Below are 72,089 nucleotides of genomic sequence, written 5' to 3'. Positions count from 1 at the left end.
TTATAAGTCAAGATTGAGTAGACTAAAACCTAAGACCTCTTGGGAGGCTCTCAAGTTACCATTGTGCTATAGGCTCTTGCTTAATAATATTGCTTTTAGTTAATGTAATTTTATTTTATTTTTATTTTTAACTACTTTGATTTTATCCTATTCATTTGATCCCTTTCAAGTTAACTTCTTTTCCTCAATACAAATATTGAAGTTATATTGTAAATTTAGGAGGATTTAGTATTCTTATTCATTTTTAGAAGCCTCTTTACTACATACTTTGTGTTCCTAAATTCAAGTTCCTTTCACATTCCTATAAACATAGTCTAGGACTATCAAGGTATAGGAGGTAGTAACCATGAGTACCCTAAACTTTTTATAACACTTGAGAAATCAGCCATTTAGGGCAAGCTTATCTTTTTTACCTTGTATATTAGTAATGGAGGTATAGATTATTATCTCAAATCTAAAAATACCCAAGGATACTTGGAATATTCTAGCAAAAAATATTGCATTCGAAGCGAGTTGTATATGCAACTCTAGATTAGTTGTGGGAGAAACCTCATCTCCAAGCATTGAGACAAGGAGAATTTAGACAACTTCCACTGTGCCCACTAGTATATCCTTTCTAACATTGCATATACTAGAGGAGGAACAAAACTAGAATTTGCGCAAACATTAAATTCCCTGACTGAATTAAATTGGGATTCTCAAAATATTGTTTTTTATAATATTCCTTACAATGATATGTTATTGGAGTAGAGAAATCAATTCAAAAAATAAAGTATTTGGATCATCGCCAAGCCTAAATATAAATCTAATTATCCTAGCATAAACTTAAACCATGAATAACACTATGGAAGTCGAACATCATAGTTAGCTAAACCATGACAAATTGGACAATAATTTATTTATTTTTAAAGCTGATACAACTAAAAATATATAAATGTCTATAATAAAACTAATTGTTAGAGCCATTTTTCACATATTACAGTTTATCTATTTAAATTTATATTCAAAGATGATATAGAAAGAAACTTTACAATTTGAACTAGGGTAACATAGAGTCTTAGATCATGAGACAACACTATTAATGTTTACACTTGAGATATTAAATTGCACTTTCTTTGAACAAGGAAAAGCAGACTTACAAAAGACAAAAGAAAGTTACTCAACTATCGGATCATGGCAGTTTATTAACTAAAGTCTAAAATGGTCTCCTTTAATAGTAGCTTAGGATCCTCATTAATTGGAACCTTTTGTATGTAACCATGTCTATTTATTTATACTTACAGAATGCATCTTAGATACAAGTGAATGCCTCTAACAACTAGGATAGTCATTGGGACTGATGAAATAATGTGGGTATGCATATTGTAGTTAGGAAAGAATAAGCATCTCTAGTAGTTAGTGCTTAGTGCTTAGTGCTTAGCTTAGTTTAAGGACTATTTCTTAGTTTAGTTTAAGGACCAGCATAAGAATGATGATTGATCTAAAGCATTTTAGTTGAATTCATTTAGAACATATACTTACTCTCTAAGAGAAATCTAGAGTAATATAATGTCTATTAATTTGGTTGAGGACTTAGCCATAGTCTTCCTATAGCCTACCTTAATTGCAAAGATTTCCAGTCCTGAAACTAAAAGCCAAATATTCCATAGAATTTAAATGGAGTTCACAAAGATCCAAAGTTAGACAAGAGTAGACCTACTTGCATAACTTGATTTGGTGAGAGGAGAATGTGGATATTAATGTGGGGTTAGTAATTAAATTACAAAGAAAAAGAACTAAATAGAATAGTACTCACATAGTCTCATCAAGGGAGGAAAATTCACAAGCTTTGCATAGCTTATGCCCTGCATCAATCATGGAAGATAAGTACATTTAGCATATTGAAATTGAGAGACACAAGCACACTAAGATACTCACACAAAGAACTTCCAACACAAAAATCTCTGATGATTCTATGAATGATCTTCACATTGAAAATCTCCACACATGGTTCATACAATAATAGAATCAAATAAGACCTTCCTTAGGAAGACAAGAAGGAATTAAATAGTTGTTGGAATTACAAATGGAAAACATGTGCTTCTGGGGGGGGGTGTGAATCAAAAGTTCAAACTTTAGCTATTAAAAATTTCTCCATTCATTAGATGCATGTAATATATGAACTGAAGATAACATGTAAAGCACATATGTCTAAATCATGTAAGCATATAATCAAACACACACACACACTTAACACTAGATATGACTACCCAAAAACCCTCCAAATGAGAAGGTAAAATTGGGGTGGGGATGACAACCACAAGTTTCACTACTACAGCAATAAAGTGTAGCCGATTAAGGTTACAATGGTTTCACCATGAAACATGATCTTCCATGTTAAAGGCTTACAAGGACTGTTAAGTCCCACCCTGTTAGAGGATTTCAAAACCCTATTAGAAGTGTGCCTAGTTAAAGGACTTTAGAACATCCACTTGGAATGTCACCCTATCAAAGGATTTACTACAGCCTATTAGGACTACTTCGCCTAGGAGATTTAACTAAAATCACCTATTAGGATGTTTCAGCATAGATCTTGTGATTGGCTCTGGTTGCTTGATTAAAGATCAAATCTGTACAATGTCCTTATTGATCCTCTTTGATCTGATATAAAAATTCTTGTATCCTTCTGTTCTTTGTTCTCCTCCAACTAATTTTGCAATTCACTCTCATTGCTAAGTCACCTTGAATGCTCTCTAAACAAATTTGATCATTCACCCCTTGTTACCTCTTGTAACTTGATCTCTTTCTCACTCAATTCAAAATATAATTGTTGGGGCTTTATCTTTCTTATAAAGACTTTGGTGCCTCAGGGTTAGGTATGAATCTATGACTGAGATTCATTCTTTTTGCTACTTAATCCTTCCTATTTTCTGATTGGCTACATGCAAATACATAGGGATTTTGCAAATAGATTCATCCTTATCTTTAAAGAATCAGAATCTAACCTTAAGTTGGCTTGAAAACAATTTACATAACTATTTTTGTAATCATAAACAAATATGTCCAATCTGAGTTACTTGGCACTTGAAGTTATTGATGTTCGGCACATACTGTAATTATGTTTCTAACTTGGCACTTGAACTGCTCGACATCTACTGTTCACTTGGCACTTAAATCACTCGGCATGGTCTATCCACTCGGCACTTGAGTGACTCGGCACATGAGTGACTTGGAACTCATTGCAACTCTACATAGTCTTGTATTTACATATTATACTTGGCATGCATTACTAGTTTCACATGAACTAAGTAAATGTCTTAAGTGTGTTGACACTTAATTGTCAAAACCAATCTAAGATCAACAATAGTTTATTTTCTCAAATGATACAATTTGTGAAGGGATATGAATGGTAGAAAGATAATTCGAACAAGTAGTCAATATGAAATGGGAGTTGTGTTGATGTGGTAGATGGAGATATAAATGGAGCATATTTATAGGGGTGAGATGGGATCATTGGGTGAGAAATGTGAAGAATAAATAGTGATAAAATAGATAATTCTTTGTCTTTGATCACACTCTATGATCAAGAAGAAAGATTGCTTAAGAAGAATAAAAATGAATAATGATAGTTTTTGTAGTTATCATTTGTTTATTGCAGATAATGTATATAGTGTTTATGCAAAATATATTTCATCTTTATATCAAGATTGCAAACTTACTTATTGGGATTCACAAAAACAATGTATATTTACAACAAAAGTACTCAAATGATACCCTATGTATTCATATATCAGGTGCCCTGAATCTTGTAAGCACATTTTAATGTAGTTCACTAAAGAAATACATTGTGATTTTGATGCAGTTTAGTGAAGAATTACCTTGTTCAATAATTCTACCATCTTCAAAACCATATGTGAAAATATAAATATTAATTACATGTCCAATATTTTTGTAGGTATACATATTAATTACACCAATTTTGTCTTTCAAAACCATATGTGTAGATATAAATATTAAGTACAACATCTCCAATATTTTTGTAGATATAAACATTAATTACACCAATTTTTCTTTCAAAACCATATGTGTAGATATAAACATTAAGTACAACATGTGAAATATTTTTTTAGATATACACATTAATTACACCAATTACTTCTTTCAATACCATTTTTGCAGATATAAACATTAAGTACAATATGTCCAATATTTTTGCAGATATACACATTAAGTACACTAAATTTTTTCTTTCAAAACCAACTCAATAAGGGTACAAGAATAAGTTATTCCTGTGAAGAAGGATCATGTTAGATATACAATGGAATTTGATCAAAATAGGGAGACAATCACTAGATTCTTGTCTAACTTTTGAAGAGAAGGTGATAATAAATGTTATTATCCTTGCAAGAGTTGTAACGGCTTATAGACAAGAAGAATCAAAATAAAAAAAACTAAGAGACATTGCAATTAGGATGGTCATTGAAGGGGGGTTTGATTATCATCCATTTGTTTTTTGTAATTAATATACATATTAACCATGGAATGGGGGTTTGATTATCACATTGAAGGGGGGTTTGATTATCATCATTTTTATATAGTTTGATCTTCATAAGGCAGTACATGATATGGACCACCACATCTCAAAGAAACATGGAGATGTGAGTATTAAAGGAGAAGATCATGATCCCATGGAGGATGATGATCATGCACCAAAAAACACATTTGAAAATTATGGTACGAATGCATTGATCCATGACACACTTGGTATTGGTGTTGATGTTGTTGTTGATGATGATGATGATTATGATGAGGATGAAATTAAGGTTGTCCATGATATACCTCTACTTAAGAAGGAAAACACAACCCTTTAGGAAGGATCCCAATCAAATCTTCTCTCTATTGCATTGTTGTTGGTGAATTTGAAGGTTATGAATGGTTTATCCTACATAGCAATGTCACATATGCTAAGGTTTTTCATATACATCATTATAGTCTATAAAAGGTGAACATATACTATTAAGATTGTTTATACTAATGACTTATTTTTTTTCTGTAGATTGATAGGTGACTATTTGTTACCACCATCAAATACTCTCCCTCACTCGTATCAAGAATTATGTGCCACTATGAAACATATTGGAATAGAGTATAAGGAAAAATACTTGTCATAAAGATCATGTTATTTAACATAAAGAACATAGAAATGCAACAAAATGTCATGAATTTCATATAAGAAGATATCGAGATGATCAAGTCACAAAAAAGGTGCCACACAAGTTTCTTCGTTACATCCCCATCATTCCACATCTTAAACAATTATTTAGGTGCATTATTTGGCACAATTTATGGATTACCATGCACACAATAGAAGTCAAGATGATATTATTTGAATGCCTACAGATGGTTCAACATTTATGGACATAGAGGAAAAGTGGCCACACTTTAAAGAAGAACCTCAAAATCTCAAGCTTTCTCTGGCAATTGACAGTGTTAATCCATTTGGAGAGATGAGATATGTTTACTTAGTGTGGCCTATTTTTGTTATCAACAATAACCTTCCTCCATGGATGTCAATAAAGAGGGAGTACATTATGTTGGCAATGAGATTTTCAGGTATTGTATTATTTTATTGTTATCTACATGTAATTATATGTCATGGAGTGAAATGAACACAATGATTATCTGATGTTGTTCATTCAACTAGGTAATTACCAAGTGAAAGATATGGGTCTATATATTGCACTTCTTATCGAAAAGTTGCTAGTGTTATGGAATGGTTTCACTATGTGTGATATCTCTAGACCAATTGGACAAAAATAATTTTAATTCCATGCAATGCTTGTGTGGAAAATTCATGATGCCCTAGGGTTGGCACATTATTATAGATGTAGACAATCTGGTTGCTATAGATTCAAACATATTTTCAAATAAAAGTAATAAAATTGTCTAATTAAGATATTTTTAATTAAGTAAACTAAAGAAAAATTCCAAACCCAAATGCATAACAACAAAAATTATGCTGAGTCTTTTACACATTTTCCCACATAAATCTAGTATACCACTGTAAAAATCTCATGTTTTTCAAAGAAATCATGGAACATAATTTGATGTTAAATTGAGAAAATTTTACAGTAATCTTTTTTAAAATAATAAAATAGAGAAAAAAATAGAACATACCAATTTTAGTTTAATCCTCATTGTAATCCTTTCAAATTAGATTATTTAAAAGAGTTAAACTACTAACCAGGATTCTATGATAAAATGATGCTAGGAGTGAGGTGGGCATTCGTAGAGATATGGAAGGCATGTTGAAGATGCAAACAAAGACACTGACTTTAGAATTTGAGCTACTAGTTGTGAAGAAGAGGAAGAGGAAGGAAGAGAGTGAAAATGTGTGTCATTTGGAGGTGGGTAATTATAATACCATCTAGTGGCTAGATGAGGATGAGGAATCCATACACACGTTACTACTAGAGTTATTTCCAAGCCCTTTCCCTTCATATCCCCTTTCTCTTCTCTTCTTTTCTTCACTTAACTAGCCTTCAATTTTGCTTACTTGACTTCACTTGCTCTCTCTTGAAGACAGATGAGTACCTACCAGTCAAGAGACCCAACAACTACCTAATGGGGAAAGAGACTCCCAGCTTTATTACAACCAAGATTTAGGTTTTTGGTACATCCTTCAGGAAACCACATTCATAGTTTTACTTCAGCTTTTTGACATTTCTTTAGATACTTGTGACAAGCTTTGGGAGATGATAGAATTGTTTTCCTAATAATAATAACTTATAATAATAAAATTTGGAAGAAAAGTTATACATTTTGAATTTTCTTTAAAAGTAAGTTTTAAAATCCTTATGTAAATATTTTAATTGGATATTTTATATGAAAGTATAATTCAAATGGAGATGTCATTTTTTATATGAACATATAATTCATAAAGTTGCATAGTTATAATAAATGAGGTTATCATCTTTTGTATGAACATATTATATTAATTTGTAAAATTTAGTGTACATGGTGATGGCATCTTTTGTATGGACATATCATATTAATTTGCTAACTTTGAACATATGGGGATCTTACTTTTTGTATGAACATGTTGTATTAATTTGGCTAATTGGAACAAATGGGGATCTCGTCTTTAGTATGTATGTATGTTGTATTAACTAAAATAATTCAAACAAACAGAGATCTCATCTTTTGTATGATCATATCATATTGACTTGAAAAATTCAAACAAATGGGGGTGTCATCTTTTGTATGAACATATCATATTAACTTGCAAAAAATGAACAAATAGAGATCATATTTTTTGCATGAACATATGTTTTAACTTGCTTAATTAGAGAAAATAGGGATCTCATCTTTTGTATGAACATATCATATTAACTTACATAATTTGAACAAATGTGGATATCATCTTTATATAAACATGTCATATTAACTTGCAAAATTTGGACAAATGGGGCTCTCATATTTTGTATTAACATATTGTATTTGTTGGAATTACAATAGGAAAGGTAAACTTCTAGGGGGTGTGAATCAGTAGTTTAAACTTGGACCCATAAAAATTTAACCACACATCCACCACATGCATTTAATGAATAAACTGAAATAGCATATAAAACATATACATCTAAATCATATAACCATGTAAGCATTCACACACACAACATCAGATATAATTACCTAGAAACCCTCCAAGTAAGAAGGTAAAACTGGGGTGGGTATGACACCCACAAATCTTCACTACTATAGTAATAAAGTGTATCTAATGAAGGTTACAATGTTTTGACCATGAAACATGATCTACCTTGTAAAAGGTCTACCTTGTTAAAGCCTTACAAAGACTAATAGGTCTCATCTTGTTAGAGGATTTCAACACCCTATTAGAAGTGTGCCTTATTAGAGGACTTCAACTTACAACTAAATAAGAACCATGTTAAAGGATTTCATACAGCCTGTTAGGACTACTTTTCTTAAGAGATTTAACTGAAATCACCTGTTAAAATGTCTCAGCATAGATCCTGCGGTTGGCACTTCCTTGCTTGATAATAGATCACCTTTAAACAATGTCTTCTTGATCCTTCACGATTAGATGTCTCAATGTTGTATCATTTTCTTTATCCTTTATTCTTCTCTAACTGATTCTGCAATTCACTCTTTCTTCATAACTTCAAATTCACCTTGAATGCTCTTCTTGCAAACTATCATGTTCACTCCTTCCATTCATTAAACATTCCATGCCATTCACTCCTCTATTCATAAAGAGTTTAGAGTTTCATCCTTCCTAAGAAGAGTTTGGTGGATTAGGGTTAGGTATGAATCTATGGCTAAGATTTATCCATTTTTCTGCTTAATCCTTCCCATTTTCTGATTGGCTGCATGTAATTGCATAGGGAATCCAAAAAGAGATTCATCATTATCTTCAAAATTTAAAAATATAATCTTAAGTCAGCTCAAAAATGGTTTACATAGTTGTTTGTGCCATTACAAAGAAATATGTCAAAACTGTCTTACTCAACATATGAAGACTCTCATGCTCGGCATGCGTTGTTCTATATACTATGACTTGACACTTGTATTTCTTGGTATCCATTGTTTACTTGGCTCCTAAATCACTCGACATGGTCTATCTACTCGGTACTTGAGTGACTTGAAATATGAGTGACTCGGCACTCATTGCAAATCAACATGGTCTAATATTTACATGTTGTGTTCGACATATATTACTAGTTCAGCATGAACAAAGTAAATGGCTTAAGTCTATTGACACTCACTTGTCAAAACCAATCTGAGATCAGAAATCTCCCACTTTGACATGAGTTTCAAAGACAATTGAATATGCATTATCATCCTTAATCTCTCAAGCATAACATTTCCATGATTTGTCTTATATACAAAACTTCAAAATTTTAAAATTTTGCAATAACTTAGATACCTCAAATTTTGATAACTCCCCCTGAGTTAATATGTCTATATTGTATCCTAAATTATGTGCTCCTTTCTGAGTAAATGTGTTTCTACTTGATACACTTTGACCTCAATGTGATGTGTTACTGATACTCTTTCATTTGATATGCTCTCCCTTAGCTGATATATGTACCATTTTTTTCTCTTTCTCCCCCAAAAATGTATGTCTCCCCAATGATATATATCCCCCTTTTTTGTTATTCTCCTCTTTTTTATTCTCCCTATTGTTATGTGCTCCCCCTTTCTTATTTCTCTCCCATATTATTTTTCTCTCCTAGTAGTTTTCTCTCCCCCTTTTTGACACTTATGCCAAATGGGCTATACACCTATGGTGTGTTTGTCCAGAAAAGATTTATGGATATCCATTATTTTCTTGAGGGTTGCATCCCAATTATCACATGCAACATCCAATGACTTAATTTGGATTGCAAGCTTGGTAGCAAGGTGAACTAGACCATCTAAAGTAGAAATATTGGGGTCTTTCTTTAGTAGAGTTTCAGCATAGCCTAGCTCCTTGTGCAATATCTCCATGTGTGGGGTGAGGATAGCTTGTATGCTTGTCATTTTGGCTCTAATGTTACCCTCATCTAATATTAAGACAAGTAATTGACTCTAGGTCTAAAGTAATGTCCTAAAATGCTTCTCACTCTGAGCTAGATTTGTTGGTAGTCTTGCACCTAATGCAGATATTTGACTTTCCAAACTCAGAATGTAACTTCTGGTCTCTTGGGTGAAAAGTGTAGGATTGCATAATTTTGTGTACAATGAGAATATATTCTCAAGTACCTTCTTCACATCCTCAACCTTAGTTTCCAACACAACTTGAGTAAGTGCTATATCACCTGATATTTTTTCATTTACTCTATTTTGGAACTTCTTTTCTGACCATTCTAATAGTTTTGCATTTGTATCAAGGTCTTCATTACTGACCTTCTTCACTATGTCTATCAATTGTTCTATTAGTGGCTTGGTCTCTTTAGGAGTTGGCAGACTAAATGCATCTAGAAAGATGTCCTTAATATCTTGAAGTGCTTGCTTCTACCTATGTTCTCTCCTAAGCATTTCTTAATGTTGTTTCCTTTCTAAGGCTTGCTATAAAATCCTATTTGTTCCAATGTCATAGTATCATAATCATACTTTGGAATAACACTTTTTTCATCAAGGCTTATGTCTCCATAATGTATTATCTTATCAACCTTTGATGAGCTTGGGCTAAATACTGAGATCTATAATGGAGTAGCATCTGTGCTTAGCTTCTGAAGAGTTTGTGTGGAAGGAGTGCTAGATGCTGGTAAGGCTATCAGTGCTTGGATGGCCACTTTTTCCTTCACATTTAGTTTTGGTTCTTTAGGCTTGGCTTCATCTATCACTATTACTTGGCTTGCACCTTGTTCTTATGTTATAGGTACAGATGAATCTATCTATCTTGTTTCTCTCTATTGTCTTGCAGTGGTGTCTTTGTCTTCTTCTTTCTTCGCAATAATAACAACCTTAACAATTGTATCAACCTTGGTAGATGTAACTTCTGGCATTAGGGCCAAAGGTTGTACATCAATAACTGAAGGGATGATGGAAGGTGGTTCTTGTGGATTCACCTTTTCCCTTGTGACATTAGTTACTACCTTTTGTGGTTCTTCTATACTAACCAAAATTGGATTGCCACATAGTTTGGCTTGCAATTTAGATTGATCTAATATCTTCTTCAAGTCTTCTATAGTAAGAGGATTGATGTTCTAAGCTAATGGATTTGAGAGATCCTTTACATTTATAGTTTTAGTAGTCTTGGTTATGTCATGGAGAGGACTGACACTTAGCAATTGTGTGTCATGCACACTCTATTCTTCTTCTTGCTCAAGCTCAACTGTTATCATGTCATCTTCTTTTATTTCTGTCTCTCCTCCAAATTTTTCATCATCATTAACCTCTGAGGGTTCAACTTCTCCTTTCTTAACAGTGGTCAACCTATAAATGAGTTTCTATAATTGTGTTGATTTTTTAACATCTTCAATATTATTTTGGAGAATGCTAAATGCTCTGTATTTAGGTGTGAACCTAACTGCATATTTCTTTACTGCCCTAGCAATTTTTCCCTTTGTCAACTCTGGCATTACTTGGGCTAATTTTGTTTCCCTTATTTTTCTTTCAAAATTTAGACAATAATGCCACTTTTGCTCAACAATGTCATATAGACTTTTAGGTATTAAGTTGGCAAATTCTAGTGGTGTGGTCTTGAACTTTAACATCATGGCATATAATGCCTCTTCCACTTGTTTTTTCTCCATTTTACCCAATTTATCAAATTCAACATGACTAAAACCTAAAAGATCTGCATTGTTCTTAACATTTTCACATAGATTCTCAAGATCTGAGAGAGGATTGTGACTCATCACCTTGAATTAGTTGTTTTCATTTGCTTCTATCTTCTCTTCATCAGAATCTGGTTGAGCCACATACTTCCTTCTCTATCTTTTTTGCTCTTGTCCTCCTTACTTTTTTTTCTTTTTCTTTTCATTAGCCTTTTGTGTTGTGGCACTTGTGCTGGCTCTAACTATAGGTGTAGTGGGCTTTGGCTAACTTGGTTTAACAAGTTTTTTGGTCCTTTCCACTAGTTGTGCCTTTGCCTTCCTTTTCTTTTTCTAGGTAGGAGTAGGTGCTTCCTTAGCTTCTTCTCCCTTGGCACCTTCAATCTCCTCCTCTTCTTTGTCTTCTACCATGCCTTGTGTTAATCCTAGAGGTTCTTGAGCTTGAGTTTTTTCTTCCTCTTCATCCTCTTCTTCTTCTTCTTCCTCTTCCTACTCGACACTATCTCCAAATTTTTCTTTCAGTTTCTTTACTATCGTTTCCTTTTTCTTTATGGAAAATGTAGTCTTTGAATCCATGTAATCTTAGATTTTACCATTCTTATCTACTTCTTCTGCTAGTAGAGTTGTTAATGTTGTTGATGCCTCATCAATATTTACTTCATACCCTAAGGGTCTCAACCATCTTACCCTTGGCGTGGCAACTTTCACAAATGTGTAATCAACATCAAGAAGAAAACATACATAATTATAATGTTTCTCAACAAAGGAAACTGGTAGTTTCAGTCTCTACTTCATTGAATTCTTGAAGTATTCAAAGTAGCTAGTCATAAAGGATTCAAAATGTTTTCCTAGCTACTCAATGTATTCACCAAAATGTACTACTATATATGTGAAAACTTAACCTTTTGAGAGCATGCATAAACAAGCAAACATTAGTAGCATGTGCATTCAAGATACAAATAAGATTGAAAAACTACTAATTCTACTTGAGTTTTAAAACAAACTATGCAGCCAACAAATTAGAGTCCTCACACAACCTCAAAGCAGCTCAACAAAGGCACCAATAAGAGGCCTTTTTGGTGTGCTTAAGTGTGAGGGATGTAGATGTGCTCTCCAAAAACACAACTATTGAATCCCAAGGTAATGAAATATAATAATAAAAATGCAACTAAACCAAATGATGAAGAATGCTTCAAGAGATGGCCATGGAAGCAACCATTCTTGAGAGCACTCAATGGATAATGGAGACAAATGTAATAAGAAAACCTAAGAGTGCAATACTACCATGAGTATGAAAAACAATGCAAGAAGTAAACAACTACCAAAGGGGTTAGTAACAATGTGTGAAAAATAAATCTCTAAAAGCTCTAGAACTATACTAGCATGATAACAATGCAAATGAGGGAGATGGAAAATGCTTGAGAAAAAGGCCCTATTTATAGGTTTGAGAGAGGCATTAGGGAGGTGGAATTTATGTGGCATCCACATAGGTGCCACAAGGGAGACAAATGGGCTAGAGGACAAGCCATACAAAAGTCAAAAAGAGCCTTTATGGTTGAGAGGCTCACCTTGGGGGTAGGAGTTGGGGACAAAAGTATAAGAGGTGTAAATGAAGTGAAAGCTTTATTGAATCATGAGCTTCTCACATGTGTGTGAGCAAACACTTAGGATCTAAAAGGTGATTAGAAAGGTGTTTAAGATAAATAAGTGGGATTAAGTAGTGGGTAGGCTTAGAAGGATGAGAGTGATGGGTGTAGACTAGGTTTTAGGATGAGTTTAAGACTAAATTAAATGGGATTTAATTTAATCATGGGATTAGATAATTTAATAAAGTGGAGGGAATTAAATAAATTGAAATTTATTTAAAAGGGGATTTATGGAGCACTATGTATTAAATAAATTTAATACATTAGAGGGGATGCATTTAAATTAAATTTAAATACATTAGGAAAATGAACCTATTTAATTAAATAAATTTAATTAAATAAGTAGAAGAATATGACAAATATAATAAATAAATTAATTAATAATTATAGTTTCAAGGGAGATATTAAATCAATTAATATAGTGTTTAGGATAATTTTAAGTGTCTACACTTAAGCATTTGAGGTCATTTTGCGACCAAAAATTGTGACCAAATTTTTTAAATGGGCAAATTTTTGTTTTTTTTTAATAACTAGCCCGTGTTGGTCGCAATTGTGACCAATTAGTTTTGTCAAAATTGTGACACACAGGGAAGCATAAAACAAACCAAAAAAGGGCAAAACATTTCATTTGGCTTTTGCGCGAGGTTCATTTGGCTTTGGCGCGAGCGAGGGTCTCCATCAACATTGGCTCTACTACAGATCATTTTCATCCAGCTTTGGCGCGAGGGTCTCCATCAACATTGGCGCAAGGGTCATCAACATTGGCGCGAGAGCACGTCTTGGCGCAAGGGCACGTCTGATCTGGTGCGTTTGATTGTAGAAATTTTGAGGGCACGTCTAAAATTTTGAGGAGTTCCATGTGATTCCATTAGTATCCTTCCTATGGCAGGAACTAATATGTTTTAGGAGAAAGTTGGATCTTTAACTAATTTATGAAAACCATTGCAATGTGCCTTTAAAATAATGTATTGGGTACCGTCGCATGATCATAAAATGGTTAAATTCAATCGCACATATACTTATATATTATATAAGGTGCATTTTTTTATACTATTCATTTTACCATGCTACTTACTCAAGGACAAAAGTCATTATATTTATTATTATTGAATTTAGCTGAATGAAATGAGTTTTGGTGGGTCTACAATCTTACTATTCCCTGTATTTCAATAACTAAAAGGCTAATGAGTGTTGTCATTTAGTTTGGTTTTCTATTTATATTACCATGTTTGTGGTTTGGAACAGTGGTTAATGGATTCCTAATTTTTGATTAGGAATATCTGTTTGGGTGCATTTCATTTCTATTTCCATTTGAAATTGCTTTCAAACAGTCTACTGCATTATGCTTTGACATCAGTTGATGGGTTTATGATAGTTTGAATTCATATTAATTGGTTATTGTATAAAATTAAAGTTGGCTCAATGTTTTGATTTGTATAGGCATAACATTCCACTTATTCTCATTTGTGAAGGAACTCCAACCGATCATAGTACCATTTTTATCACTAACCATTTATATCAGATAGTGATAAAAATGGTCAGTGGGTCATTCAGAACAGCGACTTTTCAAAGAAACAGCTTTTATCTCTGAATTTTTGATATTTTACTTGAATTAGATGGTTGCATAAGAATTTATAGGAAGCCAAACAACATTACATAAATCTTTGAAGAGATTGCTTCTCATAGTATTGGGGAACAAATGAGTTGGGTGGCAGGCCACAACACTCATAGTTGAATGACATTTACACCGCACATCTTTTTCCAAATCTTTTATTCAACAAGACCACATCACACACCATAATAAAAATGGACCTTCCTGAAACTTATTCAATATCTCAATTATATAGCCCATGCAAGACATCGTTTAACATCACAGTTAAAATGGTCATCATGTGGTCAATCTTTCAACTTATTACCGTATACTACAGGTATGTCTATTGAGGGAATGATTGGAAAATTGCATAGAAAAATGTAAAAAATTGTATAAAACATGGGTGAATACATAAATCTTAAAATGGTGAAACTAAGGGTAGAGATTTTAGGGAGTCAAAGAGATGTTTAGTGACATGATTAGCTTTCGGCATAGATTAGGTTACATAATTAGGGATAAGGATTGTAGTCTGTAACTCTTTTTTGGAGCATCCTTTTTATGATATGCAATGTATCATCTCATTAGATTCTTCACTCATACTATGCGACTTTCCATGAACTGCCTATTTGGATTATGTTCATGATCTCAACTATTAGGGGAAACTCTGCACACTCTGTCTTCTCTCGACTGTGTAGGGTTCTAGAATTTTGAACACTTTTGATCTCCTTACGGCTTGAAGAGCCTTATCTTTATCAGGTCTTCTTCCTTTGAAATGGATGTCGTCTGAATTGACACTGAGTTTCTTATCAAATGAAATTGGCTACTTTGCATAATTCACACTAATAGAAATAGCAACACCAACTACTTGTTACTCTGCAAGGAAAAAGTGAGCATCTCCTGCACCCCTTTCACAACTTTCATGCAATCTTTTGTGACTGTTACAAAGTGCACTCCACATTTAATGATTCATCTTGATAGAAGTCCTCTCCTTGGAAAATAACAAATTTTTTCATTCTTGAATAGGGCTTGACTACTATTCTATTTATCCCAGGAATGCCATGTAAAACTCTCTGCCATATACTGACATATTCAGGCTGTATTGTGTTTTTTAATGGACACTTTTAATGGATTTCTACCAAGTCACTACTTTAAGAATATGATGTCTTTTGTCAAGATTACTTTCTAGGAAAGTTACTAAACTTTTTATGTCAATACTTCAGTTAGAAATATGCTTTCTTGTTCAGCAACACAAAAGCTGCCTTGTCTTCATAATTTTGTAAAGTTCTATGATGCTCATCTTGCAAAATCAACCTTGAAATTTTTAAAAATTCATTGAAACATAGTGCATATTCCTTGTTTCTTGTATCATATTTCATTATTCCACAAAGTTTTTCTCATGATCAAATCATACAATTACATAGCCTGACAGTTCCTTAAATCAAATTAGCATACATATAGAAAAAATGCACGGAAATGGCAGGTTGTGAAAGCAATCATATAGGGTTGCAACGTGGGCGGCCTGTATTAATCCTTGAAACCTGCCATCTAATTCTTGTCATTTTATCTGGAGAAATCTTTAATTCCACCACCTATTCAGAATTTGCAACTGCATGCCAATCAGGACAAAACAAAATTCTTAATAGAAAGTAAGGTCACTATGGTAACATTTTTCAATGCCAATTTTATAAATTCAATTGTGTTTATTTTTAATTTTAAGACTTTAGACTACGCATTTGTTTTTTCAATTTAAGACTGCCAAACACTTTAGTCATTCAAGTTCCTCAGTATAGCCACCCAACATAGACACAAATCTATAAGTACAATGGACCACTGAAAATTTGAACCTTGATGACAACATCACCTATCTATTTTGACCCAGCTCTAAATAGATCACCACAATGTCAATTAATATTTATTTTAATATATTTTTATTATAGTAATATATTATAAGAAAAAATTAAATCTTTACAAAAAAAAGTTAATACCAAAATATTTCTTATGAAAAAGATATAGGCTAGTGTAAATGTAAAAAAAATTAACTAAATTTTTCAGATGTTAAAACTAGCACATATGTGAATTTAAAAGATTTATTTATATAATCTATTAATATTTTCTTTAAAATTTATCTCGACTCCAAGGAAAAAGCTAAGGAGTGAGAAAACATAAATTTGAGTGGTAAATGGATCCACCTAGGATTCTATTGGAAGCCAAAGTGGATGCCCGTATTATTGTTCTTTTTACTAAAATAGATTCAAAATTCATAAGCTTGTATTAGATAAAAAAGAAAACTTTATACAAATTTTCAAAAACCTGTGACTGTCAAATACAGGGCCTTTGATCATTTCTGCCATAAACATTCAATAGAAAAATCTCTTGTCCATAAGTTTTGGCTTCCTTACACTTACAGACACCTCAATTCTGATTTATATATCTAAATTAAGAATCATGAAAATTAATTATAGTTCATAATTTTTTTCTACTTTATGAGATCTATATAATTCTGATGATGGGTGTGATTTCAAAAATTGATAAAAGCAATTTGAGACAATCAAATTAAATTTTAATTTTTTCATCTTGGAAATCTTAGATTTGAATCTATTGAAACTTAATACATAATAACAAAAACATTTATAACAAAATCTACCTGAGTTTTGAAGACAAGTGGTTCATAGTAAACTGACAAATTCTCAAAATTGAGTATAGAAAGACTTTCAGGCCACTCTCCAGACAGAATCTCTTCCACAATCTCAATCCTCTCGTCTCTTTCCACTTCCACACTTTTACTTGAAATCACATTGAATGCATACCTCACCTGACCTCTTGATTGCCTTCTCTTCCTTTCACATTGAGATACTTGTGTTGGTAATAATGGCAGTGCAACAAATGCTACACACTTCAATTTCATTGCATTTACCAAAGACATTGGTTGTTCCTCTCTACTTTATTATACTCAATTCAATATCTCTTGCATTTTGACATTTATATAGGAAATTAAATGGGCCATACTGAAATAAATGAAAGCTAAATGGTTTCAGAATTTAGCTTCATTTCGTGCAGATATACATTGAATCTTATCTTATATGTGGGTCCATTTTAATACACATGTCTATACATTGGCAAAGATTTGGAATGCCTTGGCACATTCCTCTGAATTATTGTGTAGTGGATAAGATGGACTAAGCTATTGAAAGAGATTGATGGTAAATTTCGTGGACTCTGATTTGCATGAAACAACTACGTATTACAAGTGGCTTCTACAATGGAGGACAAACTGTTTTTGACTCTTGTAAAACAACTGGCTTCTATCATGGAAAGTGGGGAAGCTAAATTTTAGGGGCTTCAAATGAAGCCAAATATTTGAATGAAGGTCCCAAGGGGCTTCACTCGAAGCCTCCATGCCAATATTGGTGTGGGGGCTTTGAATGAATCTTAGGGCTTCATTCGAATCTGACATGCAGGCCTTGTTCATACTCCTAATAATCGATCGGAAAAGCTTTTAAATCCAACATTTTTTCTTTTTTGTCCCATGGTTTCATGTATGAGTTGGTGGACTAGGGTGCTAAGAGGGAAGTTAGTAACATCATACGTTGCATCAGCATCTCCATATATGGTGCAGGAGCACCTAACTCTTATGAAGTACAACTCAGCAACTGTTTGACAAGCTTTAATAGTTGACATGTAATGGGTGATTGGTGTCATGCCCAAACTACGAGGGCAAAAACACACAACTTTTTTTTTAATAATAACTAATAATTAAACATGCTCTACGTTTGATATGATTGAGATAGAAGTTTTAGTACAGGTTCTCTACATTACGTCTTAAGATTATAACATGAGAACGATCACATTGTTAAGATTTTGAAAACCTTTGTTACAAGATTGATATTGATGAAAATTATGTCATTACATTAACTTACAACAATATGCGAAAATAATTTAAAGACAATGAAATGTATTCAAGTTTAGATTCATTGGAAATATATAATCAAAATCAACTATTTTAACATATTAATAAACCATCAAAATCTTACTAAATTTTAATTTAATGAAATAAAAACTAGCTAGATATAAATTAATAATACATTTAGACTAGTTAAAAATCATTATAGTATAGAGCTAAAGTTATACTAATGTAATTGACGGTAGGACTTATAAATTAATATTAATTTAACATCATACTTAAATCATAATGAAACTAAACATATCATTTTTAAATTCTAGTCTAATCACAAATCGAGTACCACATTCAATTTATAGTAAACTCAAACTAAAATTGCATCTAAATTATATTGATATATATATATATATATATACAAGGAATACTAACTTAATTTAAAATATTAACTATATTACATTTAATATTAAACTATCTTAAAACCAAATACTTTAAAATGTTACCACTATTCTAACATTAACATACACTAATCCTTTCTTTAACCAACACAACTAAAACTAAAATATACTAACTTTAATTAAAACAATAAAATCTTTTAACATTAAAATTATACTAAATCCTATCAAACATAATTAAGCAACTAAACAATCAATGCTAAAACTAACATTAATACTAACCTATACTAACTAATATCTAAACTAACCCTTATCAATCTTACATAATAATAAAACATCAAAAAAAATTTAACTAAAGTAATTAAAACTAACTAACAAATCTTAACACTAACCTACATCTATCACACCTACCCCCTAAAACACCTACCAAAATGACCCCCGAAAACTCCTTGCGCAATGATCACGTGACTGACATCTGTGTCAGTCATGTCTCGATCCTCCCCACCCCACAAAGGACCCAAGTTTGACGTGGGGCAAGGAAATTTTTTTTAAAAAAAAACATAACACTCAACTCCCCATCCAAGGAAAGAATAAGTGCACGTTTTGAGAGGAGAAAGTAGAGGGGGGGGGGGGGGGATGTGACATGGGGACAGGGTGACATCACCCTCCCCATGTCCATTGTTGACTTAACCTCCAACTACTGCGCCTAGGTAAGAGTTTAAGAAGTAATGTCAAAAAGTTTATTAGGTGAAAAGGAAGATATAGACTTTATTTAAAAATGTACACATTTATATATTCAAAATTATACACTCAAGAGAATAACATAATATTTATTTGTTTCTTTATTCATTTAGGAAGGAATCTGAGCAAGAATATGCTTTGTGGTTTTGGAAGCAATGAATTTTCTCTCCATGTATTTTCCAGAGAGTTTTTACTCCTGGGAGTGCATATTTTTTTTGAAAGCAAAAATTTTGACAAGGCATGGTCATGCTATTTTATGCATTTCATTCATGTTACTAAAGATTTGCATAAATATATTATTAACATTCTTCCTTAATACAAGTATTCCAATGCAAAGGAGTACATTAGGTATAGTCTCTCAATCTCTAGTTAAACATGTATGTTTAATATTAATTCTTCAAGGACATGGTATGAGTTCTATGTTCTGATTATTATTATTATTGATTTCAATAATACAACCTCTCAGTCCAATTGATCATATTTGAAGAACTTAGAAGGTGAATGATACTATACACATAATAAAAGAAAAGGTGGTGGATTATTCTCATTCAAATTTGATTATAACCACCATGAAATTTATCAAGAAATGAATTATCTTTGATTTCGTAATATATGGTTTGCTCTTGATTGATCTCATCATAATACTTACACATCATAATTGAAACTCACTATATCAATTCAACTCTTCATTATCGTAATTAAAACTTGAACATTCATAAATCAAGACATTATCTATGATTCTATTCTCCCATCTATATATATATATATACAAGTTTATTTATTCTATTTTGATGAGCACTCATACAACTGAACATTATGAACAAATATTATGAGAACCAAATACACTCATCCATTACTTTATTGGCTAACCTGATTCAAAGGCTCAACCGGGAAAGAATCAGGAAGAAAACCCGGCTTCGTTGCCATATACAATAAGGATTAAAAATACAATTTACAATAGGATCTCCATCCCAATTTTCAATAATTTAATCAAATTTTCTTCATGATCAAAATCAAGGAGTTTGTAATGTTTTCTGCATCTCACTTCTAGAACCATGGAGGATACCAATAACTGATTGGGTGACAACCAAGCAGAACCAAAAGAACATCAAGCATGAAAAATCACACATGGTTTACACAATAAGATTCACAATGAATCAAGACTAGGGAGAGGTGGATTCTTCCAACTAGAGAAGTCAAGCACAACACCAAATTCAGATGCCCAATCGGGGCCAATAACCAAGAACTTCCGTTCTTCCATTTAACTTGCCATACTCATATCAGGTTTGTGCTAACGGGTAGGGGCCCATAACACCCTACCCTTTATCCCTCTTCTCATCCTGTGAAGAGACTCTACACAGGTTGGAGTCCAACTAAATAGACCTCTCCCAAAATTGGTCACTTCTGCCCTCTCCTAGGGTGAGTAATACCAAAACACCCATGCAAGGAAAACTCAAATTTTCAAACATAAACAAGAAGGAAAACAACCAAAAAGACATGGTTTACAAATCTTCCCAACATACCCACAACCATACAACAGTAAAACAACAACAAGGTAACAAGAACATGAAACAAAACATAAAAACTGAATAAGGGAGATGGGAGTTTCCTACCTTCACAAAGAGGTAATGGCAATGAACCAGTTTGAGTAGAGTATCCCCTTCCTTCCTTCAAGCTTCCAGAAAAATTCTCTAAATGTAGAGATTGGGTAACAAAACCACTAGACCAAGGAAGGCCTCTAAATAAGCCTCTAACTCAACCACCCAAAAAGGAGCAATAACTATTTCCACCCACTAGCCACACTAGAAACTCCTAACTCAACCTACACCAAGGTTAAACCCTAAGTGGAGATGAGGTAAGACAACTCATGACAACCACTTGCAATTTCGCACAAAGGCAAAAAGGGGGCTTTTGAGTGACCTCAAAAGTCAAAAAAAGGGGGCTTAGGGGTTGGAAAAGACCCCTAACCCATACCCATACCCTTTAGTTAGAAAAAAAACATGTTTTAAAGCCTTAGGGAAGAGGTTAGAGTCAAATAAAATCTAGAGATAAAATAGGTCTATCTAACAACTCTAACTTGCAAATTAAGCACAAAATTGAATTAGGGATGACTAACCCTCATTAAGAATCTAATAGAAAATTGACACTAACTTGAATCCAAAGGTTAAACAATTAACCCTAACTAGCATACCGAAGCACATAACATTTTACGAGTGTCAAGCAACACTAAAAGAACATAATTACGAACAACAGGGTTTCCAAATTTTAGCACATGGAGATCAGTTTTGTTCCTCCGTAGGGTTTCTCGGCTAAATATCTGCACACTCATTGGACACATCAGTAGTCCCGTAAAATCACATGTACATATATGTATACGTATTAGAAATTTTCATAATTCAAAACATACATCAATAAATTTTCTTCATCCTTCATAATTCTTAACCATTTGAAATATCTTAAATCAAATCTCAATCCTACATCTACTGATTTCGTCAACATACATATACATGAACATTAAATGACAATCATCAAATATATCTGAAAATAACATCACACAACATGAAATAATAAAATATGTTCTAAGCATCAGATAATGTCTCGACATCTCGAGTCGCGGATAACAAAATAAGAGTAATGTATCACTATGCTACGATGAGTCGGGGGCGAGGCCTCACAATTGGTGTCAAGCTACTGCATATGCATTAATCCCGATCTTGAATGCAAAAGAAACTGTGAATTCACTAAATAGGGTGAAACTTATTTTTTTTGATTTAATAGATTTGATTTGAGAATGATGGTGTAATGATTTGAGAGAAAGAGTTGAGAGACAGACGGAGAGAGAGATAATACAAGTGATAGAAAGACTCCTAGATAATATTCTTGAGGACAATGTGTATTATAGTCCTTACCATGTTTTCCTTTGATCTACCAAAAGGATGGCGGCGTCCTACAAATGGCATGGCTCTTTCTACCACTTGTATTATCTCTCTCTCCATCTGTCTGTCCATTCTTTCTCTCAGGTCATCTAACCAACATTCCCAAATCAAATCTTGACCCTATTTAATGGATTCACAACATAAACTTCAAATGCTTCTCCTATCAAATATGTATATTTCACAATAGCTAAGAAACATAATTGTAGGCATCATGGTCACATTTTTTTGGAAACGTAATTGGGTTGTGTACCCAAGCAATACAAAGCAACTTCCACACCTTCGATTCCAAGTCAAATTCATCTGTAAGAATGATCGCTTGCCAACAGTTGCTGAATACATCTATAGCTCATGAATACAAGGTCCTCTAACAAATGTATTCAACAATTGTTGGCAAGCGATCATTCCTAGCTCATGAATACAAGGTCCTCCAACAAATCTATTTAATAGATATTGGCAAGTGATCATTCCTAGCTGCTTTTGTTTTATAAGGTTTGTCTCAATCCTAATACGTTGTAGTTTTATTTTCTAGATGCACTTCATCGCTTGGGTATACAACTCAATTACATTGATTCCAAAAAAATGTGACCATGATGCTTACAATTATATTTCTTAGTTGTTGTGTCCTAAGATCCCTTATGACCCTTTATGACCATTTACGATCCCCAAGAATAAATCTTAGAGCTCTTAAAATGTCGTAAAGGGTCATAACAGACTCCTAGGAGGGGCCATGATGAGCTTCCACCTTCACGTGGTTGGCCCTGTTAAGTAGAGAATGCTATAGTTTTCACAAAACAAAGAGAAGCTCAATAATTTAAGGTCTTAGTCCATAGACAAATTAAATTAGACTTATTATCCAAAACACATAAAAAACATGCACATAAACATGGTAGGCACTAAATAGATATTGTTGGAAGAGAATTAAAAAAAAGATTAATGATTATGTTATTTTAAGAAATATTTAAATAACAATTATAAATTGAGTTAAATCAATAAGTATTTGTTTCTACCTTTTCCAATATAAATTTAAATATTGAATGGTCTCTCCTTTATATCTTAATCCTTCAATACTCATAGCTCTTTATTGCATTCATTTTGATCATTCACTAAACTTAATTAAATTATAATTATATTACATGTTATTTTAATTTTTTATATTTTTACTTTTTATTTTTATTATTGAATGTCATGTCAAAAAGGGGACATTATAGTGAGATGTATTACAATATAGCAAAATAACAAGAACATTATTGAAACAAACTGATACAACATTCAGATTATAAAATCAGACTGCTGCAACAACACAAATTAACCTAACAGAAAGCATAGAATATCATTCCCACAATGACCGAACATTTACCCACTGAACTACACCTCTTCTAAATAATGTAAGATGCTGATAACATGTTGATACTGCCATCACACATGTCAAATTAGACTGATACGCACTAAAAGCCACCCTAATCAATTGTAGCTAACATCTGGATGCGCACTTATAATTGATGTCAATCAGAATACTGAAGGTCTGGAATAGGGCATAGTGGCTATTGATATAGCAGGTACAAACTCGTAGAAAGCTCACCAGATTTGCCAAAGTCTACATAACAAAGACTTAGCATCAAAGGTTCTCCCTAGGCACCTCGAAACCACCAAATATTGGCCCCAAAATAGGAGCCCTTCATCTTCAAGCTCTCACATAATTGCTCCACTTGGTACAACACCCCATAAAGGTCATCTATTCACTTTCAACTTGGACAGCCTACAATATGGTCTTTGTATATAATTCATTTTTTGTCGTTTCATTATACGGTTTGAACAAGTGTGGAAAAAAATCAAATTTTTATTATGAATTTTCTGTTCACCAATCTATGTTAAACTAATCAGCAAGGTCACTTTCCCAATACTTTATGAACTGGATGTTATTCGCAAGGTCAGTTTCCTAATACTCACTATAGTACTTGCTATTCAATTAAGATAGACACGGCTCATTAGTTTATTTGTATTCTCTTTGGATTTTGTTAAAGAAGACAACTGAATTCTATATGATGAACTAAAAGTTCTGTGGTGTCAACAGGCTTTACCAGCCCCAGTGACATTTGTTGTTGTTCAAAAGCGGCACCATACTAGACTATTTGCAAACAACCATGTAGATAGGCATTCTATAGATAGACTTGGGAACATCTTGCCAAGTCTTCAGTACATAATAAAGCAACTAAATTTCATAAATTGTTTTTTTGATAGTCGATTTGTTTAAATATTGCCCATCAAAAATTACTTAGTACATCTCATCTTTTTTCTGCACAGGAGCTTGCAGTTCTGAAGAATCTGATAGCAAAGAATTTGAAGAAGATATTGTAGCAAAGGTATATTTGGTGTTCTTTTTTAAGTGAAAATGTGATTGTAAATTTTGTATATTGTCATATTTCACTTGCAAAAAGGTCAAATTGTAAATAGAGGTGAAGTTGTATGGATTTAAGTTTCTTCTTCATTATTTATAATGCTCTCGATTCCTCCTTTATAGCTGTAAAAATAGTTGTTTATTTTCACCTTTCCAGATACCCTTTACCAGGTTCTTCAAGATTCCAAAATATCTTGGGCTGACCCCACTCCAGCATGTCCTAACTCCTACTTGGTTTAGAGACCTAACTCCTTTTTATATGTGTCTTCCTCTTACTACTCCATCTACAGGTTGAAAACAAATCATCCTTCTTCCACCAACGAGTCATTCCATTCAAGAAAGACCATGTCTGATGATATCAATGCACAAAAAAATAGGGAGGAAATTGCTAGACTGTGGTCTAACTTAAAAAGAAAAGGTGATGGAAAATGTTATTGTCCTTTCAAAATGTGTAAGGGCTTAAAGACTCGAAGATATCTAATCACAACAGCTGAGCAACATTGTAGGCAACATGGTCACATTGAAGGGGGAAACGAGTATCGCCCATTGGTATGTATTTTAATAGTTTATAAATTACATGAGACATGATTTGATGATGACATCATGGTCATGGTTAATATAAGGTCATCATTTTCATATAGGTCAACATCCCTGAGTTTCATGTTATGGACCATGACAATTCGGAGAATGTGGTTTTCCAAACGAGGGAACATGGAGGTGTGAATATTGAAGTAGAAGGTAATGATACCATGGAAGAAGATCAGGATGATGAAGATCATGATGATCAAGATGATAATGATGATGATGATGATGGTGATGATGATGCAGAGTTTGATGTACCTTTACTTGCGAAGGCAGAGCAGCCCCTATATGAAGGCTCCAAAACAACTCTTCTTCGCTGAACTCAAACTCGAATTCAACTAAGAAATTCCTACTCAAAGTTGTGACAACCAAATCTTGTGATATGATGTACCATGTTAGATTTTGAGTCATAAAAATAGGCAATGCCTTGACCACTATACTTGTTGACTTTCCCTTTCTTTTACAATAATTGCTCGCTATCTTGAGTTTCCTATCCCCTGTTTTCTTTTGGGTCATGTGTGCATCAAATCTGCACTTAATCTGCATGTAAATCCTGATGAAATCCATCATTGAAGATATCAAATCCCATATTCTATAGTATTTTGTTAACTATGATAATATTATATAATGTTGTCATTAGTGATTGTTATTTTATACTGTCATCAATTCCATTTTGTGCTTTGTTGCATATCAAAAAACAAGTGCATATACACTATACATCAGATTTAAGTGTGAAGCATCACAAAATCTAATCTCTATCTTCAGATAACAATGTAGTATGAGAATCCTAAAGAATTTAAAGCTGAGCATTTCCACCACATCTAAAATCCATTCTTCTTTTTTAGTATTTTCTGTTGTTTCTGAAGCTTTGATCACATGGATTATGTGTCTATACCCAACCAATAGATTATCCTTTTTAGGGAATCCCTGCTTTTTCTCCTGTGGAAACTCTAAAGATGGAAACTCATTAAGAGATTTTTCCTGATATCACCCTACTTCCAATCTTTCTCTTATGTTCCTTAGCTCTTTGCAAGCTCACAAAAGGCGTATCAGCTTTAGTAAGATGTTAATTATTTGTGTGTAGACTAATTCAAACACATATATCAGTGAAGTAAAGAGACAAAGTACCAAGCCTAACACATATACCTTGGGGGATCACTCTTAAAATAAAACATAATGTACAACAAAATTCACAGTGTGTACAAATGACTTTTCATGTGATTTGAACCTTCACCTGCACCTCTTGTTCCTTCACATTCTCATCCTTTTGAATTCAATATTTCTTGCTACGCTGTTTTGTCAAAATCCCTAAATAGGAGTTATTTCTCCAACATACTACCACACATAATCCTCATTTTTTCTATTTAAATTTTGTTATTGTAAATATGAAAGGTGTGTAATTCATATGCTGACACAATTGCTTATAAATCTCAATCTCAATCTGGGCATAAATCCTACATAAGATATATTGACAAATGAAGCTTCTAATATGTTCTCTCTGTGACCAAAGGAACTCACCCTTATAAAACCTTCACCTTTAATTTAATCTATCTATTGATGAAAGGTATGTAATTCATATGCTGACACAATTGCTTATAAATTTCAATATCAATCTGGACATAAATCCTACATAAGATATATTGACAAATGAAGCTTCTAATATGTTCTCTCTATGACCAAAGGCACTCACCCTTATAAAACCTTCACCTGCGGGTCCAAAACCACTTCCTAGAGTTGTAACTATATGTGCTTTCTCAAGGATCTCAGTAAAAATATCCCATGAATTTTGACCAGGAAATCGAACCCATACATATGGCACATTTTTTCCTCCAAAGACATCAAACCCAAGTGAAGTAAATGTTTCCACAATGATTCTAGTATTCTCTTTATATCATCTAACATATTTCAAACTTTTTATACGTTGCAGGACACATCAAAGGCAATAAAGGCAAGGCTGGAAAAGGTTGGGCAGCACAAACTTGGCTCTGGGGGATATTCGAAAATCAAAGCACGCGTTGTAAGTAGAAATAAATGAATTGCAAAGAAAAATTATTTATAAAATGAAAATAATTTTGTTAATTAATAAAAAAATGCAGGGCATTGATTTTAATCTGGAGGCCATAGAAGAACACAAAAAAATTGCCTTCAAGTGAGGCTATGCAGCAGTGGCTGAATGCCTACGGCAAGCTTCCATTGCCCCAACTGAACAGTCTCCTACATCATGTGCACAGGTAAATATGCCAAAAAATATATTAGAAATTGAATACTTGAGCAACAATTTATTTGATAATAATGTGTATGACATTGCAATGTAGCCTGTTAATCCTGACATAGATCATACGCAACATCATGAAGCCCCTGATGTGCATCGTACCGTCGATGGAGGTGCTCATTTGTTATTTAAAACTAATTATTTAATTATAAATACAATTTAACATCTTTAATTGAACTTGGTGTAACCTTTTTGTGTTGAGGATATACAATCATGTCGTGCTGAATGAGTGCCAGAGGATGTTCAGACTAATCAGCAGGTAGATCATGTGGCACATTAAGGTATAGAAAATCTATGTTTTGTTCTTTTAAATTAATTTTTTGATTTATAGTTCTTTTACTTAAATAAAAACTCGTAATTCACTAATATAAAATGGTGAGAATTTAACCTCATGAAGTACTTGTTATTGCAACGGACCCCCCTTTGGTGCAGTGGCCTCATGGTGTTCTTGAACGGATGAGGAGGAGACATGTGTTAGAACCAGTAGAGGAGGGGGATCCTATCGAGGACATTGATATTCCTCTTAGAAATTTTATGAAAAAAAGAAACAACAAGAAAGCAAAAAAGACATGATTATTCATGAATGACTTACTCTTGAATATTGTTAATGAATATTGTGTTAATGAATTATTCATGAATGACTTACTCTTGAATGTTGCATGTTAATGAATTTTGTGTTAATGAATTATTCGTGAATGTTGTGTGTTTATGAATTTTATGTGTTAATGAATGTTATCATGTGATTATAATGATTGAATGTTATATTTCAAAAATGGATGAATTGAATGTTATTAAATGTTAATGGGGATGACGAGGACATTGATATTCCTCTTATAAATTTTATGAAAAATAGAAACGAAAAGAAAGCAAAAAAGATATGATTATTCATGAATGACTTACTCTTGAATATTGTTAATGAATATTGTGTTAATGAATTATTCATGAATGACTTACTCTTGAATGTTGCGTGTTAATGAATTATTCATGAATGTTGTGTGTTTATGAATTTTATGTGTTAATGAATGTTGTCATGTGATTATAATGATTGAATGTTCTATTTCAAAAATGGATGAATTGAATGTTATTAAATGTTAATGGGGAATTTAGAGTGATGTTGGGGGGGGGGGGGGGGGGGGGGGGGGGGGCAAATGAGCTTCCACCTTCACGTGGTTGGCCCTATTAAGTAGAGAATATTTAACTATTCTCGAAACCAAGTGAAGCTCAAACTTTAAAGATAAGCTTATAGTTAATAGTCACAACCAATTAGCAAGTCAAAATGAAGTTCTTCATTACAGGTACCTTTTTAGTTTTTAAAGCACGATATCATGTTTTAATATTGTATAGTTTTTTTCTCTTAAGTAAAGTATTCTTTTACTATAACAACATAATTTATGACCATTTTAGTAACTATTCTAACACCGCTTTATGAAAAATCTTGTTTCTCAAATGTTGAGCATGGCTGCAGTTGTGCAATTGGCATTTCAGAGTATTGGTGTGGTTTATGGGGACATAGGAACATCACCACTTTATGTATATGCGAGTACTTTTCCTGATGGCATCAAACATCCTGATGACGTTCTTGGGGCTTTGTCTTTGATCATATATTCTCTCACTCTTTTGCCCCTCATCAAATATGTCTTCATTGTATTGTGGGCCAATGATAATGGAGATGGTAAGATTATAACAACTCTAGTTTCACCTTGTTTTTAGGTCAATGTTTGATCTTTTTGATGTGAAAACATGTGTTCTAAGTTTAAAGGGATAGTTTCTTTTGCAGGTGGAACGTTTGCTCTTTATTCTTTGATTTGCCGCTATGCAAATGTCAGCATGATACCCAATCACTAGGAAGAAGACAGGAAACTCTCCTCATATACACTTGAAGTTGCAGGTAGACAACCCAATAGAGCCATTAGGATAAAGGAAGCTCTTGAACAAAGTAACTTTGCCAAGAGATGTTTGTTAATACTAGCCCTTGTGGGGACTTGTATGGTTATAGGAGATGGCATCCTCACCCCTTGCATCTCTGGTACATATTATTTTTTTTACAATATGTAATGCTTTTTGTTGTTATTTTTCAATATATTGTATGCTTGTTATATCAATGTTTCAATAGTGTGATCTATTATCATATGTTAGAAATCAAATGATCTCGAAGTCTACTTAATTCACAATAAATCCCTTAGATTTTACAAAATTTGTTAACTTTTCCCTTTCATTTGTTCAAGTAGTTTCACTAACACTTAATTTGTTGATATATTTTAGTTCTTTCAACAGTGGAGGGAAGCAAAAGGGTGGACAAGTCGCTCAACCAAGGCGAGTTTTCAAAATTTTCTCACATTATAATATTTGAGATGGGTAGGAAGAGTGGGTCATTTATTGAAATAGGAAGCACCCAATGTATAAATTTGGTGTATAAAAGTTAATTGTATATTGGTGCATCCTAGACATTAGACAAATTGGATAACAATTGCTCATACCTTCCAAAAGTATCTGACTTTATTATGAGATAATTATCTCTTATTATGAAGTCTTGCAGCCCTTGAGTTAGTCATGTAGTTGAGACTTATCTTGTCATCCACACATACATCCCTAACTGCTAGTTAACCTTTTCCACAAGATTTGTATAAGACTCCTCTAGCATTATTCTTTATATCAAGAATCTTTTGGTACACGTTAAGGTATGCGACATTCAAAAGTGGGTGTCATTTTGAGATTTGATTCTAGGAATCCTCCATAAAACTATTATTGAGACTTAAACTCATTTCTTTGGCAATGATTTATTGCATTTAATAAAATATTATTCAATTGCATTTGATAACTGCTCATGTCTAGTGTAAGATAAGATGGCCTCATTAACTAGTTGATCGGCTGTCATTTGGAGGATTAACCCTATCTCAAATTTGACTTAATCAAATATGAAGGGATCCCTATTTTTTTTCTTTCCTCCACTTTGATTGGAAGAGATTTCTTATTCTATCTTAACTATTAGCGACAAGCAATTTGGAAGGGATGACCTCTAACAGGTCCTATAAACACGATTTTATATCCCTAATCATGGGATTTTTTATTCTTATGATTCTCAATCTATTCCTGGTCATTGGGAAATTTGGGTATTTGTAAAGCATTCCAAAATTGCATTTGGAGTCTTCTTTATCTGGTTTACATAGCTTGTGAGATTTGCATGCCCTGCTTAAGGGGATGTTGTTTGTGCTTAAGTTTCAGTAGTTTTCTCTGATAAATCTTTGGGTGGGAAATATATGTTTTATCTGCATTAGCTGTCTTGATGGTCTAAAAGCTTAACATTTCATAAATGATTGACAATTTAAGGCTTCTTGTCAACAAACAAGTGTTTAAAAGTCTTGTTTGTTTTTAGGCATGGTGCTTGTTTTGGGGATACCACTAAGTACTTATTACCATTTTGGGAAGGTTATGGTGAGCAGAAAACATGAACATGAAATTAGATTGATAAACTAATGACATTTCATTCTTTGTCCTATTCCTCAATTTCATGCTTGGGTTTTATAACCCCAATTGATCTTCCTTAAAACATTATTCCATTTCTTTTATGAATTCTGAAGTCAGGAATCTCTGAAATTGTAATGACTTTGCAAGGTATCCCACCAAATCTCAAATTCACATTCTTTTTTTTCTATCTTAAAGTCTTTCCTGTAGGAAATTGTGATCTTGTGTTGAATACACATGTTAACCTGCGAATTTATCTGACTTTCTCTTTGGACCTACTTTTGGTGTAATCTTAGAACCCATATTCTTGTACTCGAATTTGGAAGGCACACTGGAGATGACATAGCTATGAAATGCCTATGTTTGGAAAGTTGTTTGGTTTTTATCTTGATTGATGAATAGTTTGTTGTCATTATGTGGATAATGGCTTCGGTTATGGGCATCTTATCCTTCCAAAAGCTGTCATACCTAATGACCTCAGAACATCCTAAAATTTTGATGTGTTATATCTGATTTGGAGGAGGAAGAAGTACAAACGATTCAAAAGGTTGTCTAGAATGAGAGAGTAGTGTGCTTCCATAGTTTTCATCTGTCTTATTTTTGTATATTGGAATGACTTGAATATTTTTAAATGCAGGAAGAACTGTGCCAAAAAGAACGTAAAAACTAAGATGAATTTCAAAGATTGTTGGAGGATCATAAAGCAACTGGCCTACTTACAACAAAGAAACACTTCATTTGAAGCAGGCTCTTTGCTTTATGATCCTCCAGTTCTTTGATAAAGCAAAGAACTGGAGGATCATAAAGCAAAGAGCCTGCTTCAAATACATCTAGTTCACCACCCAAGAATTTTTTTGAAGATGTTGCAGAAGGGATGAAAAAGAAGGTAAGAAAGTTGCATATATTTTAATGATTTGATTGCAGGATTTAATTGCACTTTCACAATCAGGCTTGCAATCATTATTACTCAAGGCAATGTATGTTTGATTCCTTTGATGTAACCATTTTTTGAATATGTATCTTTGGTAGTACCAGGAGGACAAATCAAACATAAAAGATGCTATGGAGTCAGGAAAGGTGTGCCTTTTGTGCTTTAAGATTTTCCATTGGATGTAAAATATATTGTAATCTTTTTGATGTAATGATTGCAGCTCGTAGTAACATCAGCATGGACTCTTGACAAGTTCAAAGCCTCCATTGGGGAACTATATGATTTGGCTGCTGCATCTGAAACAAATCTTAAGGTTTGTTCTAGTTACATTTCTAGATTTTTTGTCTCAGCTACAAAAGACTTCACAATAAAAGTATTTGGTATTTGCCTTTGAACAATGTTGTCACATATTGTTATGTTCCTAGTAACTACTATTTATACAAACAAGGATCTTATCCTTATGTTCCATATGACTCTGGTTCCTAACTAATTTGATCATTGCATCAACTATATTATGTTTTGACTCATTTGCACTGGTAAGTAGTTGCTAGAAGTGAATCACTATCACAAATGCATTATTCTGTTCTCATTAGTGGATAATGGATTTTTATTAGGTTAAACTGAAACAATTGCAAATGTTGAAAGTAATGCAAGTTGTTTTGGGATATATTATTTTGTTAGGTCTTACTGACATTCTGTGTATTGCTTGCAGCTTGTGTTTGAAGAAGTGATTGAACAAGTAAAGGAAAAGGAAGAGAAAGAAGCAAAAAGGAGGGAAAGGCTGGCAGATGATTTCATGGCTTTGCTTTATTCTCTGAAGGTTTACATTATTCATTTTGGAAAAAATCCTTCTAATGCAGTCTCTTTTTCCTCTACTACTTTTACACCTGGAGTAAAATTTCACAGAGTTTTGTACATTAAAAATCCTGAATATGAATGAATTTCTATCTATGTAATGATAAATTAGTTATATATTGTTTTTCCATTTCAGGAAATTGTTACTTCCTCAGAATGGGAGGATTGCATACCTTTTCTCAAAGATGTAGAAGCATACTGGTAAAAGAGCCACTATCAGGAATTAATCTTATTGTGAGTAATTAAAGGTAGTTATCATGTACCTTACACTAGTAGTAGCTATAAATATATTGGATATGAATATTCAGGGCAATTAGTGATGAAAGCTTCTGTCGGGAGATATTTGATAAGTACATTGCAAATCTTCACGAAAAGGTTAAGGAAAACAAGCGCAAATGAGATGAAGAAGAGGTAAATTACTTGATTATCATTTCCACTTTCATATCTAATTTTGTCAAGATCTAATTGTACTGAGAATGCAAATTAGACCTCCTTATGAAGATAATTGTATTACTAACAAGTTATTTTAACTACTTTTACAAACTAGCTATTAGAAGTTAAATTGTTGTAAACTAGCCTTTATCAAGATCTGATATGACCTAGATGAGATGATTTAGGGTTAGTAGACTAACCAACATGAAAGGTCATTCCATGTTGAACTAGAAAAAAAATAATTTTAAAATTTAATATGAGAGGCACCCACCAGATAAGATTTGGATGTTTTCTACAAGCACAACTCTTAACTATGAAATTGTTATAATATAGTGTGTTAAGATTTGGATGGCTTAGTTCAATTTCCTCTTGGTAGAGTTTCAAACATTAGCTCAATGCAATCCTTTTGGTTTAAAATTTGACAAAAAAAGTTTCTTAAAATTCTTATAAATGAAAAAAAGTTTGTAAAAGAAGCCCTCATATTTCCATCCAGTGAAATTTCTTTTTAATTACAAATTAGATTAATTGAAACTGTGAACTTCACTGTACTATGACCATTTCTGCCACTTAGGATAGCCCATACATTGCGACCAGTCTTTTTCTTGTATTTGCAGCTTAAGTAGTTCACTGCCAACAATTTTTCTCTTCAGTTTTGCTACTATTAAGTTAATCCATACAACTAATTTCTTTTTATCCAAGCTTCTCTTCAAGGCTCTCATACATGAGGAAAATGGGGCAAAATTAGTGCCTTGGCTGTATTGATGTTTTCACATATTATTCACCAAACCTGATTAGAACTAACCTATGAGAACTTTTTGCCACAACAACTTTAGTAAGCACATTATTTATGGAGTAGATACAAGGTTCTGTCTCCAGCATTGAATGCCTCGTAGATGGAGAAGAAGTCTAGTGCCAAGGTTTGTACATTCCATAGAGATTTTTGATGTCTTGATCACATGGCACCATCATTTTTTTGTTTGAGGTATAATACAAAATGGTGACGTACAAAATGTAAGGTTGCTCAATCAAATTATATTAAGTTCCTCATTTGTAGGAATAATTTAAACAGTTAATACTACAATATATTGCATTATTATTGATCAGTTTTGGAGGATGATGAAAGATTTTTAGGATAAGCAATCTATGGTTCAGAACATTTTATTGTGCCATCATAAAAAAATCAACTCTTCAATGGGCAAGTGAACTGCAACAGTTGTCATCCTGACTATAATGATTACAAATATATGTATACATTATGGTTAACTTCAACAAAAGTCATTCTATTGGCACAAGATTCATATGCATCGGCCATTTATGAAGCAAATATTAGCCCAAAATAGTTGGAACACAGTCATCAATGTTAAAGCCAAAAGAAATACAAAAGTTGTCAACAACACTCTTGACATTCTCTATGTATATCCTAAACAAATATGCTATCATCAAATGCACTTAATGATGATGTCAGCCATTCCAATATGCATGTAGCTTTAATGTTAAATGAAGATAATTCTAATGTAACAATCAATCATTCTAGCGATTCTTTTGGCCACAACTTCTTTCAGGCTAAAATCTCTTCCTCTGTAATTAACTTCTGAATGCCTCCATAAAATCCTTCAACCTCACCTCCTACTTCATGATGACATTTCCTATTGATTGGAGCACGTCTCCATCGAGAACCAGAGGTATATTGATGAAGAGATATTGAATCTTATTAATATAACAACTAACTTGATAGCATTAATATACATTATGGATGAAGAGATATTGAGTCTTATTATGGACCTTATCCTTGGTGGCTATGAAACGACATCTAACTTGATAGCATTAATTTTGAAGTTTCTAACTAAATGCCCTAAGGCATTGGAGCATTATTAAAGAAAACATCAAGGGATAATATTTGAATTGTGGATATTTGTAAATTATGTTGGTTTTAGAAAATTATAGTTATAGTTATATATGCGCTCTTATGATGATGTGATTGGGACTGTAAGTTTTTTTGTCACGTTTATCTGTTTGAAAAATAGATGAAATTATTGGCTTTCATTCCTGATAAATAATTATTTCCTAATTTTATTCTTCCCTGCAGGAATCAAAATTTAGACACGCTATGCCAATTATTACAAAGCCTTTGCTCTCATAGGAGCCTTCTAAACTCCACAAAATTTGAGTTGTAAAGCATAATTACTCGGTGGAAACAGGATATCGTGCACATTTCTTCCTCCTTCCCATTGTTTTGTCATCAAATATATCATTTGACGAACGAAACAATGGGGTGGAGGTAGAAATGTGCATGATACCTTGACTCTCATGTATCAAGCAATTACGCTTTATAATCAAGTTTTGTGTATTTTTGAACGCTCCTATGAGAGCAAAGCTTTCAAAAAAAATGGGACAACGTGTCTCTATTGCGACACATGTTGGTCTCAATTGCGACCAATATTTGTCGCAATTGAGACACCAAGCTGGCACCTTTTACGTTGTGAGTATAGCACCAGTGTCGAAAGCTAAGGGTTTATGGTTGAAATTTTGACGAAAAATTGGGCAATTTTACGTCAGAATTGAGAAAATAACAGTTTAGGTTGACTAGAGAAATCGACAAAATTTGTGTCAGTAAATCCACATTTATGTAGTTGAAATTTTGATGCGAAATGAATGTGGAAGAAAACTGACCAAATTTGTGTGACGATGACTTTGGTCACTTTAGCGACCTACTCTTGTCGAAATTGAGACCTTTTCACATCGCAAATTAGGCCTAAATTTACTAGTGCTACAACTACAACTGATCTGTTAGTCTTCCATCCTACTATTCTAAATGAGGGAAATGTGTTTTGTACATAAAAGAATATACAAACTAGTATAGAACCAAACTTGCATTGTGCACTCTTGGTTTTCCTTATTGCTCCAAGGGTCTCCATAAGTTGTTATAATTGAAGTTTATCTAGATCATATGTATGATCTTTCTTAACAATTTTATAACCAACATCCACAGCTATGCAAGATACACTATTCAATCTACTAGATTGATATAATTTATGTGAGATTATCCTTGCAAAAAAATTGATAAGAGGATCTATGAGTGTGTCTATAGTCATACCTCTCTTATTCCAAATTGCTCCAGTATTATTTTCAATCATTTCCTTGGAATCACTCTTGAGTGTCTTGGGTTGATCTAGGGTTGGGTAGTTAATAATGCTATGAATTATTCTCTTGGTAATTTTGATTGGTATACCTTCTAGCCACAAGGAACCATCATGAATTTGGCTATGTACAATTCTTATCCACTCAATTTTAAATACATTAGGAAAATCTAGGGCTTATGTTAAAACATTTTTCTCAACAGTCTTGTATTCCTCTTTCAAAACACCATTTTCACATAACCTGTTGTATGCACCTCTTATTTCCATGTCACCAATACTTCCTATCTTGCAATTGTAGCATTTCCTCACATCTTGCACCATTATCACATTTGGCGAGATCATAAACAATGTGCCAGAAGGGTCTTGTTTATAAGTGATGTCAAGAATTGCTTTAAATATTGGCTGGTTAACTTCATTACTAACTAGTTGAACATTTAAAACTTCATTTCCTTCAACATTTCTTGAACTTGATTGCAATTTTGTTAAACTAGGGTTTATATAAATCTAAACTACATAGCTCAGCTCTTGATAAATACCTTGCAAGATCAAACGAAGTGGTGATGAATTGTTGCACAAATCTTTTGCAATCGCTTCTAAAGAATTTCCAGATAGCCTCCATCTCTTCTTGCTCTTTCTCAATTTTGAAATGATAAAAAATGAGTTCAAGTCAATCATATACCCTTTGAAAACCTTGCATTTAATGCTAAGTTCTTACACAGTTGTAACCTTGGCAATAACCAATTTTGGGTTCACTCGGCATCCATTGATATTTCCATCAATTGGCAGCTACTATGAGCTCGACATCAACTAACATTCTAATGGGCACATATAGGAAACTTTTCATTCTCAAAAACATCATGAAAAACTTAAAGATTTATCTTGAGTTCCTATCAAAATCTTGCATCTTTATTCATGCGAATGTATTCTTTTTAGTACTATCTCCTTTTGGAATTGATCCATGATATAGCCTTTAAATATTATTCTCGTATTCCTCTTGTTTGCCTAGTTTGATGAGGTGTGATCACCTGACCATTAGGTAAAGTGATCCCTTCTCCATTTGATGTGCTACAAACATTTTTCTTTTTCCATGTCTTGTTCATCTCATCTCTGATGTGTTCAACATTTGCCATGCCTTTACTTTTATCAAATTCACAACTTGGTTCCTTTGACCTAGTTGGACAATATTTACTGAAGTGATTAATCTTCATATAGCTAAAAAATGTAGTTTGACTTAACCATCTTTTTTAATTACCATTGAAGTGTGTCCTAATACAATTCTCAAAAACATGTCTATATTCTTGACAATAATGACAACTATATCTTGTATTATAATCCTAATTATAAGAGTTTCCATTGTTTCTTACCTTCATTTACTTGTTTGATGACCACATGGATTTGGATTTGAATTCAAAAGCTCTATGTCCATACTTTTGACAATTGTAGCAATATGCTTCAAATCTTTGTGTATGCATGGTCCTGGTTCTGCATTCATGTGCCTGATGACCTTGCTTATTGCATTTGTAAAAATGAGTCATGTTCTTAGGCTTGAAATTCTAATTTGTAGTTTTGCTCCTGCACACATTAGTAGTATGTCCTTTCTTACCACAATTATGACAAGTAGGTTTGGAGTTCTTACCTTTTATGTTCCTTTCTTTTGCATTTTTGGATGATTCTCCTTCTTTAGTGCTTGTATATCCTAGTCCTAATGTATCATTCTTGGATTTAGGAGATCTCAATAATTACTCAAAGTATTTGATGGCTTTATTTGTCTTGTTGAAATTTTTAGCAAATTCATTTTCTCTCTTTAGGTCACTCTGCAATTTTTCATTCTGCAACTTCAATGTAGTTATATCAATGTCCTTGACATTCAATTCATAGTTGGCATTCATTTTTTGACTTAGAGTATCCAATTGTATGTTGGAAATTTTGGTTAGTTCTATTGACTTTTCTTTCAATTTGTCGACCAAAATTATTTTTTCTTCTTCAATCATGGCTTTGTCTTCTATAGCTTTCTTCTTTTGTTTAGTTTCCTCACATGGTAGTATAGCTTGTGATTCTTGCTCTAACTTGAGATTTCTGATTTCCTTAGCTTGAACTCTATTCTTTTCCATTAGATCTACAACTATTGCATTAAATTCATTGGAATCTCCATCTGCAAATATCTTAGTAGTGTCTATCTCTTTATATAGCGTGGCATTCTCTGCAATAGCAATTTCTTTCATTCTCTTCAAGGATTTATGTAGTTCCTCTCTTGCTTCATTTAGTTGATGTAGTATGAAATGTATTTCAATCTCCTAGTACTCAATAGTATTTCACAACTTGTAGACTTCCATTTCAAGATCTTTCCTCAAAGTTGCAAAGCTTCTCTTTTAGAGAACAAGGCTTTGATACCAATTGTTGGAATTACAATAGGAAAGGTAAACTTCTAGGGGGTGAATTAGTAGTTTAAACTTGGACCCATAAATCTTTCACCACACATCCACCACAGGAATTCAATGAATAAACTAAAATAATATGTAAAGAATATACATCTAAATCATATAACTATGTAAGCATTCACACACATAACATCAGATATGATTACCCAGAAAGCCTCCAAATGAGAAGGTAAAATTGGGGTGGGGATGACACTCACAAATCTTCACTACTGCAATAATAAAGTGTATCCAACGAAGGTTACAATGTTCTGACTATAAAACATGGTCTACCCTATTAAAAGCTTACAAAGACTATCAGGTCTCACCTTGTTAGAGGATTTCAACACCCTGTTAGAAGTGTGCCTTGTTAGAGGACTTCAACTTACAACTAAGTAAGTACCCTATTAAAGGATTTCATACAGCTTGTTAGGACTATGCTTAAGAGATTTAACTGAAATCACCTATTAAAATGTCTCAGCATAGATCCTGCAGTTGGCACTTGCTTGCTTGATAACAGATCACCTCTAAACAATGTCTTATTGATCCTTCATGATCAAATAGCTCAATGTTGTATCCTTTTCTCTATCATATGTTCTTCTCTAACTGATTCTACAATTCACTCTTTCTTCATAACTTCTAAGTCAACTTGAATACTCTACTTGCAAACTATCTTGTTTACTCCTTCAATTCATTAAACATTTCATGCCATTCATTCCTCTATTCATAAAGAGGTTAGGGCTTCATCCTCCTTAAGAAGAATTTGGTGGCTTATGATTAGGTATGAATCTATGCCTCAAACTCATCCATTTTTTTGCTTAATCCTTCCCATTTTCTGATTGGCTGCATGTAATTGCATAGGGAATCCAAATAGAGATTCATACTTATCTTCAAAATATCAAAATATAATATTATTTTGGCTCAAAAATGTTTTACATAGTTGTTTGTGCCATTACAAACAAATATGTCAAAATTATCTTACTCCACATATGAAGTCTCTGATGCTTGACATGCATTGTTCTGTATATTGTGACTCGGCACCTATATTTCTCACGATCCACTATTTACTTGACTCCTGAATCACTCAACATGGTCTATTTGCTCAGAAATTAAGTGACTTGGCATATGAGTGACTTGGCACTCATTGCAACTCGGCATGGTCTAATATTTATATGTTGTGTTCAACATGTATTACTAGTTTGGCATGAACTAAGTAAATGGCTTAAGTGTGTTGACACTCACTTATCAAAACCAATTTGAGATCAACAGTATTAACTTGCACAATTTGAAGAAATCACTAGTAAATTTGAACCTATTTTTTGACATGGTTCTAGTCAAAATTATGACAGTTAAATGTTGAAAGTCAATGTCACTAGAATTGCATCAAAAGTTTGACACATTCTAGAGCTGACGATGTATCAACAAGAAGATCCATAAAAAATTATCCCCATCTATATCAAATTTTGGCACTAGACAACTAATTCAAAACATCAAAATATCAATGCTAGCCAGAGATGATTCAACATTTATGTTATACCATTGATGGCATACCTCGTTGAACTATCAACACCAGCCAGAGATGATTTGACGAGTTTGTTATACCATCGACAACAAATTGCATTGAAATTTCAATGACAACTAGAGTTTTCAAAAAGAAATATTATCATTGTTTCTTTAGAGGGTATTCGATCTACTAATTTTTTTCTAGGGTTTTGAGAGGTAAAGCAAATAGCACAGCAAAGTTTTAGAAGAAATTGAAAATGGCAACCGTAATGTAGCACCATTTAGTAGCACCAGCTATCAAGACAAAAAAATACATTGACACCAAGTGCAGGGATGTCATCGGGTATGCCAACATCATTACAGCAAAGGTCATTGTGAACACAGCTTAAATCTCACTAAGTCCCAAGAGCATGGACAAGATGCGCTGCACCTCCTCGGGCAATGTAATCATCACCAATAATGGTGCCACCATTCTTTAAAAAAATAGAGAGAACTCATCCAGTCACTAAAATGCTTGTAGAGCTTTCAAAATCTTAGGATATTGTTGGTGGTGATGACATGCCAACAATTTTTTCATCGCTGGTGCGATTCTTAAACAATGAGTGAATTTGTTGTCTAAGGGTGTTCATCCTACCATTGTGTCTAAGGCCTTACACAAGACCTCTAAGAAGGCCATAAAGGTTTTAATTTCTATGGCTATTTTTGTCAAATTGATGAACCATAAATCTTTAGTGAAAAGTGTGAGCACTTCTTTTAATAGTAAGGTTGTTAGCTAGTATTCTACCTTATTGGCCCCACTTGTTGTTGTCTTTGTCCTAAATATTTTCGACTTTGCAAAGCCTAACATTGTGGATTTGAGGAACATAAAAGTTTTGCAAAAATTAGGTAGGATTGTTGATGATAAAAAAATGGTTAAGGGTTTGGTGTTTGATAAGAAGGCAAGCCATATAGCTAGAGGCTCCACCAGGATTGGGAATGCGAAGATTGACATAATACAATTCCAAATTTTACCTCCCAAGATGGAAATTTAGCAAAGCATCATGGTCTTTGATTATACAATGATGGATAGGATTTTGAAGGAGGAGAGGAATTATATTTTGGGTATGATAAATAATATCAAAGCCACTAAATGCAACATGCTATTGATCCAAAAGAATATTCTATGACATGTCATCACTAATCTTTCACTGCATTATATTTCCAAGGCAAAGATTTTGGCGGTCAAGGATGTGGAAAGGGATGAAATCGAGTTCATTACCAGGATGTTGAATTGTTTACCCATTGCTAATATTGAACAGTTTAGGGAGGAGAAGCTGGGGCATGTTGATTTAGTTGAAGAGGTTTTGACCAGTGACATTGACATGGATTGGGTTGTCTGAAAGTGTTTTTTAGAAAATCTCATATCCCCAGTCTATCACACAATCTTTCACTGCACCAAGTAACAACTTTGAACTAGCTACAGTTGTTGTTGTTGTAATTTTTGGTATAGATTTTGAGGAAGCACTAGCTACAACTATTGGACCTTTAGCTAAAGTTCTAGGTTTACTTCTATTGGTATATGTAAAAATTGCTTCTAGAAGATGATGGTTTGGAGAAGCTGCTACCAAGTCTTAAAATATTTGACATTAGTTGTGATTGCATGAGATGCTTCTAGGACTAGCATGTATACAACACTATTTGTGTTTGTTTTGTTAAACTTATTTCATACATGTTACTTAGACAGTGCATTTTGAGCAATGAGGCTAAAAATGGATGTCTTTAATAATTTAAAATTATTATTTTGACAACATTTTTTATCTTGATTTGCTAAACTTATTCTTATCATGTGTATTATATGTAATTTTAATTATGTATTATCTTTTAAATGTGTCTGGGTTAAAATATTGAGATTTACCTACGTGTAACATACTTTCATCTTGTGAATGTTCAATGATTCAAGTCATCAATCAAATAGAACTTCAATGATTCAAGTCTCAATCAAATAGGACTTCATGAAAGAGTCAAATGTTCAAACTTAGAATGCACTACTATGTGGTGAAATATGTAGAAAATCATATAATCCTTCATCACACAAGGTCTTTCTCTTGGTGTGCTAATTCATTAAGTTAAGCATCCAAGTTTGTATTTCAAATCATGATTTATCTATTTTAGGCTTAAGAATTGGTACAACAACCTATAACATTCATCCTTTAACATTCATTAATAGTAGCGCATAAACACATAACATTCAATAACATGTGAAATAAGGTATTTAAACATGTTTAAACCAATTATGATTTAAGTTTGGATCACCTACCTGATAATACATGGTTGAGTACTACCTAACTATGTCCAAGGTATCTACACACTGGAGGCATACTCCACATACTGGGCTACCTACATACCCATATACATGGGATCAAGACCCATGAACTACTCACTCTAACAAATATGTAGTTCTGGCTTCTAATTGTTTTGATGTAGTTGTATTCCTATAACCACTGGTGAGATTTACTCACCTAATATATCTCTTCACCATCATACACCCACTCAAGTGCATCAAGTAGTTTTCTATAATTACAATCATGTAATAACCTAGTGCAACCTTTGTTTTGTAGTTTATAGTTAATGTAAGGTTAACCTATATATGTCCTAACTATTGAAAATAGATTAATACATGTATGATAAATGTATTTCAATCTTTGTTTTGTCACTGATGTCAAACCTGCTACTTGTTGGTACAAAAATTGCTTAGATGATTTGAGTATTATCATTTATTTGATTGTTGAAGAGGATTTGATCAAATGAGGTAACAATAGCACCTAGAGGAAAGGTTGAGTTATGATATGGAAAAGAAGTACAAGGATCAATTAAGATAGTGCTATTATGGAGCATTGATAATCTAGTTAAGGTTGCAAGGGATGGATACACTGATTAAGTTTAGAAGAACAAGTTAAACGAAGTTTTTTTGCCAAGCGTAACAATCTACACAATAGGTGTCAAGAAAATTTAGTGTAAGCCAAGAAAAAAATTAGTTGGAGCTGAGTGAAGTCAATTTTAGTGTAAGCCAAGTAAAGTTTAGTTGATGTCAACCACCAGTAAACATAAGTTCATGCTAAGTGTATTGACAGTGGATGTTAAGAAAAATAGTATGTGTTGAGCATCAAAAGAAAATTAATGTTGAGTGTCAGCATTATGAGAAAGATCATAAATTTGATGAATTTGAGCCAACAAGTTTGATTTCTTGGATTGTTTGAACCATGTGGAAGATAATCTTGATGAGCTGGTGGCACAGAATTCATGGTGAACTGTGTTTGAGGTGAATTCGAAGAGGATTGAAGGAAAAGTTGCTAGAAGGGAATGAAATGAAATGATGGGTAGATTTATTTAATCCTACCTAATCTAACCTAAGGAAGACAAGGAGTCTAGGGTATTGCTTCATTCAGTGACCTAAGAGAAGAGACTACATTAGAAAGCAAAGAAAGAAGGCTGAAGGGGTGAACAAGCTATCAAAGCTGAAGTGTGTGAAAGCCAAGTAGAATGGAGAATTGAAGCAAATATTTATGACCTACAAGTGTGTTGTAAGTTGTTATCAGATCGAGCCTTATGGTTACTTTATAATCATTGTACCAGTCTAGGGTAAGTCTTTTGGATTAAGGTTAACCTAACAGTCATTTGTAAATCCTTTAACTAGGTGACATTTCAAGTGAATGATCTAAAGCCCTCTAACAAGGCTCACTCCTTCAGGGTGATTGAAATCCTTTTACGAGGTCACATTTAACAGTGTGCATTATATAACTTTAAATAGGGTTGGCCATATAGGGCATCACTTTAGAGGATTGAGAATGAGTAGCATGTTACTAATGGTCTTTCCCAAACTGGGTTTCCACGTTAAATCAATGTGTCAAATGTGTTATTGAATCTATTTTGTTTCATGTTTACATTTATACAAAGTTAATTTGGCAGTAACCTACAAGTTTAAGTGATTGTATGGTCTAATGAATGCATGCATGATCAAAATGTTTTATGGATATGGGTTCACTAAATTGTGAAAAGTTTTATTTGTACATGTGGACCTTGGATAACCAATTCACCCCCCTCTTAGTTATTTTAAAGAATTCCAACAATTAGTATCAGATCCATCTTCTTAAGAGGACTAGTTTGAAGGTACTAGAAGCAAAAAGATATGTTAGGATAAACCACAGACAGAAATAAAAACTACATGCAAATATAACCAATAAAAAAAAATAATAGAACACACAGAAATGAACACAAGGCACCAAGATTTAACATGGTTCACCCAATCCCTGGGCTACGTCCACCAAACAGCAAGTCCGATCTTATTACAATCCAGTGATTACAACCTGATTACAATCCGTAATCCCTTACAGCTCAATACCGCCGCAAGAACCAATTTCGTATCACCACACATAAAAAATACCCAACCCTAAGCCCTTTTTATACAAGTATTAAACCATTTTAGGGTTATAACATTTTGGCCATATGTCGGCCATAATATGTCGGCTACCATGTCGACTACCATGTCGGCTACTTCCAAATTTTTTTTTTTTTTCGGGGCGATGCCCCGAACCCCACTATTTATGAAGTATGTACACTACTTTCCTGATCAGTCACCACAATCTAACAAGATCAAGATGTCAAAAAGAGAGGTGTCCAAGCTTAATAGAGACAACTTTCTTGCATGGAAAAGTCTAATCAAGCTACACCTAGGAGGTCTTGGAGATCATGCACAATCTACCATCACCATAGAGCATGTTGATCCGAGCCCTAATTGCTAAAGATCTGAAAAAGAAGAAAGAACACAACCAGGCAATGTTGGAGATTTCCTCTGCCCTAAGTCATGTTGAGTTTGATGATATCAAGGGTTATGACAATGCAAAGAAAATGTGGGATGCTCTACACACTATTTATGGAGGTGACAAAAATATTCTAAGAGCCAAATAAAAAATCCTTAGAGATAAGTTTGATGATATGAGAATGCAAGAATGTGAGAATATTGCTCAATATTGCTCTAGGATAAAAGGTGGTGTTAATACAATAAGAGGAAGTAATGGTAAAATAGATGATGAGACTGTACTAAAAAAAAATTTAGAACATTATTTCCTATTTATGCTATTAGAATTTTTGCAATACAAGAACTGAGATGTATACTAGGAACTTATCTGACTCTTGAAGGTTTGGTAGGTAGGATCACTTCTTTTGAGCTATCTAATTTTGATAATTACAAACCTGAAAATGTTGAATCTACTTTCAAAGCCAAGCTATCATTAAAGGAACCTAATGAGAAGAAGAAGAAAAAGAAAAAGGTAAAATATGTGTCCATTGAGAGTGATACAAATGAGGAAGATGTAGATCAACTTGAAGCACTGCTAAAAAGGAGATTTCATAGAGTTAAAGAAAAATTCAAATGTAAGTTACCTATCATGTGTTTCAATTGCAATGAGGTTGGTCATATTGCTATTAGATGCCTAGAGGAGAAGAATTATAGAGGTGGAGACAAGAAAAAAGTAAAAGAGATGAAGACAAGAAAGATTACAAAGACAAAGGCAAGAAGTCTTGTTACATTGCTAAAGAGGAAACAAAAGATGGATCTGACGATCATGATGATGAAGTGGTGTATGTTGCAATGAAGGATGAATCTGATGAGGATGAGGCAACTATACTAGTGTCTTGTGTAAACAAGAATGACAGATGGATCATTGACAGTGGGTGTTCACATGACATGACTAGAGATAAAAGTAAGTTCATTACCTTGAATTATTATGATGGAAATAGTGTAAGGTTTTGTAATGATGCACCCTATCTAATAAAAGGAAAAGGTTTTATCAAACTCATAGAAAAGATTTTACATGACAATGCTTATTATGTTGAAGGAATTAACTATGATTTGTTGAGTGTGTCACAATTGAATAATTCAGGTTGTAAGGTTGAGTTTCAAAACAAGATTTCTAACATATATGATACTAATGGAAAACTAATTGGAAAAGGTGATCAAATTAGAGGTAATCTATTCTACCTTGATATAGAAGATGTTGCTTGTTTAGTTGTAGAATTTGATGATGTGTGGCTATGGTTAGTATAAGTAACATGAGAAGAGTCAAAGATTTTCCTAAGTTGAAGAAACCTAACAATATAATCTGCAAACATTAGGCAAAATGAAAAAGTCAAGTTTTAAGAGTAAGATACATACCTCTAAAGGAATATTAGAGATTGTTGATACTGACTTGTGTGGACCAATTGAAGTGCAAAGCTAGAAAGGAGATAATTACATTATGCTATTTGTTGATAATTATTCTAGAATGATGACAGTTATGTTTCTAAAACAAAAATCTAATGCTTTCCAAATGTTTAAGTGGTACTTAGCAATAGTTGAGAAGGAAATAGGTAAAAGTCTGAAATGATATAGATCTGATAAAGGAGGAGAATTTACATCAAATGAATTTGTGAAGTTTTGTAATGATAGAGGAATCAAAAGATAGACATCTTGTCCTAGAACCCCTCCTCAAAGATGAATTGTTGAAAGGAGGAACAGGTCTATAATGGACTGTGATGGGACACTCATGATGGAGAAAAATATTACTTTCAAATACTAGAGAGAAGATATAAGTATAATTGTCAATACCTTGAAATGTGTACAAGTCAAGAAAGGTACTCATTCAACTCCTTTTGAACTATGGTATGGATACTCACCCAATGTAAAATATTTTAAGGTATTTGGAAGCAAGTGTTATATTCACAAGAATTTTAGGAATGGTAAATTAGATGAAAAAGTGAACAAGGTATATTCCTTGGTTATTCCACAAGAAGTAAAGCTTATAAGTGTTTAAATACTAACACTAACAAAGTTATGGAAAGTGAAAATGTGAAATTTGATGAATATATAGAAGTACATGAGGCTGAACCTATGAAGGAACTAGAAGAATACAAATCATTTGTATACATTTATGAAGGTATGTCTGCTAATGAAGATGTTGTAAATCAAGTTGCAAACCAATAGCAAGTTTCAGTGATAGCCAAGTCACATACAATGAATGTCGAGTTGCATTCAGGAATTGAGCTACATTTAGGTATCAAGTTAAAGAATGAAGTTGAGGCACATTCTAATTCTAAGATTGGTGTATATGAAAGAGATGTTGAGTTTCCTAATAGAGATGTACATAGTGATTCAGAAGTTGAGAGACCAAGCGAAGAAACCCAAGTAGAACCAAGATTGTCTAAGTATGTCAAGACACATCACCCTGCTACACAAATCATTGGAGATAAAGATGTTAGACCAATAACAAGGAACAAGTTGAGAAATGATACATGTTTGATGAGCATGCAAGAACATAAAATAGTGAAAGATTCCTTAGAAGATGTGGACTAGAGTAAAGCCATGGAAGAAGAGATTGAACAAATTGATAAAATTAAGACATGGACTCTAGTTCCTAGACTAGAAGACAAAAATGTGTTTGGCACCAAGTGGGTGTACAGAAACAAGTTAGATGAAAATGGTAAAGTCACAAGGAACAAGGAAGGATTAGTTTGTAAAGGATATGCACAAGAAGAAGGCATAGACTATGGAGAAACATTCACCCCAGTTGCAAGATTGGAAGGAGTAAGAACTTTGCTTGCTTACTATTCATACAAAGGTTTCAAAGTTTATCAAATGGATGCTAAGTTTGCATTTCAGAATGTTATATTGGAGGAAGAGGTTTATGTAGAACAACTAGAAGGATTTGTTGATGCTAGCAACAAAAACATGGTATGTAGACTACAGAAAGCTTTATATGGTTTCAAGCAAGCACCAAGAGCATGGTATGAAAGGCTTCATAATTATCTTGTGAAGATTGGATTTGAGAGGACTGATGATAACAACAATCTATACTTGAAGATAGAGAAAGGAAAAGGTATTTTACTATTTGAATTTTTTGTTGATGATATCATATTTGGAGGTCAAGATACTTTATGTAAGGCTTTTGCAAATGAAATGAAGAAAGAATTTGAGATGTCTATGTTTGGAGAGATCAAGTTCTTTGTGGGTTTGCAAGTACATTAGATGAAATATGATATATACACCACTCAATCAAAGTATGTAGATGAGATATTGAGAGCTTTTGGATTGGAGGATTCAAAGCTAGTAAGCACACATATGGTGACAAGACATAAATTGTCAAACAATGATGATTCAATTGAGGTGAATCAAACATTATACAGGTCTATGATTGGCAAATTACAATATGTAGTACGCAATAGACCTAATATTGCATTATCTATTTGGATAGTTAAAAGATTCTCCCCTAATCCTAGGGAGAATCATTTGATGGAATTTATGAGAATAATGAGATATCTGAAAGGAATAGAAGACTATGGTCTATACTACAAGAAAAATGGGAAATTTGAATTGAGAGTCTACATTGATGTTGATTGAGCTAGAAATATTGATAACAGAAAGAGCACCAATGGAGGAGCATTCTTCTTAGGAAAAAGGTTGGTTACATGGACTATCAAGAAACAAAATTGCATCTCTCAATCTACTGTTGAAGCTAAATATGTTGCTACTGCAGTAAATTATACAAACATTGTATAGATCAAACAACTACTCAAAGGAATGAAGGAGGAAATCACCGAACCTGTGATACTTTATTGTGATAATACAAGTGCTATAAATATATCAAAGAATCATGTGATGCATACAAAGCCTAAGCACATTGCAATTAAGTATCATTACTTGAGAGAGTTAGTTCAAGATAAAGAGGTGAAGATAGAATATGTTAACACAAAAGAGAAAATAGTTGTTATCTTCACAAAAGCATTACCTAAGGATGTTCATGATTATCTAAGAGGTAAACTAGGGGTGATACCCCTATCAAAGGCTATCTAAGAAGCATGAGGAGTTCCCTACATCAAACAAGTTAATTGACATATGTTACACATTGATGTAGTGGATCCTACTTTAGGAGCTGCCTAAAGTAATCAACATTCTAGAGTTATAAATTAGTGACAAGCTAGGTGATCGAGGGAGAACCAAAAAATGTTCATATTTTCATATTAAGATGACAAGTATTTTGCATTGTTGTCAAAGAGGGAGAAATCATGATCTGCCTGATCCTACTGAGGGAGACATTGTTGTCCAAGAGGGAGATGAAAGAAAACATAAAAGAAACATGAATACCTAGTAAAGAGGGATTTAATGTCACAAGAGATATAACAAGTGATCTAGAGGGAGTCATAAGGATAAGTTGATTGATTGTCTATTGATCGGAACATAATTTTTTAACCTATTTAGAAGATGAAAAGTTGTTGATAGAGGAAGAGATTTCAATACAAGGAATTATTTTCTTTTCGACACTTTATTGGTTATATTGATTAAGTTTGGTCAGTTTGGCTTTTCATCAATGCCAAAGAGAGAGATTTTTGAAAATAGATTAATACAAGTATGATAAATGTGTTTCAATCATTGTTTTTTCACTGATGTCAAACCTGCTACTTGTTGGTAAGACAATTGTTTAGATGATTTGAGTACTATTATTTGTTTGATTAATGAAGAGGATTTTATCAAATGAGGTAAAAATAGCACCTAGAGGAAAGGTTGAGTTATGATATGGAAAAGGAGTACAAGGATTAGTTAAGATAGTGATATTATGGTGAATTGATAATCGGCTTAATGTTGCAAAGGATGGATACACTGATTAAGTTCAAAAGAAAAAGTTAAACAAACTTTTTCTACCAAGAGTAACAATCCACAAAGTAGGTGCCAAGAAAAGTTAGTGTAAGTTGAGAAGAAACTCAGTTGGAGCTGAGAAAAGTCAATTTCAATGTAAGCTAAGTGATATAATGTAAGTCGAGTAAAGTTTAGTTGATGCTGAGCACCAGTAAACTTTAGTTCATGCTGAGTGTTTTGACAGTGGATGTCGAGCAACATAGTATGTGCCAAGCACCAGAAGCAAGTTAATTCTAAGTGTCAGCATTATGAGAAAGATCATGAATTTGATGAGTCTAAGTTAACAAGTTTGATTTCTTGTATTGTGTAAACCATGTGGAAGATAAGCTTTATGAGCTGGTGGCACAGAATTCATGGTGAGCCATTTTTGAGGTGAATTCAAAGAGGATTGAAGGAGAAGTTTCTAGAAGGGAATGAAATGAAATGATGGGTAGATTCATTAAATCCTACCTAATCTAAGCTAAGGAAGACAAGGAGTCTAGGGTATTGCTTCATTCAATGACCTACAAGAAGAGATTGAATTGGCAACCAAAGCAAGAAGGCTTAAGCATATGGATGCTTGAGGGGTGAACAAGTTGTTAGAGCTGAAGTGTATGAAAGCCAAGCAATAATGGAGGATTGAAATAGAGATTTGTAATCTACAAGTGTGTTGTAAGTTGTTATTAGATCAAGCCTTACTAGTACTTTCTAATCATTGTACTAGTCTAGGGTAAATCCTTTGGATTAAGGTTGACCTAATATTCATTTGTAAATCATCTAATTGGGCGACATTCCAAATGAATGATCTAAAGTCCTCTAAAAAGGCTCACTCCTAATAGGGTGATTGAAATCATTTAGCTAGGTCAAGCTTTTGGGTTGAATTGATGTGCTCCTACTTGACTTTTTAATTCTTTAAGTAGTGGGATAACTCTTGGCAAGGATCAAGGCTTCAAGCTATAAGTATATGGGCTCTAGCTCATTTTGGATGGGGTATTTGGAAGGAACACAATAATTGTATCTTCAGGGATAATTGCCTTCCTACTAAAATTGTGTTTAGTAAAATTTAAAATGCCCTTTTGGAAAATTATATGTCTATTAAAGGATCTAACCCTTTCATAGGTGAAACAGGTAGCAATAATGATACTCAAACAAGAAGAAAGGAGTGTCACTAGTCTTTATCCTCAGAAGGTTGGTACAAAGCTAACTTTGATGGAGAAACCAAAGGTAACCCGAGAGTGACAAGATGTGGAGGGGTGATTAAAAATAGTCATGGGTTAGGAATTGTGGTGCTTACTGACCCTTTGGGACACCAAAAAAATCATTATGTGGAGGCTTGTGTTGCCCTCGAAACAACTAATTTGACAAAAGAGGTAGGGGTCAAAAGTGTATGGTTGGAGGGGGATTCAAATAATATTATTAAATGCCTAATGGGTGAACACCCTCCATCATGGAGTATTAAGAATATGATGGAGGAAATGAAAAACATCTTACTTTCCTTTGAAAGGGTCTATGTATCACATGTTTACCATGAGGGAAATGTGGTTCCTAACTGGATGGATAGTGAGGAAGGAAGGAGGGACACGTCACACAGATGGCCTAGTGGTGAGGGGTTTCTAGTGGCCACTAAAAGTTTAATTGAGATTGAGAGAATCCAAGGGAGGATTGGTAACATAACATGTAATTATTGAAGTTAATGTTGTCAATCAAACCTTTGAAGTGATGAAAGCTTAGCATGGGGCGATTCAGATGTATCATAATTAGGGGACTTTGTGGCATGTTTTATGGGTGATTTTATGGGTGATTGGTAATTATTATTACTATTTCTTTAACAAGGATCGAGGCAAGTACACAATTTGTGAGAGAAACCAGTGTTTAGCTCACAGTGCTTGGAGAACATAGAGTTTTTGTTCTTCTTTCTATAACATAATGTTAGGGGAGAGGCATCATAGAAAGCTAGAGGGAGAAGTGGAGAAGTCAAAGAGGATATCAAAGGTGTGGGAGAAGTTAAAGGATGGTGACATCTTGTCTTTCATTGAAAAATTCATGGGTGGAATCCAAAAAATACTGACCTTATTGTTAAGTCATGGAAAGATGGGAAGGTGAAGATTGATGGTATCAACTTCTAGGTCAATGAAGGGGTTATCGCCGAGGTCATTGAATCTCCTAATCAGGGCATTAAATTTTATAGGGATGAGAAAATATCTGTGAATGTGGTGAAGGACATTGTGAAGGATGCTAGGGAGATAAAGGAATTAGTGAAGACTAATGCCTACTATGAACTTGCATCAATCAAGAAACTATAGAGATTTATCTTAAGGGTGATAATATCCTACATTACGCTTGATACAACATTTGAAAATATTCAAACTCGCCATTTTGTTATCCTAAACCACTTGAGGTATGGAAAAAAAATCTTCATCCCCTTCTACCTATTTTTCTCTACAAATAAGAGTATCATGGATTTTAAGTTGAAAGTGTATGCTAATCTTGCCTTCCATGAGGGTTTTTTATTACTCATATATAAGAATTTTAAAACTAAAACTCGTGGAAGGGCTATTGCCAAGAAGGAAGAATCTTCAAAGGAAATGGAGAGCTTTTACCTCCCTTCAAATATAGAGGATAGTGCAGGTCTACACTCGAATGACAAAGAGGAGGTGGCTAAAATCATGAAGGATATGGGTAGGAAGAAGAAAAAGAAGTTTGAGAAAGGAACATAGAGAAGGATAAAGAAATAGGTAAACTCAAAGGAGGATTACAATGATGAGGAAGAGGGGATGGACACAGATAAGGAGGGTAATGTGAAAGAGGTGGGCACTAATAAGGCTTAGGTAAGCTGGAAGGATGATAACCCAGTCAAAAGGAGAAGGGGAGGTGAGAAGGAAGCCGAGAAGCACTTGGTAAGGGTAAGGAGATCAATATCAAAGCTTAGAAAGAGAGGAAAGAGGAAGATGTTTGTGCTAAAACCACTATTTCTCTTAATGCAAAGGGAAGGAAAACTACATGGAGGAACTTTCATGCTGGCACTGCAAAAATGGGTCTAGTTAGAGAGCATATCCACCTAGAGGTTTTGGAGGGAAGGGATGGAAAAATTCAATTAGAGGAGCTCATAGACCCAGATTTGGTGATTCTAAGTGATAATGCGAGGGAAATGGGGATGAACCTCCTAAAAAATGACCATAACAGTTTGGTGGACAATTTTTGGTCCATTAAATGGATTTTCCATGAGATTGAAGAGATTAAGTTCAAGATGCAAGGGAAAGAAAGTACATAAGGGGGGATGAGAATGTTAGAATTAGCTAGCTAGATGCAAGGGTTTCTAACATTGAAAAATGAGTGGAAAGGATAGAGAGCTCTCTCCATAGCTCAGCTAACTAGAGTCTCAACATTATAAAAGGTCTTAATGATAATATCATTCAACTGCACTCAATGATGGAGGAAATAAAAAAGGGGAAGGAGGAAAAGGACAAAGGGGAAACCAGGGCAACTAATGATGATGATTCTTTGTAGGTTGAGAGCCCAAGCAAAAGAAGGAGATCAGAAAAGAGGAAGAGGGAAGAGGAGGTATATTTGGATAATATTCAATTGAACACTGACGAAGCTGAGGCCATGGGAGAACTAGAGCTCAAGAATGTGGAGTTGGTCAATGAAATGGTGCCCTAATTGGTGCTCCTGGTTTTTGTATGTACCTTGGCTTTTGGCCATTTGTATTTTGTTTGCTTCTAATAGTCAAGTATGGCTTGTTGTTTTTTCTATTGCTTTGATGCTAGACTTGAAATTTCAATAGTAATTTTTTATTAACTAGTGGGTTTTAGGAACCCCTATAAAAAACTTGTTTTACTTAATAAAAATAGTATGCATTGTAACCTTTAACAAGGTTGGCCTTTTACAGTACATCACTTCAAAAGAGTGAGAATGAGTAGCATGTTACTGATGGTTTTTCCCAAACTGAGTTACCACATTAAATCATTGTTTCAAATGTGTTATTCAATCTATTATGTTCCATGTTTACATTTCTGCAAAGTTGATTTGATAGTAACCTATAGGTTTAAGTGATTGTATGATCTAAGTGATTGTATGATCTAATGGATGCATGCATTGTGAAAGTATTTTATAGATATGGGTTCACTAAGTTGTGAAAGGTTTTATTTGTACATTTGGACCTTGGATAACTAATTCACCCCCCTCTCATTTATTCTAAAGAATTCCAACACTAACTCACTCCTTATGTAGTTATGTTTAAAATCTTGTGACAATAATCAATGGGTCTAAATAGACTAGTCAAGTTAATGCTAGCTAGAAACCATTGATTGTTTGTTTAATTGTACCTAATCTGATGATAGTTCTACAAGAATTTTTAATCACCCAGCTAATCAACAACTACATCAATTGAACTAGGTTATGTCTCATCACTTAGCATGGGTTGAGTGAGTTTTATTGTTTTATTATATGGATTCTGGAATATGTATGCAACTGGGACAATTTTTCTATTTTGCTAATATGTAATAAGCAACTTTAAAAAGATCTCTCTATATATATAAAGACTACAAGTTGTGCATTTTATCATGTATTTCATCTGCATTTTCTTTGTCATTTCTTAATTTATAGGAGTGTTTCAAGGTTGGGAACCACTTCGACATCCTTTGCATGGTTTAGAGGTAATGTCATTGTGGTAGTGAGAATAAATTTAGTGAAGAGTTGAGTGTAAGGAGTTACTACCCTGAACATTCAAGAAACATTCAATAACATGTGAAACAAGGTATTTAAACATTCCTCAACCAATTATGATTTAATTTTGGATCACCTACCTGATTAGTTTAGAATTTTGTTCTCACCAAAAATCATAAAATTGTAAGAAAAACTATGCCAAAAAAGAACGTAAAAAGATTAACATCATAAATAGATGATTATTGTGCACAATCATTTTTGTTAGCTCTTTTGGCATAATCATTCTTAAATTTTTTTGGCTCAATATCTAACTAGTCAGCATGTGTTTTGAAAAATTATTCTTCAACTATGAGTGAGGAAAAAGAGAAATATCAAACTTGAAAAAGATATACATAAATGTAATTAATTTTTAAACTTCAATTTAATAAACTTACAAGGAGAACCATAGAATTATAAGAAACTATTATGGTTTGTACTATTTGAAAATTATAGTTATAAGTTATTTTAAGTTATATACCTTTGATTCAGAGAGCACAAATAATGGAAATGAAGTGTGCAAGCTCAACTACCCGCTTGCCCCACCCCAAATGTGGATGGCACTCTTAAGTAGAGAATAGTTACATACATACATGGTTAAGTGCTACCTAACTATGTCTAAGGTGTTTTCATACTAGAGACATACTCTACCTACCAGACTGCCTACATACCCATATACATGGGATCAAGACCCTTGAACTACTCACTCTAACAAATATGTAGTTCTAGTTTCTAATTGTTTTGATGTAGTTGTATTCCTATAACCACTAGTGAGCTTTACTTACCTAATACATATCTTTGCTATCATAAACCCACTTCGGCAAATCAGGCGGTTTTCTATAATTACAATCATGTAATACCCTATTGCAACCTTTGCATTGTAGTTTACAATTAATGTAAGGTTAACCTATATACATCCTAAATCACTCCTTATATAGTAATGTTTAAAATATTGTGATAATAATCAATGGGTCTAAATAGACTAGTCAAGTTAATACTAGCTAGGAACAACTGATTGTTTGTTATATTGTACCTAATATGATGACAAATCTAAAAGAATTTGTAATCAACCCAGCTAATCAACAACTACACCAATTGAACTAGGTTATGGATTGTCACTTAGCACAAGTTGAGTGAGTTTTATTGTTTTATTATTTGGATTATGGAATATGTATGTAGCTAGAACAATTTTTCTAGTTGTGCTAATATGTAGAAAAGATCTCTCTCTCTCTATATATAAAGAATACAAGTTGTACATTTTTTCATGTATTGCATTTGCATTTTCTTTGTCATTTCTTAAGTTATAAGATTGTTTCAAGGCTGGGAACCACTTCAACATCCTTTGCATGGTTTAGAGGTAATTTCATTGTGGCAGTGAGAATAACTTTAGTGAAGAGTTGAGTGTAAGAAGTTACTACCCAAAACATTCAAGAAACATTCAGTAACATGTGAAATAAGGTATTTAAACATGCCTCAACCAATTATGATTTAATTTTGGATCACCTACCTGATTAGTTTAGAATTTTGTTATGACCAAAAATCATAAAATGTAAGAACAATTGTGCCAAAAAGAATGTCAAAAGATGATTATCATGCGCAATCATTTTTTTTAGCTCTTTTGGCACAATCGTTCTTACAATTTTTTGGCTCAATCTCCAATTGGTCAGTATGTGTTTTGAAGAATTATTCTTGGACTGTGAGTTAGGAAAAAGAGAAATATCAAACTTGAAAAAGATAAACATGGCTTGTCATTTAGCATGGGTTGAGTGAGTTTTATTGTGTTATTATTGGATTAGAGGTAATGTCATTATTTTATTATTTGGAACCAATTCAAACACCTACACCAGAGTTACAACACAATGTGAAGTTGATTTTAGATATAAATAATAATAATAATAAACACAACATAAATCATTCCCAATTTTATGTTCACAACTCAAATGCTTTCCCATGGCCTAACCTCTTTATTGTGCCAAGATCTCTCTGTTTATATACATACATACATATACACACACACACACACACATATATATATACATATACATATGTATATGTGTGTGTGTGTGTGAGTATGTATATACATACATATATACATATACAATGATCAAAAGGGCACAGCAATGAAATCTTAGATCTCCACTGATCTCCACAATCTACAAGATCTCTCTATATATACATATATACATACATATACATACATACATATATATACACATACATACATACATGCATACATCTGCATATGCAATTTTATCACCTTGGAAAACATTTAATTTTTATTTTTTTCAAATATTGGTAGGTATTTAAAGTCATTTGTTTTCAAATATTGGAAAATTGCAAAAATTACAAAAAAAAGTTGTCATGCAACTTTTCTTGCAAAAATGGAAGATCAACAATCAATTTATTGTTTTGATTTAACATGTAGGAATGAATATGTAAGGTCAAGAGGTTTAACCTATAAGGTGAATATCTTCAACCTGGGAAAGGGTTGTAATTTTTTGTACAAAATTTGAATCAAATAAATAAGTGTTTTGGTGGGAAAGAGATGTGTAGACAATAAGTACAAATATGAGATCTTCTTGCAGTGTTCAGTATGTACCTATGTTTATGGTGAAAAGTTGTGCTTTTGATCATTTATTAATGTCTTGATTACTTTATATCTGATAGAATTAGTTTGTGTTTGATTTTCATATATTTAGGTCTATTGGTTAACCTAGACTATAGTTAGGGTTTTAATTGAAATGACTCCTCCCTCCTAATTCCCATGGTGGAAAACCCTAATTATTGGTTTGTAGAAGAGTATTATGATGGAGATGTCCATTGTGGTGCTTGCTTTACCACCACCCACCTATTTGGTATATTCTACAACATTTGAGGCTAAGCAACTGATATGCTTGGCATGTTGACAGTCTAAAATAACATTGCAAAAGATAGAGAATAGATCATGGGTGATTGAGATTGGGTGAGTAGCAATGTGGAAGGATGACCTTGGTGATGGAAGAAATTTTTTTGATGTGGGTCTCAGATTTGAAGGCTTAGAAGCCCAAACAATATTATTACACCCATTACTTGCATCAAAAGTAGAATTCAAAACAAACAAAAAAATAGGGGACGTTATGATAGTAGCATTACTAATGTATTAAGTTCTATGGGTCACTCGGTGGATACAATGTTTAATCTTTTTTCTTGTCTAATTTCTTTCTAATACAATTATAAATGAGTGAGAATCATGTGTTTAAGAAACTAAGTGCTTTCTTTAAAACTCACTAAATATTTCTTGCAAGATGAATTACTATTAGTGGTTGTATGACTTCATAGAGAAATTGTGGATCAGAACTACTACAATTACTTGACAGTTAAATGCAGATTCTATGGATGGGATGGGATGGAGCATGGTAGAGTTATCTTGGGATGTCAAATATGAAGGGGTAATAGTGCTTGCTTCCATAGTCAGTAAGGGTGCAAGCCATCCAAATTTCTAATATGTGACAATTTTTAGAGGATTTTGTTTGTCATACGATTTAAATTCACTTACTATCAAAAATATCTCCTACTAAATGATTTAAATTTTAACACCTAAAGATATTTTGTATGCAGGCATAATGTTGAAGAAAAATGGTGTAGCATTGTTCCTTACTTTTTAGCAATCAATAGTATATTTACCATGCATCCAATATCAGAAGTCGACAGTAGACAACTAATATCAAAAAAAAAATCTAAGTATCCATACCTTGATTATCAAATTTTGTCCTATTGACATTTGGAGGAAATTCCAATACAACCCTTGTTTGTGTACATTAGCGTGCATTCTTTATAATTCAAGATAGATTACAAGTCTTTCTAAATTTAGCTTTACACAAAGATTTGCATATAACAATGCATAATCATTCTAACTCATAACATAAGTAATAAAATAGCTTAAATGTTTTGGGTATGTTCATAGCATCAAACAGTCTACCAACCAAATTGGCTTTAAACCTTAGAAAATGATTAGGATGGATAAGCTAATAATATCCAAAGCTCATATCCACTCTTTATTTTTTTGGCAACTTCTCTTCAACAACCTTCTTGCTAGATGGAGAAAAAATGAATTTGGTTTAAAAAAAGGTAAGCCTTGCAAATTTTTTTTTGAAAACCCTTACCTTCAACGACATTGTAAAAATCTTCATGAAGCCTCCCTCTCGCCCGCACTTTACTGCATGAATAAATGAAGTTTCACTTTTCTTTTTTTGCTTATATCCCTAACAAAATTAAAATATTGATGATAAACTTAACTCTTGTCAAAATTTTGAAATTATTGAGATCATTTTTTTTTTAAAAATGAATTTGACGTGGCCTGTCTTCGAAAAGTTTGGTTAAAAATGACCCCCAAATGTACTAGTGAATGGGGATCTCATCTTTGGTATGAATATACTATATTGACTTCCATAATTTAACTCCTAAGTATAATTATCCATGATCACATAGACAAAATGAGGATCTGGAACAAGAAGACAATGGTTTGAATGTCAACAACTTTGAATGGAATGTTTCAAATCCATAGGTACAATGTATCAATGAGGGCACAAAATCTATGGTCACAATAACTCAACCAAGGTTTGAATATTGATGACAAGAGAAACAATGTAAGAAATACAACTATTTAAATTTAAAATCTAATAAATATATTGATCTTATGCAAATAATCCAAATGTGTGACTACAAAAGCACATGAGCCCACTAAGACAATGATTTGAATGTCAACAATAACTCAATGGTAGTGATTTTTTTAGTGGTGACTCTTCGCCAATTGGTTATTCCATGTCTTTGGGAAATTGCAATTTGGTGAATAAAACCCACATATGGGGTCAACCACATCACCAAGATATTAAATAATGTGGGTCCAAATCCTTATAGGCTAATTGTTCATTAGTTTACACATAATTGGTCCCAAATCCCAATCCAATTGCCAATGTAATCTACATTTAGAACACAATTATTTCAAAAAAATTGCCAACATTTCGCTAATTTTTTCTTATTAGACAAAGTTATTTCGCCCTTAAAATTAAATAATATTTTCCCTCAAGTTGAGCATCGCCTATCATTTTACTGACGTATGTCTCCAACTACCCCTGTTTAGTCAACTATTTTATGTTTTGGTCTTTGGGACATGTGTCCTAATTTCAGGAAGATTTAGAATTTATGGTATGTCATTTAAAATTAGGCCCAAAATAGAGATGAAGTCATTGATCTATATTACGTCGACAGTCAAAATTAATTCCTTTCACCATAAAAATGATAACATTGAAAGTGATGACGACCAAGTTGGCAATAAAAAAAGACACATTATTAATTGGATCTTGATGGATTGACATACTACAAGTACATTATACAGTGTATACTTGGCATGTGGGCCATGGACAATTTGTGACTCTATAAATTCACCAAAATATTAAATAATCTCTCTTTGGAAACTGACATATTAGCCAACTATATTAATATTTTGTGTTATATGAAATAATTAATTTACCTTTTACATTACAAAAATGTTAATGACCAACAAAAAATATCGCCTACAATTATTTGCATACCAAAAAAATAATTTAATTTGCCAGAGTTATTATTAAATTTTGATATGGAAAGGAAAATTTTTCCAATATAAAATAATTTTCTCCCTTGCCTCGAATGAAAAAATTGCCCTCAATTAGAAATTTTTCTTGCGTATTTAATGTTGAATTTTCCAGCATTTTACATATTTTTATTGAGAGGGGTTTCTTAAATTATCCATGCTCAATAGATGTTTGAACACTTGATGACAAGAATAAAAATGTCATCAAAGTGTATATTTTTGGATTCATCAATTATCGGTATATTTTTAACCTACAAATGCAAGTGACATTCAAAATGGACACGGAAAAATTAACATGTCAGTGATAATCATTCATACTTTTCATGGTTATTGAGCATTTTCTTGCACTTTTGACTTTCTATCTTTGTACTTGGATTTGTTGCTCTATGCATAACTATAGAAGGGTTGTCCCATCTACTAGATGACCCTAGCAAGGTTAGTCAAGCTAGAGAAGAGGTGGTGATCCCAAGACCTAAATCCTTCAATGAGGTAATTATTGGTGAGAAATAAACTTCTTGTTCTATAAAAAATGTTATTAATTTTGTTGAAGGTAGTGACAAGGGGAAAGAAATTGATGGAGGACAATGAAGATAATGTATGCATCCGCCTAGTCTTTCTAAAAGCCTCACCATTTATCCCAATAAGGAAACAATGAAGGCAATATATGTAGAAGGATTAGGAATATTGTAATCTTTTTTTTTCACTTTAGAATCTTCAAAATCCCTTATCAAATACTTTTATATTAATGGATGTCTAATATTTGGAAAAACACAAGATTTTCAATTATCTTTCTATTATTTGATGCAAAAAATATATTTTTCTTTTTCTTTAAATCTCATCATATGCAAGCTAAAGTTATTAAGAAATAAGACATAATGGTGGAGGAGAACTCACAAATTATGATGAAAAGTTCATGCATGGGAGATCAAAGTGCATGTATAGAATTGTAATAACATTTCCTATGCCATTTAGGTATAAATTGTAACATGGAAACAAGTTTGTAAGCCAAATTTGGCACTGAATTTATATTTAGGACCTTTTAGAGATTTTATTGTATTGAGGTGAAAGGGCTTAAATGTTTGGGATGATAGTTAGGCCATGCCTATTGAGACATTTTAAGAATTTTTAGGTCATATGTCAAGTGTTCAAGGTCTTGGAATGGGTAGAAGGAAAAGTTACAAAGGTTCTCAAAAGTTGTCATGACAACTTTTGATGTGATCATTCTCCAGAAAAAAATTCTAATTTATTGGAATTTGATAGGTTCAATCATGCTCTATATTACATAAGTGGTTTCAATTTTTCTAATAAAATGGCCATTTTTAGTGAGGATGACTAGACATAGCATCTCAATGTGACATGTGATGCAAGTGACTTGAGGATTGACAAAATCAAATGGAATTTTGCACATTTTGGCAACTTCTTACCAAATTACCAACTAGCACATAATCCAAACTCTTTAAATAATCACTCATAAATTTTACAAATATGTAGATACAACAAATTCCTTGAATTAGGGTGGCAAGGAATGAGTTAACTATATCTTCTCATATGATTTTGTAAAAATAAAAAGAACTTGAATTCCTAGAAGAAGAAAAAATACACACAAAATTATCTTCAAAACTTACCAAAAAAAAACTTCTTTTTATTTATATTCCCTTTAAAACCTCTCCAATAATTTCATCATGTAAATCATAACCAATACATGATATTTTTAATGCCTTTCCAAGTTCTTTAACTTTTTATCTACCCCTAGTTACCATTCACCTTCCTTCCTACATCAAATTTATATATTGTCAACTTTTTTATGACAATATTTTATTACATATTGACAAATTTTTATTTATCTTAACAATACAACCTTAAACATGATAAATGACTATAATACATATAAAATGGGATTAATTTAATCCTTTTACATAAATCAACCTACGTTGATCATTGTTGAACAATAGGACCGAATTGACTTTACAATGTAAAATTGGCTTATTATCCTCACAACATGACTTAGGTTGATTCCATTTAACACATAAATGGTCTAATAGACCTTATTAAATTAAAATTAAAGTAAAAATGCTTCTTAGAACCTTTGTCCCATGGGTTCTCCTTTATTATCATACTCTAAAGGACAAAATAATCCAAGTCCCTTGGATTGTCCTTCCTCTTTCTTATCTTCCAATCCTTTGGTATTTGTTGTTTTATTACTGCAAACAAAATTGTAGCTTTTGTTAGATAACTGAGAGGTGGGGGAGTGTGAATTAGTTATGTTTAGTGATCCTAAAATCCCTTCAAACACTTTGATACCAAACAAACTTCATAAACATCATAAGAAATCACTTGGTTATCTCATTTAACTTCACAATTAACACTTATAATCAAATTACTCTAAACTATTCATTCATTGTTACTGTTATTATCAAATGTTAGTAATAAAACGTAGTTGTTACCAAGTTGTAGTGAAAAGTAAATAGCGTGCAAATCAACTTGGAACGTAACAACAATCACACGTTTGACACCAAGATTTTTAATGTGGAAACCTTGTAAAGGGAAAAACCACATGGGACTGCAACCCAAAATTTCCACTCATCTGAAGTGAGCTCTACTAGGAGCCAACCTTATTATAGGTTTACATACACATTGTTACTATGACCTTGTTAGAGGATTTACACTAAAAGATCATCTAGAACTCATCACTCCTTGATCTTGTCTAAAGATGGATTTCTTCAAAGGGCTTACAAAATCACTAATCAATGTTACCATATAGGATTTCATAGACTTCTTGGGTCCACTAGATTAATTAGATTCCTTGGATAGAATGATTAGAAAGTAACAATATAAATTGATCTATTAGGTTTAGTACTAACTTTCTAATCAGATCTCCTCTTTGTACACTCTATTTCTAATCTTCTATGCCTAATCTCTTACTGGTTGATTCATATCTTCACTCTTTCACTTTACTCTCCTTGATCTCCTCTTTTTTTTGCTTGGTTCACTTGGCTTCTTCTTTCCTTCAACAACATAACACTTTTGTTTGTTTAACCAAAAACTCCATTAGCAACATCAATGACTAAAAAACTTGTTCAAATATTGGTTAAATAGTATTCCCTATGCTTCTAGATTCTCCCAATTATTGTCGCTTAATCACAATCACTGATCTTAGGTTCATTGCATTTATTCACTTAGAAAATAGAAATTTCATATAACTTTGTGCTCATCCTTATCCTTCTTCAATCTCCATCATCAAATCATCATTATATTTTTTGGCCAATCGTAGATCTTGTAAAAAACTCTAACTCATGCTTTTGAACATCTTGTGCATTCTTTATTCCATCAAACATCAACTTCAGATTCTATTTTTCTACAAAAAAATTCTTCTTGTAGTTACTCGGTGAACATATCATTTCACTAGGTAATATACCACTCAGTCAATAATAAACTCACTTGATGTAGCTTGCTAACACATTACATTACAATATTACATGATTGTGAAACAATCTAATAAACATTACATTATCATTGTCCAACTCATTCAAGTGCCCATTGAATACCATACTTATCAACTATGTCTTCAACATACTTTCTTCAAATCCTCTTCATCAATCAAATTGATATAGCACTCTACTGAGATAGCATAATGTCCAATCAACTAAGACTTGACATGAAATACAACAGAACAACTGATACAACTCTTTTACATACATTCATAGCATTTGCAATTGTATCATAAGTTGGGGTTAACAATCTCCTCCTTTGACATTGATGGAAATCCATAACATGTGATTCTACATTACAAAACATTAGATAAACTAGTCAAATGCATGCATTAACAATAATGCAACTTATTTAACTCTTTGTCTTCATCATTAGGTTCTCTGTATCTTAGTCTGTATCTTCAACAACAACAATCTCCAACATTTCTCCCCTTTAGGATATGATCTATTTCAGTTAAACTTCACTTTGATTCTTTCAGAATTACTCCTATTTTGTATATTCTTTGGTTCTCTTCACCTTCATCCCTTTGAAATCAATAACTCTTTTCCTTACTAATATTCTCCAGAACTGATTCTCATCTCCCCCTTTAGGTCATCTCTTCCTTTATTGATATTCACCCCTTTGGCTTATTATCTCCCTTATAGGTTCTCTCCCTTAAAGATTCTCTCCCCCTTTGACAAAAATGCCAAAGGTTATTATAAGTTCCAATGTGAAACTTACAAAACCTTGTACTTATCCTTGTACCTTGCATGCATAGTTTACATCAGTTTCATCATAGTCATCTTCACAACTTCATAAATGTTCCTAAAATGTGAACTCTTTAATCAACGCCACGATCATATTTATGTTCATCCCTAAACTGATGCAACATGCTTTTCACCTAGTGAATTATGGATATGATAGGACCCCCAGTTTATCTCTTAGATACTCAAAATCATCCTTAGGAAATTTCTTAGTATATATATATCTACAATCTATTCTTTAGACTTCACATATTCAAGCCTTACTTGGTAATGACACTTAATTGATTTATACTTTGTCTTTGCATGCATCACCATATTCTTTGATATATTTATTACACTAGTATTATCACAAAAAATAGTAACAAACTCAATTATCTCTTCTTGCATACCTTCTAGTAGTTTCTTAATCCATACAATATTTGAACCATTGATTTCAAAAATAGCATATTCAACTTTAGTAGTATATTGTGAAATACAACTTTTTTTCTTTCTTATCTATGTAATTGATCTTTCTCCTAAAAAGAAAGCTCCACCACATGCACTTCTTCTATCATCAACATTACCAGTCTAGTCAAAATCTATGTAGAATTTAAGATTAAAGTCATAATATTGCTTATACCATTTTCAAAAATCTTCAATTCCTTTCAAATATTTTAATATCCTCTTTACAATAGTCATGTGTGTCTCCTTAGGATTAGATAAAAGTCTTGTAACTATACCAACAACATGTGCAATATCTGGTCTACTATGCACAACATACTATAGTTTTCCATTCATGGATATGTTTTGTGTTTCATTTACTTCTGCACATATATCTTCCTTAGGTAATTTCACTCCAGTCACCATAGGTGTACCAAATGGATTAGACTCATCCATACCAAATGTCTTCAATATCTTCTTCACATACTTAGACTAAGTATCATATATATCATTCCTTATTTGATGAACTTATAATCCAATGAAAAAATTGATCTCACCAAACATAGACATTTCAAATTATGTACTCTTTTCACTACAACATTTGGGGTCAAATTGTGATGGTAGGGTAATTTGTGGGTGATTTTCATGTTTTTTTTTTGTAATTGTCCTCAACATTGTTGTAATACCAACGTTGGCATCATAATTGTGACACCCTCATGATTATAAACAAAAACAAAAAAACACAACATAAATCATTATGCATTTCATTGATTGCGACATTGGAGAGCTATGAATCAAAGATGCTAGTGGAGAGATGTGAAGAGTGAAGATAAGCTAGATCGATGCCCCATTTTCCATACCTATGCCCTTGAAGGTATTTCCATGCCCTTGCTCTACCATTACCTTGTCGTGTTTGTGCCCTTGCCTACTGCATTAGATATTTTTTGTGTTTATTAGGTATTCAACTCATTTTATTCTAATTCTATAATTAGAGACCTAATTCTATTCCTAATTTTATTTATTTCTTGTATTCTTGCAAAGATAGTTTTCTCCTTTTCGCTTTCATGTTGAATTTAGGCTTTAAGGTGTAATAGTTAGGTTTTTGTATGTCAATTGAAACATGTCCGACATTCAAAATAATAGAAACATAAAACCAAATTAGTGATTCAATTGTTAAGAAAACCTGAAACTGAAGTGTTGTAGATTCATACTCAAAGCAATGTGATAAAAGCACTATTTATGACATTATCATTTCTTCTATATGTGGACCTTATATGTATATTCTTATGGATTGATATGCATATATTTTAAATTCAACTATAACATTTGCTGACATGAATGTTCTTGTTTTGACAAATCTACATTGTTTTAACATGTAATGGTCAAAGCTCTAGTGGGCAAGAATCTAGAAGGGAGAAACTTAGCAGTAAGGACTAACCCTGGAGGGGCAAGGAGTCAAAAAGCAAGGATCTCAATAGGAATTGCAAGGTTAGACATAATTTTCAATGGATCCATGGAAGAAGAAGAAGACAAACAATTGGGCTCCTATTCCACAAAATGTGGGGTCAGGGATGTTCTTTATGTTCCTCTGTTTGACTATCATGTTCACAAAAGGGACCCATTGTAGGAAATGAATTTCTTGGAGGGTGTGGACAAGAATGCAAATTTTTTTAGTGTAGAGGACTAGAAGAAGGAGAAGTTGTAATTTGATCAATGCAAGTGGTCTTCTTTTGTTTGGGAGAAGACCTAGAGGAAAATATTTTTTTCCTTTGGTTACATCGAAATCCTACTGGGTAAAAGGTGAGTTTCAAATCTTTATATTAGATTCGATTATTGATTTTTCTATCTCAGCAATGGATTTTACCCTAGTTGGAAAATTTCTGGGGGCTAGGCCTAATATTGATGCATTGAGAAATATGATCAAAAGGAAATGGGCTCTCTGTGGTCAAGTGGACATTGCACTTATGAAGAATGGTTTATTTTCCTTTGTTTTTACCTTTAAGGAAGATTTAAAAATGGTGGTATGTGGCAGACCTTGGTCATTTGGTAATAGTACTCTAACTATTAAAAAATGGGAACCCAATATGGATCGATCTGATGTCTTCTTCCTAACTACTCTAGTTTGGGTTAGACTACTTGGTTTACCCCTTGAGTTTTGGCATGAAAAAATCTTCAAGGGGATATTTGGATCATTTGGTGAATTTGTAGGTATTGAAAATGTTACGGTTTTAAGATAAAAACTTTAGTGTGCCAGAATCGACGTAAAAGTTGCTCATTTGAAGAACCTTCCATAGAAGGTGGGATTGAATTCAAAACTTGGTAAAAAGATGCAAGAGATAATATTTGAAGATCTTCAAAATTCCTATTTTGTCTATAAAAAATAGGGCCACTAGGTAAAAGGTTGTCCTTTCAAAATTAAAAATCAACCTAAGTTGGTAAACATGGAAAAAAAGAAATAAATTAAGATCCAAAAAAAGGCTATGGAAACCTAAAGCTATGCTTAAGAAGGAGATTAAAAGTAAAGATATCCTCAATAATCAAGATTTAGGAATGCAGATGGAAGTAGAGGAGACTTCAAGTTTGTATGAAAAAGAGAAGGATGTAGATCTAATGAATCGGATGGTTATTTATCAAAAAAAATCTAGAATGGGAAGATATAGAAGAATTAGAAGAGATAGAGGAAGGAGAAACTCTTTAGGTTCTAGCATTAGAGAATATTCAGGTGGTTGTGTCTCAGATTTAATTTCCTCCCCTCTATCAAGAGATTATATCCATTGAGAATGTCCTTGAATCCAAAGGTATGGATGTGATTTTAGATAAAAAAGAACCCAAACAAAAACTAAGTCAAAGAAAGAAAATAGAGAAGAAAGGTAACACTTTATCTAAAGGAGTTGAGACTTGAAGTAGTAAATTGGAAATTTTCTTTCCAAAATTGAAACCGAATGTTGGTACTCCAAAAAAAATTGGAAGGAAAATGTCTAAAAAATCTAGAGAAAGTGAAATTTTACAAAATATTTCTGATGGGAAACAGGAAACTATTCTAGATTTTACCCCAAAATGTTATGATGAATATCATTGCTTGGAATATTAGACGGTTGAATAGTATTCATAAGTTAGCTATTGTTCAAAATTTTGTTAGAGAGAACGAACCGGATATTTCAATGCTTCAGGAAACCAAAATGGATAAAGAAAAAGCTAAAAAGCTTAAATCTTTTAATAACTATTGTATTATGGCTAGTAGCTCATAAAGAGCCTTAGGAGGAACGATATTAATGTTGAAGTACTCCTTGTTCTCAGGTACATTGTTGAATGTTAATAAACATTTTATGGTGATTAAGATAAAGATTTTTTCCCTGAATAATGAATGGTATATTGTGAATGTGTATGCACCTAACATCAAGAAAGCTAGAAACAGGTTGTGGACTACTTTATCTAACATGAAGAGTAATGACTATTATGGTACATGGATCTTTTTGTGGATTTTAATGTTCCACTTTATGAGCATGAAAAAAAGTGGGAAATGCTAGTCATCTGGATGGAAGACTAGATTTTATGGATTTTATAAACAAGGAAGGATTAATGGATTTAAATATTCTTGAGATTGATTTCACTTGGAGTAACAAAAGGGTTGGTAATGACTGTATCCAAGCTCACTTGGATAGAGTTATAATATATCACCAGATTGGACAAAAGATTTTGTGTGTAATCTAAAGGTTATCTAGAAGATAGGTTCATATCATTTTCCTTTGATATTTAGAACTAAGGATATTTAAAACAGAAAGAATTTTTTGTTTAGATTTGAGAAAATGTGGATGCAACATCCATATTTTGAGGATCAATTGCCTAAATGGTGGAACATACATATTGAAGGAAAAACTCTATTTTGAGTGGCTTCTAAACTCAAAAATGTTTAAAAGAAAGTTAAAGTTTGAAACAAAAGATTTTTTGGGAACATTTTTTATATTAAATCTAAAATTAAAGAGGATTTGCAAGCTATCCAAGATAGAATATAGCTGGAAGGGTACTCTATGGATTTGGTGATGGAAGAAAATGAGAAGATGGTGGAGTATCATGACATTGTTACCAAAGAAGATATTTATTGGAGGCAGAGATCTAGATCTATTAGGCTAGATGAAGGTGACAAATATATGAAAAAATTTCATTTGTCAACTTTAAAACATAGAGCCAAAACTTGAATTTCTAGTCTTAATAAAGGAAGAACTAAGTTAACTGATGGAAAGGAAATTTCAAAGGAAATGGTTTCCTTTTTTTCTTCTTTGATGTCCTTAGATCCTAGAATTGATTTGACTAATTAGGCTAAGTTGTTGGATGTTACTCCTTCTTTAGTTTCTAAAGATCAGAATATATTGTTGTGTTACTCCTAAGGAAGAGAAAATTTATAAAGTTGTTTGCTCATTAGGAGGGGACAAGTCACCAAGGCTAGATGGTTTTCCCATGTTGTTTCTTTTAGAAAGAATGGAATCTAGTTGGCAAAGATGTGTGTGATGTTGTTAAACAATTCTTTGGGGCTTAAAGGATGTTGAAGGAAATTAATTCTACTTTCTTATGTCTAATTCCTAAGAAGATTGATGTTGATTCCCTGGATCAGTTCAAACCTAATAGTCTTTGCAATTCAATTTATAAAATTATTTATAAATTCCTAACTTTGAGATTGTTGCATATACATCCTTCTCTTATATCTAAGCAATAGAATGGTCTTATTCCTAGTAGACAAATCCTTAACTCTATTATCTATGTGCATGAGAATATTCATTCTTTATCTCTCTCTAATAATCAGGGGTTTATTATGAAAGTTGATATTGCTAAATCCTATGATAGAGTAGAATGGCCCTTTCTTCATAAGATCTTATTATTGTTTGGTTTTAGTGTCAATTTGGTTAAGGTTATTATGTAGATGATCTCTACTATTATAGTTTTTCTTTTGGTTAATGGGTGTTCTTTTTCTTTCTATTAACTGACAAGGAGATCCTTTATCTCCAATCATCTTCACTATTATGATTGATTGTCTAGATAGATATATTGGGAAATTGGTCTCTTTAGGGAAAATTAAAGGATTGAGACCTTCTTTTGATCCTCTTATTTTTTCTCATGAACAATTTGTGGATGATACTATTTTTTTAGGTAAAGTTGAGGTTAGGGAGGTGAGGAATCTCAAAAAGGTCCTTAATATCTATTCTTCTACTTCTAGTCAATTGATCAATTGGAATAAGAGCTCTTTGTATTTTATGAATACCCCTATTTCTAGGTAGGGTAAGATTTCTAATATCCTTGGTTGTTTTATAGGGTCTTTTCCTTGTATTTATGTAGGTCTCCCTTTGGGACCTAATCCTTCAGATTCTTTTTGGGAGGATCTTGTTAAGAAATTAAACAAGAAATTGGCAAGCTGGAAAAGAAATTTGATGAGTCAAGCTAGTAAAGTCACTCTTCTTAAGGCTTGCCTCCAAAATATCCCTACTTATGCTTTGAGTCTCTTTAGGATTCTAGCTAAATATGTTGATACTATTGACAAAATCCAAAGGAATTTCCTTTGGTCTAGATCTAAGGAGAAGAAGAGAATGGTTTTAATTGCTTGGGAAAAAATTTGTAAGCCTAAATTGGATGGTGGATTAGGCATCAGGTCTAGCAGGAGTATGAATAATTTCTAAGTAGGGTTGGAGAGTTTATCAAGACAATAAGGAGTGGAGTTCTATTTGGAAACATAAATACCTCTTTGTTGCTCCTTCTTTGCCTAGCTTTCTATCTTATCCAAAGGTCAAGTCTTCTTCTGCTATTTGGGGTGTTGTTCAGGGAGCCAAAAATATTTTAATCAAGGGATGCATTTGGAAAGTGGGCAATGTATGAACCCTAAAATGGTCACCTAGACTATGAGCCCCCACTATTCAATTTATCAAATTTCTTGAATCAATGGTTTACAATATTTTATTAAATCAATACAAATCAATTTCTTTGATCAAATTATAATTAATTTAATTATTTCAATATTTCCTAAGGTTTGATCATTTTATCCTAAGTCTTATTTAATTAAAAGAAAACCTCTCTTTTAATTAAAGAATTAATCCACATTTAATTAATTAAGTGAAAAACCCCTCTTTTAATTTAATTAAATATTTCCTATTTAATTAAAAGAACTTGCTCCCTTTTAATTAAATAAAATCCCACTTGCAAAAGGAAATAAAATAAATAAATAAATTCTTTTTTCCTCTACACTTAAATGCACATACTTCTAAGTGGGATTCTATTTAATTTTCCTCCTCTTTTCTCATTGGTGGAATTTTGTCTCACACGGATCATTCTTTCTCCACCCTTGATTAAATCTTATTGCCTCCTAATCTTAATCATCCATTCTTCTTTATAAGGGAGAGTCCTCTGCTCATTTTTGACATCCACGATTATGCTATTGTTATGTTGTAGGTTTGGAGAGTGATTTTTAGAAGAGTTTGAGCATTAAAGTTTTTTGTGGAGAACTTCTATCTTCTTGTCTCCTTCTCCCATGCATCCATGGCTTCCATCATCATGATCCATCCTTGCATTTTCATATTAGCTTAGATCCATATTTTGCTTTCATAGATTAATCTTGCATTGTTATTTCCTTTAATAAATTAGATTTCCTTTCTTGCATTGCTTTACATTGTTATCATTTAGATTAGTTTGCATCTTCATTTGCATTTATATTTTAATCTTTGAATCTCTCATTTTATGGTGTACTTGTATGGGCACAAACTAGATCAAACTGAAGGTCTCCATTACAAACCCTTGCACTCCATGAATACAGAGTTATGAGTCGCCATTCGAGATCTCATTCGTGAGAAATCTTGGATATAATGACTCATAGAAGTGTGCTCACATTTTAGGCATACATGTTTGTCACCCACCATGGGGAAACCCACCTTTACTTGTTGGTTTTACATATTTTTGGAGCTAACTCCCTTATGTGGATTTGTTTGGAGACAAAAAAACCCTAGATCTAAAATATTTGATCA

Source organism: Cupressus sempervirens, chromosome 9 (assembly GCF_028749045.1).
Source record: "Cupressus sempervirens isolate cs-2001-9-10 chromosome 9, ASM2874904v1, whole genome shotgun sequence".
NCBI lineage: Eukaryota > Viridiplantae > Streptophyta > Pinopsida > Cupressales > Cupressaceae > Cupressus > Cupressus sempervirens.
This window is presented reverse-complemented; position numbering follows the sequence as displayed.